Raw genomic sequence first — 60,948 nt, 5'->3', positions numbered from 1 at the left:
CTGATATACATTAACAGCTCTGAAGGAACAAATAAATTTTAGCACGTAACCAAAATCCCTTTGACTGCTTTGAAACCATCTATTTCGTATTCACAGCAAATGCCTTTGAAACGTTTTGCTCTCAGTCTCCCTAAATAAAATTTCACTTTATTGTGTGTTTAAGTGAGAAATGAAAGCACTTAAGAATGTTTGTATTTAGCCATACACAGCCTCCTTATCCTAAGTTCCCCAAGGGCAAGCACCACATCTTTTTACTCCCTGTGCCAGAATTCTCTAGGTCCCTAATACTAAAACAATGAACGAAAGTATCAGTGCAAAATAGTCTGTAGCAGGTCCTTTAAGTGCAAGGTGCTTAAGCACTCAGTGCTTGATTTCCAAATACTTTCAGTGATCTTAGGTGCCTTCAAGGTTCTACTGTGAATATTTTCACTAAATATATTTTATATTTTAGTATAACATCGAACAATTTCTGATCTCTGCTGTTCATACTTCCTTTGTGCCTTCACTTTATCACGAGACATTTTTATGAAATGTACTTCCAGTAAAATGATTTTTATCATATAGTTTTTATAGCCTTCCATAAATGGATTTAAAGTACAAATTACTTTCTCTTTTAAAAAAACTCAAAAAAAAAGTATAGCTGACCTCATCATCTGTACAATCATCTATAGGATAATCTTTGTTGGACTTCAGTAAAGGTTTATTTAATATAATTAATAGAGCTAGGCCACCCTTGTTTCCCGTCAAACTTAAGTCTCTTTATGTATAAAAAATAATGGCAAAGGCTCTTTAAAACTATCAATACCTAAACTACTTCTGGTTTTTTAAATTGAGCAAACATCTTTTTCGTTTATGCTCCTTGACATTTTTTTAAGTGCTAGTGGACTTACAAGTATGCGATGGTAATTATGGAAGAACTAACAAAAATGCTGACATTAGGTTGTGTTCATGCTGCTTACAGTTGCATGATTGATGAGACCCTATTCTGTTGTTTTTTCTTTTTTTGATGAGACCCTATTCTTGACATGCGATAGCATTAAATGGAGGCCCTTGGAAAGTACTTAAATGCTGGTTATCAATATTTTGAGATTATATTAGTGTGGGTATACAAGCTATTTCTCACTTTTTTTTACTTGAAAAAGTATTACTGTTTTATTTACCTGTGAATATTGTATCACAGCCCAATGGAATTTTCTGTAAATGATTAAGACATATCATGTAATCACTTTAAAAAAAATCAAAGTTAAAGCCTTGAGAGGAAATTTACCATCAAGTACATTCTCACAGATTTCTTCTTACTGTACCTTTGCTCTTCTTTTTTGAAAGCAATTTTATAATTTTAAGATGTCTGAAGGAAAGGACAAATTGCATTCTGGGAGTTTTGGAAAGTTATGACAAGAGACTAAAATACAAGGCCTCTGTATTTAAAGAAATTTCACACCAGTATGCTTGCTTTATAACTTTTGTGTTCTTTACTGCTTAAAAATAACTAGCACTTAGTGAATTGAAAAAATAAATAAAGCGTATCAGATTCCAGATTAATGTAAAGACATTATTTAACGTTTAACTAGTAAGTTTTAAACATAGTTTGGGTCCCAAGTTCGGTATGGAAAGAACATAAAAATTTAACGAAAATGCAAAATACACATTTTTGGAGTTGAAAAATGCTTTGTTTAATCAAATACATATTTTTCATTCTCTCCTGTCTCTTTTTAAACTTTAAAAGGCTTGTTTGGGTAGTTCTTAAAAAAAAAAAAGTCCATATCCCAATTGCACCTCTATTAAAGAATGTGAAAAATTCATTATTTACGAAAAAAATTCATATTGTGAAATATGTCACACAAGACATATTTCACAGGTTGCCGAACTCTAAAACACAGAGAGAATATACATTAAAAGTTTTTGTTCATTGTAATGTGCGAAACCAGTTTCAAAATGTAACCCTATTCCTTATTTTCTTTCCCGCAAACTAATAAAATCAGTTAGGTTCTCTGATTGAACGCTTATTAAAAAAGAAAAATTAAAGTTTTGTAGGTGCTCTAGGATAACCCTTCTACCCCTCCTCTTGCCCACACACCCATTTAGACTGGCAAACCTATTTTCATTTTATTTCAAAGATTTTTTTTTTTTAAGCGAAGGCAGGGGACGGCGGGGGTTGCTAAATTTATCTCCTTCTCCAGCCACGGGGATGAAGAAAACACATTTACTGCGGGCGGGGGTCTGAGGGCCTGCAAACAACTCGAGCAGGCGCCTCGGCCAGGACCGGCGCGGAGAGGCGGTAGGTCTCCGGGGAGGGCCCCGGGGGCGGCCGCGGCCCACGGGAGATGGTGGGGGGCGGCCAGGCCGAGTGCGGGCCTCTTGCCTCTCCACGGGGTTGGCGGACCGCGGCCCCGCGCGGGCTTTACGGCCAAGGCGGCGGCAGCGGCGCGTGTGTAGCGGCGGCGGCGGCTGCGGCGGGCGGGAGCGCGGAGGAGGTGGAAAGAAGGGGGGCGCTGTCACGGAGACTCCGGCCGCCGGAGACCCCGCCGCAACGAGGCCACTGGGCTCCCCGGTCGCAGGGCGTGAGCGCGCCGACCGGGGCTCCAGGGGTACACACCGGGCGAAGGAGGGGGCCTATCTACCCTTCCGCATTTTCCTGGGTCTCTCTCCCGGGCGGTGACGTGACGTGCTGACGGCGGGCCCGTGCCGGGGAGCTGGGCCGCTTTTTGTCAGCTCCGAGCTCGGCCCCTCCTCCCTCCCTCCGCCCGCCCCACCAGCCGGAGCCCGGCCCAGTGCTCCAGAGAAAGGCCGGCCTGCAGCACCCGCCACCGTCGCCGACCGCCCGCACGCCCGTCCGGTGAGTTCCGGGCGCCGCCGCGGCCGCGGGGCCTAGCGCGCGCGCAGGGGCCTGGTCCCGGCCTGGTCGGCGGCCCGCGTGGCGCCCTTCCGCGCTAGGCCGGGCCGTGTGGCGCGCGGCGCCGAGCAGGCCCCAAGGAGGCCGCAGTTAGGCCCGGGGAGGAGCCCGGCTGCCCCGAGCGGCGGCGGAGGCGCGCTCCGCAAACGGGCGGGGGCTGGGGGAGGGTCGCCCGGTGGCCCGGGAGGCGGCCGAGGGGCCCCAGGTGGGCTCCGCGGCCGGCACGGGGCACCGCGCGGGGGCGAGGCCTGGCAAGAAGGCGAAGGCTGCAGGCGTGAGGTGAAGGCCGCAGGCCGGCCGGGCCGATTTTCGCTATGTAAATATCGGCGAGGGGGGGAGGGACGGGGGACAAGATGGCGGCGCCTCGGCGCCTGCTGCAGGGGACGATTGAGGGGGTTGCCGGGAGGGGGAGCCGCCATCTTGAAGGCGGTGTCTGAAGAGAAAATTCCGCTACAGCCCGTGAGGGGGGGTCGGAGAGCGGGCGGCGACGGTAGCGGCTCCGGTGACGGGTCCCGGAGGCCCGGCACGGCAGCGTGTGCGCGCGGAGGGGGCGTGCTCGCTCCCCACGGCGGCCATTGCCCTTGCCGCCATGATGGACTCTCGGGCTCCTGGCGCTCGGCGGCAGCGCCACCTTCCTGCCCTGCCTCCCGCATCCCCGTGACTGGCTGCTGCTTCCGCTGCATTTTAACTGAGCTGCGGCAGGCGGCCATCGCCGCCGCCCGGGCTCCGGGGCCATCTCGTCCGTCTGCGCCCCTGGTCTCGCGCCTTTTCCCCGCTCTTGTAGCAACTTGAGGGCCGTCGGGGCGGATGGCCACTCCGTATCTAGACTCACCACTGCAAAGGGGACCCCAAGACATTTTATTTTTACTCTAACGAAGTCATATGTGACTGCTAAGAGTGCTCTCGATGTAGTTGTTTTTCAAGTCATCGCCTTCTCGAATAAAGGAAGAAATAAAAAAGAAAGGAAAATAAAATTTGATGGAAAAGAAGTTTTTACCATTCTTCTATCCAGTAGGGGGAAAAGTGCAAATTGCACAGCTCAGAAACGGAGAATAAAAATTTTTAAGTCTTCAGAATTTCAATTATTTGGAAACAACTTTCTTGAAAAGGTGCATTTAAGCTACTAGCGATGTGTTGGTAGTTTTTTTTTTTTTAAGTATTTACTTTTTTTGAGGAGTAAGAAAAGGGCAGAAAGTTTTTTAGTTTTCTTGCTGAAGGACAATATAATGTGATGTAGTATTTATTGTTCATGTACCTGGCATGGGGTTTAGTTTCTCTATTTGATTTGAAAAGTTATAAGGTGGAATTCCATCCCTTAAAGTGGTTTTGACTGCAAACGACACAACTCTCCTGTAAACTGCGAGCCCAGTGTTAGCGATGCACTGTGTTAGGTGCTAAGAATTAAAAGGTCCTTGTAATGCAGACGGTGGCTGCAAGAAGTTCGTTGTTTAGAGGGAGATGAGGATGAAAGGCACTGAAGTGCTGCGGGGAAGGTACAACCAATTACTGGGCTTTCAGAGGAAGGCAAGGCTAGGGGACATTTTGAGAAGGTTACTGAAGGATGGGTAGAACTTTGTTGGTGTGAGATGGGGGTGGGGAAAGGGCATTTCAAGGGTGAAGCTTCTTTAGTAAACAGCAAGTATTTATAATTTGGCTGGAGTAGATGGTGTAGGTAGGGGAGTGGTGGCTTAATAAGGCAGATGTGGAGGAGCTTGCTTTCCAGGTGGAGGGGTTTATACTCGATGGGGGAGGCCGGGGAGCCCTCACATAGGCGGGTGATGACGCACCTGAGCCTGGCTTTGTATTCATTTAGCACTTCCTTTGGACTAGGAAAAGTTTGAAAGTTGAGAAGTTATGAGAGTGGCAAGTTAACCATTGTTTTCACTATAGAAATGATTATCAAGAATGTTCAGAAGTTAAGCCAATTTTGCTACTTTTTGAATGATCCACGTCTAGTAGACAATTGCTCCTTTTTTCAGTTCCTCATTTCTCACTCCCAGTAACTTTTTGCTCAGAGTTGTTACAATCTCTCTAGTACAGAAATGGGGAGGAGTTTCTAGCTTTTCATTTACTGTGGTTGAAAATTACAGAAACAGTGCTGTGGGTTACTTTATGAAAATGAGGAATGAACCTGTAAGTATACCCGTGGTAATTTTTAAAGAAGTCGTTTTTGAAAAGTAGGTTAGAAGAGCGATTACTGAAAAGGCAGCAGCCTTCAGATGGCCTTTTTGCAATCCCTGTTCTTCCACCGGGTAAGAGGAATTACTTTTTCGTTTGACAGGGTAGCTTAGGCTATTTGCTAAGCTGAGCTGTCTCATACTTTGATTAGTATTTGAGTATCCTAGATGCACTTTCTGGAATGTTTTCTAGAATTTTATGATATATAGATTTATAGGTAGCGTAAATATTCACTGGAAAGTTGTTTCAGTTTTTCCATTTTTCCCAGACTGCAACAGGTCAGAGCTGTGATACTCCGTGAGAGGAAGCGAAGGAACTGAAGATTCTCCTGCTTCTCATAAGGCGCCATGGTTTAGAAAAGTTGAGACAGTGCGTTGTAGGATGCTGACTAGAAACAGGTTGCTAAGGCGGGCTGTGGTTGTTGAGATGGTAAGGGTAAACGTAAACTTAAAAGAACCAGCTGCTTTATAGCTTGACAGCTAGAAAAGACATAGAAGAGGCCTAAAAGAAAATTGTGTTGCTGTACACGCAGTACAGCAGCAGTAGATGTTCCAGTACGGCACTAGTGGATGATTAAAAGTTGGACTCAAGTTGTATAGTTCAGAAGACAGAAGGGTATGGTTTAGAATTTCTATCGGAAACAGTTAAATATAAAATGCTTTTTGCCTGAAAGGGTAGGCCTTATGGTCCGGAACACTGACTGGTGGAACACCTTGTTTACCCAACCACCTTGGATAAACAAGGTGTTAGTTTTTAATTTATGTGTATGTTTCAGATAGATGTGAGTTTCCTTTTTGGAAAACATACTCACAGTGCATTGAAGAAAACTTGTTTCCACATGGCTTTTGGTAAATGTTTCCTCTCTAAACCCATCTGGATTTGTATTGCCACTGATGACCTTGATTGTATGTTTGTGTTTGTGCTCACTGGCGATTCCAGACATTCTTTTTTACTCTTAAACTCAACTTGTCCTTGAAACCACTCAGCCTCAGCAGAGATTACCTACTCTTTAACTTAAGCCAGAAAGGTAGACGGCCATCTAAGCAATTGAGTTTCCTTCCTTCCACTTCATGCTCTTCCTCTGTCTCTACCTGGACTTTCCTCGTGTTCTTTCCTTGCATGAAGAATTGGCCTTCTTTAGGCCCAGATGCTCTGCCTGTGGGATCCAGTGGTCCCAAAGGACGGCGTTCTGTCAGTGATTCTGCTGCTTGCATCATTGCCCTCTAACTCTGCTGGTGCCTTTCCCTCTCCTTAGAAACATAACGAGGTTTGCTCATCTTACAAAAACCGCACACCTGTCTTACCTTTCCTTTTACTAGTAGTTTCATTTCTTTTCATCCCACTTATTCCTAAATCCACTATTTCCCAAATTGAGAAACTTTGCCCCAGCATGTCAGCAGGTGTGTGGTATGAAAGTGTTCTGGGTTTCAGTAACACTCTGCGCCTTCTCTGTCTTCTGTCATGGGATTTCCCTCAGGGTCAGCCCTCTACCCTTTTTTCTTGACTCTTCTCACCTGGTTTTGGTGTCCTTTACCATGCTTACCCTCTCTTCTAGTTTCTCATCGAGCGTTTCCAGTGGCCTACGGATTGTCTCCACTCAGGTATCTCACTGCGTCAGCTTGGCTGAAACAGGATTTCCCTGGCACATAGTAGATACTTAGTACTATTTATTGGAAAGAAAAAATTTTTTAAGCCCAGAGCCCTGAAAATAACTCCTGCCTCAAGCTTTCTGATACTGGCACCCTCATTTTCCCAAACTCATTCTTCTCTGTCTCATATAGCGATGCGGACATCTTTAATTTAGCATTTAACTGATTATATTTTAACTGTGTGTTTATATTTTTGTCATTTTTTCTAAACTCTGGGCGTAGAGCTAGGTTCTCATTTATCCTTGTGCCTAAGCAGTACCTGGCACGTGGTAGTGACAATTATTTAAAGACAATTATCTCAATTTTTGGGTGCAGAGAATTTTATGTAGTTGAATAGTTTTCAGCTATTCAAGCATCCAGCCACTGTGTCCTTTGACCAAGGGGTATACATACCACAGAAGTTTTGCTTAGGTAGTTGTTAATATGGCTAGTCTATTCTTACTCCTGTCAAATTATTTTTCCAAAGAACTTTTTATAAAATCCAAGAATCTTGTAAATATATTTTACTCAGAGGGAGGTACATTTTAAGGAAACTACTTGGCCTTGAAGAATATAGCCATTAGGATTAAAAAAAATTTAAAAATTTAAAAACTATGAAATATTTCAGAATTACTGAAAAGCAAGTATCAAATTTAACAGATCTTAATATTTTATTACATATTTGTTGCATAACTTGTTTGTTTAAAGAAAACCTTACAGATCCAGTTAAAGAGTACCTCCTTATCCCATTCCTGTCTTTGCCAGAAATAACCAAGTAATGCTTTATGTGTTTTAACTTTACATAAATGGTGTCATACTTTGTGTATCATTTGATATTTCACTTAGCAGTGTGTTTTTGAGATTTATCCATGTTGTATGTGGATCAAGTTGAGCAGTTCTCAGAGTGTGCTCCAGGAATTCTCAGGGATCCATCAGATTCTTCCCGCCGCAGTCCTCTGCACACTGCACAAGTCCTGTACAGAGGCTACACGAAGCATGATGTCATAGTAGATTGAACACAGAAGCGGTTATGGGAATCCAGCTGTCCTCTGTTAAGCCTGTCTTTGAAGAGATTTGCAAAAGTGTAAAACAATGCTCCTCTTTTCACAATTTTTTTTGTTTTGAAAAAGTTACTTAAAAATAAATGTTCATGTTTACATACAGTGGGTTTTATTTTTTATGAATTAATATTTTTTAAATGCCTCAGATTTAGTTTCTAATATAAACATCTCTAGATAGAACCTGTATAAACAAAGACTGGGGTCCTCAATTTTTAAGAGTGTAAAGTGATCCTCAGTCCAAGAAGTTTGAAAACTGCTGATCTAGTTCATTCGTTTTGTTTTTCAATATATAAGTATACTGTGGTGTATTTCTTCTTCTGGAGGGACCATTTGGTTGTTAGCAGTTTACTGCAATTTTAAACAGTGTTGCTGTGAACTTCCTTACAAGGTTCTTCTCCCCTGAGATGATAGAAATAAAATCGCTAGATTCAAGAATATGTGCATTTGTCAGCTTTAGGGGGAATTGCCAAATTGTTAGATTGTGTTCCATTTGACACTCCCACCAGCTGTGTATGGGCCTCTGTTTCTCCAGACCACTGCCAAAAGATTAGACTTTGCAATTTTTCCCAATCTTTTGGGTATAAATGGTATCTCATTGCTGTTTTCATTTTGCATTTCTTAGATAACTAGTGTGGTTGAGGTTTTTTTCCCACGTATTTATTGGCCGTTTGAGTTTTCTGTGACTTCCTTGTGCCTATCCTTGGTCCATTTTTCTATTGGATTGTTGCCTTTTTATCATTGGTAATGGATATTCTTTTAATATTCAGAATACTAATGACTTGTAGTTATACACACTGAAAATATCATTTCCTAGCCTGTGGCTTATCTTTTTTGTTTATGGAATATTTTTTGTGTAGGACTTGTTAATGTGAAGGTAGTCAGTTTTCTCAGGTTTTTTTTCATTTATGGCTTATGTTTTCTTGTGTCTGCAAGAAATTCTTCCCTTGCCCCAGGGTCATAATGATACTGTGCTTTTTCATATTTAGGTCATTAATTCATCTGGAACTTTTTTTTCTACTGTGTGATGTAACGATCCAATTTTATCTTTAATATAGATAGCTGAATAGTTCAGCCTTTCTCCCCACTGATTTATAATGCAACTCCTGAGATTTATCATATTTTTATATATATACATTTGTTTTTATGTTCTCTTCTGATTTCATTAGTCTGTTTGACTATATACCTATACCACCCTGATTTAATAATGATAGCTTTATAATTAAATCTTGAGTGTTCTGTAATCACTGTTGTCCGGGTAACTGTCATGATGTAGTTATCATTGCTTTACATGCACAAACCTGGTCAAGACTTCATTTTGTCATCACTTAAATGAGTACTTGCATTGTTGTGTTGTAATTTCATGCCAAGCAATACAACTGAAGGCAGAAGGAATTGTGAAGTGGGTGTCTGACTAGAAAGAAAATCCTATATAGATAATGAATGTTTTAAGAAATGCTGCATCACCAGCACTCTTGTTGGCAGAGGACAGTATTGTTAGGAAAGATTGAATAGCTTTGGGTAGAAATGCATTCCACAGGAAGACTCTGAATGTGAAGTTTTAGGAGTATCCTACCAATTTCTTTTGCTTCTGTTTTTCCTTCTATGTATGCACAAGCTAGGATGAAAATAGTTTAAATAAGTCTAAAAGAATTGTCTTGAAAAATCTAAAATGAAATTTCTGGATAATAAGGTGTTGCATCAGCATAATTAACAATATATTTTTCTTAGTTGTAGGTAAAATAAGGATTTTAAATTTGGTGGTATTTTTAAATTCAGTGAAATGTGGGAGTAATGAGAGTTTATAATTCTTCTGTATTTTCTAAATACGTAGGTGTTTGTGAATAATGATGTTTTATTCTTTTCCATTCCTTTTTGCCTCTTGTTTTTTTGTTTTCTTTTACTTCATTGACTAATGCCTCTAGCACAGAGTTGAATGAAAGCATTAATAACAGGCATCACTGTCTAGGTACGTTAGTAGAATGCTTCTAATATTTTATCATTAAGTATGATACTGATTGTGGAGGGTTTTTTGGAGAGGTAGATATTTATTAGTTTGTGTTCTATTTAGCATTTTAAAGTTTTCATTATGAACAGGAATTAATTTTTCTAGTGCTTTTGCTGCATCTATTGGTGTGATGAATTGTATTTATTGATTTTGTATTTTAAACTGTCTTTTGAGTCCCTGGATATTTGCATCCATTTGTTATTGCCATGAACTTTACCTTTTTATGCTAACGTCTTAAGATGTGTTGGGGAGTATTTCTTCTTTGAAACAAGTTGTATTTAATAGAGATGAGCTGTTTCTGGGAAGTTAGATTAGAAATCATCTGTGATACTCTCTGTGCCTGCTGTCTTTTGTGAGTTGTGTTTTGATTAATAGTTTCTTTCATGGTGATAAGTCTTTGGCTTTTCTTGAGGGTTTTTTTTGGTTGTTGATTATACAAAATGAACAATATTCCAGAAATATACAAAATTTCAAATACATTGGTACAAAATATGGGTTTCTCTAATGACTTTAAAATGTCAAATATCATTAATTTGTTCCTTTTTTTTTGATCAGTACTGCCAGTAAGTTGCCTATATTATTAAGGCTTTTCAAATAGTTCTTTATGTTGACCCTTTCTATTTCTGCTCATATGGTTAATATTTCTTCTATTTTATTTGCATTTATTCTGACATTTAAAAAATTTAAATTGGAAGTTTAGCTAATTAGTTTTTAATCTCTTACATATCTTGAAAACTATAAATTTTCTTCTGAACTATAATTCTGGATACTGCGAATTTGATGTGAATTGATTTTCATTATTTAATTCTAAACGTATTGTGATTTTTACAATTTTCCTCTTGTCCATTGAATTACTGAGACTTTTCAAGTTTATTGGAATTTTTTGAGGGGAGGCTGTTATCTTTGACATTTATTTCTAATTTACTTCTATTTTATAGTTGGGGAACATTGATTAATATGCAAAAATAAATTGTATTTCTCTATACTAACAATTTGAAAATAAAATTTAAAAGCCTATACAACTTATAATAAGGTCAGAGAACATCCAATACCTTGAAATAAATCCAGCAAAGCATGCTAAGACTTTTAGTAAAAGCATTACTGAGAGAAATGAAAAAAGAACTAATAAATGGGGAGAGATACAATGTTCATGGATTGGAAGTGTCAGTATATAAAGATGTCAGTTTTGATATATAGAGATTCAGTGAAGTACCAATCAAAACCCCAACAGGATTTTTTTTTTTAATAGACCAGTCCTCAAATTTATGTGGAGATACAAAGGGCTTGGAGCAGCAAAGGCAATCTTGAAAAAAAAAAGTTGGAAAACTTAACTACCATACATCAAAAGCTTATTATAAAGTTGCAGTGATTAAAACAGTGGGTGCAAAGTCAGACTGATCAATGGAACAGAATAGAGTCTAAAAGCAGACCTGCGACTATAAGGTCAGTTGATTTAAAAAAGTGTATTGGAATTTTGATTGAATGTAAAAGTAAATTAAGAGAGAATTGATACTACTGATCCAGCATATTCAAGAGCAAGATTGATTTCTCTATATATTTGTCTTAAAAAAAAAAAATCCCGCTTAGTAGAATTTTCAGTTATTCCCATCAGTGGGATTTTACATTCTTAAGTGTTACATGAGAAAGCTTTTGACCTCAAGTATATTAATGTTGTACCAACACGCTTTATGAATTAATTCTGCTGTTAGTCTTTTAGTTGATTCCCTTGTATTTCCTAGATAGGTCATATATAAATAAGTATAATTTCTTTCGAATAATAATAATATCTTGGATTTCATTATCTTATCTAATTGCATTGGCTATCTGTTCCCATACAATCTTTTTTTTTTGCCCTGTACAATCTTAAGTAATAACAGTGGGCAGCCTTGTTTTAAGTTTGACTTTAGAAGGAGTATTTGTAGTGTTTTACCTTAGTTTTATAATACTATGCCTTTTTGTTATGAAGTGATACTGATACCATTCTCCTATCTGAAAACATGTTGTAACCTGATCTAGTTTAATATTTGCAGGTATTTGTATTTTTTTAAACAGCTTTATTGAGATAAAGCTTCTATAACATTCACCCTTTAAAATGTACAGTTCAGTGGTTTTTAGTAGATTCAGAGTTGTGCTACCATCACCAGTAATTTTTTTTAATTAAAAAAATTTATTTAATGGGAGATGAGTTAAAACCCCCCTCATCCCCCATCGCCCAGTAATTTTGGAACATTTTTATCACCCCCAGGAGGAAACCCTGTACCCATTAGCAATCACCTCCCACCTCCTGTCCCTGGCAGTCTAATTTCTGTGGTTTGTCTATTCTTCACATTCCATATAAATGGAATCCTGTAATATATGGGTTTTTTTTTTTTTTTTTTGCATCTGGCTTCTTAGCATAATGTTTTTAAGGGTCATCCATGTCATACCATATACTAGTATTTTATTCCTATTTATTGTATTTTTTTAAACCTTTTAAGAAAATGTCTTTCTATTCCAATTTGACTGACTAGTTTGTTTTAAGTAAGAAATGATATTGAATTTCGACTGTTCATTATCTTTTGAGAACATCAGGATTTTCCTTTCTTGACCTGTTAGTTTGGGCCATTATTTGGTTCCAGCCTTGAATTCTAAAATAACCATATTTTGTCAAAGCACTAATAGGAAGTGTGTGTGTGTGTGTGTGTGTGTGTGTGTGTGTACAACATGTGTGTATATGTATTTTTTGCATGATGTATCAGATTTGCAAATACTTGACTTGAAATTCATTATTAACCAAGTCTGTAGTTTGGTTGTATTGTTTTTGTTAGTTTTTTTTTTAATGGTAAATTAAAAATTAAGAATTGAGAAGACTTTCCTCCTCTGTGCTCTAGCGTAGTTCAGATAGCTTTTGGGAAAAGCCTGGAGCTTTTTGAAAGGTTAACAGACAGCTTTCTCCTCCCTGCCCTCCTCCCCGCAATTTCACAGTGATTGGGTTTTCTCTCTCTTAAGTTAATGCTTGTAACTTACATTTCTCCTCAGACTATTAATAGACTTATATATTATAGAATTATAAGACTGTTTTCTTACAACTTTTTACTTTATCTGTGTGTTTTTTCTTTATTTCAAATTATGTATGTTTGTGCTTCCCCTCAGTTTCCACCTCTCTTTTAGATTATTATCCAGTAGCATTTTACTGTCTCCCCAAACCCCTGAAAAAAGCCAGGTATGGATTTTTTTTTTTTTTTTTTTTGGTGTAAATTGGCTGATTCCCTAGCTTTTCTCCAGAGAATGATCGTGGAATTAATGCTGCTGATGCTCAGTGGAACATTCCTGTTATTGGTCATGTTAGAAACAGGTGGGGGTCGGGGGAATTAGATGAAGGTAGTCAAAAAGGACAAACTTTTAGTTATAAGATAAATACTAAGGAGGTAATGTGCAGTATGATAAAGATAATTAACACTGCTGTACATCATATATGAAAACTGTTGAGGGTAAATCTTGAGAGTTTTATCACAAGGAAAAAAATTCTTTTTTCTGTTTCTTTAATGTGTTTATATAAGGTGATAGATATCCACTAAACCTTGTGGTAATCATTTCATGATGTATGTAAGTCAGATCATTATGTTGTATACCTTAAAGCTATACAGTGCAGAATGTCAATTATATCTCAATAAAACTTGAAAAAAAATAAAGATTAGCAAACAGGACAAAAAAGAAGCAAATGTATTGCAAACTATGCCCTGCATTGTCCAACCTGTTCTTTTAATTTTTTTAATGATTAAATGATTTACTAAGTTACATGTACAAAGCATACTTCTAATTGTATTAGCGAAGAATCAATGTAAAAACACTCCGTAATTCTACAAATGTCAATTAAAAAGAATTTGTTATAGTTGTTGAAAGGCCTGGTATTCTTGTCAGTATTTAAGATGTACAGAGAACACTGTTAGTGTCAGCACTGCGTTGACAGAACCTCACATACCCAAAGTGATGTATTTAGGAAAAGCACTAATAGGAAGCCTGTGTTCATGTAGGTGAGGGGAAGAGTAGAGTCAGTATTAGTCAAGTTACTGTGTTGGTGATCTGGCAAGACAGTGATTTTAAGAAGTTTTAGGGTTTGAAAAGACTTAAAATATTTTAAGAACTATAAAACTACAATACATGATTTTTACAGCTAGTTAACTAGAAAACTGAGGAAAGCAGTTATTAGCTTGAATAAAATAACATGAAAGTGTGAATGCTTTAGTCTTACCAAAAAAACCAAAATTCTAATGCATTATCAGAAAGATTTTCTAATATGAGGAGACATGTTACTCATTAAGAAGGAGTTTGGTAAGAAAAACACTTACTAAATTAACAATTGTGGGAATGACCAGTTCAAGGATGAAGTAAATGCCCAATTTTTGGAAAGATGGCAGGTGCAAGAAAAAGGAAAAGCGTAAAAAAATTTCTGATGATACCCACCTTTCTTCATCATATACTACATTTGACAGAAATTAATCCTTTAAAAAGTTTTCCCCTGACAGTTTTATTTAGTTTAACTGTTCCATGTACTATGTAGTCTAAATTAATCTCCACTTCTTATGTTAAAACAGTCTTCATCCTTTGATCACATCCAGTGTTTCACAAACTCCACTCCAGTATACCTGCAACTGAAGGCAGAATGCTTACTGCGTTAGGGGAAACATGTAAATAGGACTTCAGTTCAGAGTCTCAGCAAAAGCTAATAAACCACTTTTTTTTTTAATTTTAAACTTTTTTTGAAACTTGAAAATCAAAAAGATGTTGTTAGACATTATGGTGCACAGTAGAATGTTAAGTAATGAACCTGGATAAATTATTGAGTATATTAAATAGCAGTATTTCATGAAGGAGGCTGTACTGTTTTACATAACAAAAACTAGTTAAAAAGTGCATGCATTTCCTAACATCCAGCTGCAGTCTTAAAGACAAAGGCATTTAAAAAGTGTAGTATTTAGTGTTCATAGCATATCAATGCAACTAAGTTCAGAGGATATTTTGGCAACGCTTTAAACATTTTTAAATATTTTTTTATTTTTAAAATTATTGAGGTATGATTGCAATATAAAAGCTTTACACATTAAATGTATACAGTTTGATGAGTTTGGGGATAAGTATACACCTGTGAAACTATCACCACCATCAAGGCCATAAACATTCATCATTTGTCAAAGTTTCCTCCCACCCTGTCATCATCGTAGTCTTTTTTTCTTATTGGTAAGAACCCTTAACATAAGTTTCTTCTTTTAGCAAATTTTGAGTGTACAGTACAGTGTTGTTAGCTATAGGCATTGTGCTGTATAGAGGGGTCTCTAGAACTTTGTATCCTCTGACCATTACTTCCCTAATATCTCCTTTTCAACTCCTGGGAACCAACATTCTACTATCTGCTGCTCTGAGTTTAACTGTTTTAGAGTCCACATACAAGTGAGATCATGCAGGATTTTTTTTCTGTATCTGGCTCATTTCACTTAGCATAATGTCTTCCTCTATCCATGTCACAAATTACAGAATTTTAAGGCTGAATAATATCCCACTGTATGTATATACTGCATTGTCTTTATCCATTATCTATCACTGGACATTTAGGTATTTTGGCAACCCTTAATCTGAACATGAATAGGGGCTTTGGAAAAATAAGATTTTAAGAAGGTTTGTCATTTTAGGACCAAATTTGAATAAATTTTGAAAGTTGGAACTCTTACACTTTAAACAAACAAAACCTTGAAATTATTGATTGGCTCAAATGGTTTTGTGGAAAAAAACTAATCTTTAACAAAAACTTGGCATTGAGTTTTTGAGCAAAGTGTACAAAAGTTCCAGGTAGGACAGGGCAAGGAAGGACAGGGGCTCTGACATTTTCAGCATTTTCTTTTCCTCTTCTTGACACAGAGAGTCCGCAAGGTTGTTTGAAAATAAAATAGTCTATTCTTAGGGAATGGAATTTGGATTAAAGCTATTAGATTAATACTATTAATTATATACATCTCTTTCCTTATTTTTTGAATGTTTGCTTTGTCAGGCCTTGATAAGAGTTGTAACTTTCACTGCTATTTTTTTTAAATTTCTGTTTTTTATTTTTACCTATTTCCATGCTGTTTTATTTGACACGTACAAATTCATAATGACTTCAAATTCAAGATAGGCTAGAGAACACATGTTTATTTTTCTTTCCTTTCAAAATCACACTGAGGAAGAAGTATAAAAATTCAGAGAAACAAGAAAACCTGAGAAGTATGCCACCTGCAGACCAGAATATGATGAATTTCTGGTTGAATAAAGCAGTTGGGAATCAATTAATGGCAAAACTCTAGAGAGCTTAGTCAACCTGTGGCCCCATTCAGAAAGTGGGAAGGACCACTCCCAAATTGTCTTTCTGCATTATCCCCATTGTCAAAAGCAGGGATGTCCTAGGAGAAGGAGCAAGACATGGGCTTAGCCAGGTTATAGTTATGGAAAGCCAAGCTATTTACTTATCATTATAGATGTCTCTAGTGGTTTTCCTCCTGAGATGATGCCAGAAATTCAGCTCTCTGAATTGTAGATTCATCCATAGGAAATTCTAAAGTGGATACTGTGGGAAGAAAGTGCAGGACAGTGCTTTAGGTAGCTTGTACCTATCTGAAGGATATTGGCCCTCCAGTACCTGCAAGGTGGCGTAATTGTCCACCATAGTGAGGTAAAGCCTGGCTGGTTAAGTGGTTCCTTTCTCTCTCATGGCCTCATTCTAGACAGGACTCTTTTGGTCAGAAGTTAAGTTCATTGCTATGCAAATGAAGATTCTCACTTGGGCTGAGGAAATACAGCCCGGCTATTTGAATGTAACTCTAGCCTAGACCCTCATCCACAAATAAGAATGGACAACCTATAAGAACCATACTTTTGAGGAAAACCAGCAGTCTGAAAGAGAGGCACCAAATTCAACCCAATGAATAATGAAACAGCAAGGACACAGTTTAATACACTGTACAGAATAAACTTTAAACCCTCAGAGATATTTGATAAGATATAGTATCTACCAAAAAGAAAAGATTGCTGTGAAAAAGAAACTTAAGTTTATATTGACATTAAAACATGATCTTTTAAGTAAAACTTCAGTAGATGGAGATAAGATGAAGATGAAGTTAGCTTAGAAAAAAGTCTAGGCATTCTGAGAATGTACTAGAAAGGCAAAGATAGAAAATACGGGAGAAAAAGTTTTAAGCAATATGGAGGCTAGATTTAGGAGTTCTTATATCCTAAAATAGAAATTCTAATAAGAGTGAACACTGGGGGGAAAAAAAAGAATGGACAGAGAAAATGGAAGAAAGTATGGAAACAGAAGAAAATGGGAAAGGCCCGCTGGGTTCTGGATATAAGATGACCAGAGCTTGTTAGAGTGGTAGCAATGAAAGTATAGGGAACATGATGAATTTCGGAGTGACTGGCTTTGAGACATACTTAATTTAAGGGCTGAATTGGTGAAAAGAAGTGAAATAGAATTCCAGATTTGAAAATCAGATATCTGAAGAAATGATGGCTAACATTGAACAATATGCGGAAAAGTCGGGAAAGAAATGTAGTTTAAGAGGGAAGATGTCAACTGGGCTTTAAATGTAAATTTTCACCCGTTCCTATTTCCCTCTGAGAAAAATTCTGTTATAGACAGATCTGCTTTTGTTTGCCTTTCCTATAGCTTGCACAATTCCATCTACTGTGTATAGTATCATTTGGTTCTCTTAGCTTGGCTTAAGGAGAGGATAGTCAAGTCATAAAATTAAAAGGCATACGATTCTTGTGTGCATATTAGCTGCAAAAAACAAAGTGAATATTTAAGCACTCTGTTAACTTGTCCACGAGGGAGACCATGAAAGTGTCTAGGCATCAAGAGATATAAAACAGAAATAAATTATATTCATTATTCCTAATTTAAGATAGATAAAATGCTGTTGCTGTATCTATTAACTTGATGTGGTATTTTTATTGCTTTATTTTAAAGACTGGAAGAAAGTTACTATGAATTTCCTGAGTTTTCTCTCAACCTGTTATTTCCCTTAAAACTGCACTTTTTTTTTTTTTTTAATTGTGGATTCTTCCACAGCATTTTCAGAATCATGACTCCTGTATCCGGGCAGGGAATGTTTTACTGAGCTTAAGGTGAGAGTGGGGTCCCAGAAGTATTTTGAGGACATTTGATAATCAGATTAAACGTTAGTATGTGTTTACCCTAGTTGTTAGGATCTTGCTTCTCTGAACCAATCTGCTTATTTGTCTTCAGATTCACCTGGTCTTTGGGCATGGTTCTTACAGCAAAGGTAGGAGCACTTTCAGTTACATTATCAGCGTCCACTCCCCAGTTACTTGATCACAATCCAGAGAACTCTCCCGAGTACGTTCCATTCTTTGAACATTGGTTTTATTCTGATTTTCAGGGAGAATTACTTCTAATTCTCCCCACAGGGGTTATGAAGCCGAAGTATAGTCATCTCTGCTTGGAAGTACAAAACATTTTTCCTGATTTGAGTTTTTATAATGACAAAATAGAAGGGAAAATAACCAGTCAAAACTGTATTTTGAACAGTTACTGCTTACCTGAGTCAAAATGAGGTAAGTGGACACCTTCCATTTGGGCCAGAATGTCTCTTAAGAAATGGACATGATGTAAAATGATCGGAATAATAACAAGTAAGTCTGTTACGATAGCTTGGGTTAATATTTTAGAGCACCCCGGATTTGGGGGAACTGCTGAAGCTTTCTGAGCAGGGCGTGCCTTGATCAAAGCAGTGCTTCGGAGGATTCGTCTGCCCACGAATTGCAGGAATGCCTTGGTGTTTGTCACCAGCCCTTATTTGTAGGTTCCTGGTCATTTGTTGTGGGAGTGGCAAAAAGGAGCCAAAGGCCAGTTGAGAGGCTATTTTCGTTCCCTGGGGATCAGGAAATATGAAGCTGAGAGTGCATGGTGACAGTGGGAATAAAAATAAGGGACAGATTTCTGAGAAGTTGTGGAGAAGGAATGGACATGGTCTGACAACCGGACTGAAGATAAGCCGGGAAGAAGGAAAAGGCCATAGTGGTCATGTCAGGAGAAAGCAGGGTTTCCTCCTGATGAAACTGTTGGGCAGACAGCCTGGTGGAAGTGTTGGGTAGTACCCTGAGTATGTGGATTTAGGGAATCATCTTTGTGTAAGTGGGAGTTGAAACCCTGGAATAAAGAGAAAACAGAAAAGAGGGCTGAGTGTGGCGCCCCGGGCAAGGCTGGCAAGGCTGGCAAGGCTGCAGTTACGAGAAGGGCTGCGAGTGAACAGCGGATGGGAGGGGGGAAGAGAAATAGGTCATCACTTAAACTGAGGAAGGAGGGAGCTCCAAATCAAGGGGATTGATTATCTGTCCAAAATATAATAGAAAAGCTGAGAAAAGGACTTACTGTGCAGGTTGAGAATTCTTAGAGCTGATGGGTTTGGATTTATGTACGGAAATTGGAGAGAGGAGCCTTAAATGCCTTAATGAATCCCATTTATTGCCTTCTAAATTGGCTTAATTTCATGTCATTACGCTTAGAAAATTAGTTTACGTTTATCATTTTGTAATTACATTTTTAAAGGAGGAAAAAGAATTATGGCCAGAGGTGATTTTGTTAAGGAGAGAGCAGTGACAATTTATTTAGAGCATGTACATGTTCCATTTTACATAGTTGAAAAAAATTTTTTTGTCTATTAGTCTTTTTAACTTGAAGCACTTTGAATAAGTAACAGGAAACATGCTCTTTCTGGAAAAAGAGTAGACTATGTCTCAGGGTTGACAAGCTGAAAATCCATTTTTTATATTAATATTAATTAATTGAGTTTCTCATGGATATTTTGTTAAGGAATATGTATGCGAATTTAGCATCTGAAAATAAGGTCTATAAATGATCATAATTTATAACAAATAAGTACAATTAAAGAAAAAGGATAAAGTGTTAAAGAAATTCAGTGGAAGGGGAGATTATTTTCAGCTTTTCCTTTTTTGTGTGTGAGCAAGGGGGTTTGGGGAAAAGGTGTTCCAGGTAGAAGAAACCCTGAGCCAAATACAGTTTGGGTCTTACGGGGACATTGGGCATTTTTGCTTGGTTGAAGTGTGTGTGTGGTGGTGAGGGGGGAGGTGCTCGAGGAAAGGTTAGAGAAGATAAGGATAGAAGGATAATTTTCAGCTGGAACTTAGACGATGGCAGGAGTTTGAACTTTATTTGGAGGCAGCATGGAGCCAATAAACATTTTTTGAACAGAGAAGTGATATCACCTAGCTGATGCTTTAGAAAAATGACTCTTGTTATTTAAAATTTTAGTAAGCAACAGGCAGCACTTATACCATCAGCAAAAAATGATGAAAATGAAAGAAATACGCGTCTAATAGTACCATTTAGGTTGGATTAGAAAGTGAGAAAGTAGAGATAAGGAAACCAATGAGGGAGGAGATGTAAGTAATACTTACAACATGAGTAAGCCCTAATCCTTGATGTCTGCTCTTTTGAAGCAGTGATTAGTGTGTAGTAGTATATTATTTGATTGGTTAAGTTCTTTTTGTTTTTGACTTAAATTGAAAAGGGAGCGTTAAGGTCATTGGGGTGGCTTGCAAAAACTCAAGGCAGACAAGGTTTTGTAGCTGGACCTCAGAAAGGTCTAGAATCAGGAGCTAAAAATCTATTGATAAGCCTCCTCTCCCTGCTCCCTCTACTCTGTTTTTCAGAGCATTCCCTGGATTCTTTTTATTTTTTATTTGTAAACTTTATCTCACTAGTCTAAGCTGAAGTTGGAAAATGGCCTTTCTTGGCTCCTGTGTTCCAGCCACCAAGAGAGAAGAGAGAGACAGAGAGAGCCAGGTTGACCTTTGCTTATGGTTTCAGGTTCTCAGGGATAGGACTTTGATTTTATTGTGCTCAAAGATGAACTTATTTTTACTGTTTTATATCTAGTGCCAATCAACTATGGCCAGGAGAATATAAATACACTGTGGGAGTTAACTTCTAGATTGGAGGGTTGGTTAAGAGGTCATTAAGTTAGGCACCAATCCCAAAGGGTTTTTACTGCAGTTATGCACTGTGAATTTTTACCATTGTTTAAGGTATTGGTTGAAAGCAGACTACATTAAATTTAGAGAAGTAATAAGAAAATTGTACAGGGGTTTCCTCCCAATAAGCGTGTAAGTTGAACCTTAGTAAAACCAGTTACCTTTGTGGTAGTGTGGAGTATACAGACTGAGAGGAGTCAAGAATGCTGGGGTGCTGGAAATGTTCTGTATCTTGATCTGGGTAGTGTAGTGATTACACAGATTTTGGCATATGTCAGAATTCACCAAGATGTTTGCAGTGTGTATGTATGATGTATGTATGTAAGCAGTATCTCAAACAAAAAGTCTAGGCCAAGTTGACTTATTTGATTTAGCCACCTTTCTTTGTCATATAGATGCCCATGTATCATTATGTTTTTGGCAATTTAATTTAATTTTAATTTTTCCCTTTTATTTCAAATAGATACATTTTTGTATCTATTTTTAGCTGTTCATTTGACATATAATTTGAGGGTTTCAGAAATGTAAATATGATGATGATGTTTTTAATACATGATAGAAAAAAAAGTAATACTTGATTTACTTTTTTGCCTGATTTAGGAGCTGTGACTGATGAGAATTAAAGGCCATGGATGAAGATGGACTTGAATTACAACCTCAAGAGCCAAACTCATTTTTTGATGCAACAGGTATAACTACTTGGGTTGTTCCACTTAACAACTGCCAAATTTGGAGTTGGTTATCAAGAGGAAGAATTGCTAGACTCATGTTGATATTCACAGTTAGGTGTCTTATTAGCCTCTCAAGCCTACAAATGTTAAAGTGAGTACATTATTATTCCCTGCCTTAAAAATTTGGCTCCCTCATAACCAACATTCATTCTTGTCAGAAACAGCAACAATATTAAAACCTTAATATTTACTTTAGTTATTCTCATCTTGCCCACTTATAACACTAAGTCCTGTTAGAGTTCTCCCTTTGAGAATGCTCCTTGCTTACCTCTCTTCATTCTACTTTCTTCCATGTAGACCAGTTCTCTCATCTCATTCTTAGTCCGCAGTAACTTTTAAATTATTTTCCTTACTGTGAGTCTTGTTTATCTAGCCCACCAGAGTACTCATCATAAAATAACATATGGATCATGTCATTTCTCTATTTTCCATTACCCAGCAGGTAAAGTATAAACCTAAGGCCCTCTGCATTCTGACTCCATCCTGCTTTCACAACCCTCTCTCACAAAAGAGGCATTTGCTTCAGGAAGATGGAGTCTTACCTCACTCCCCAAATTGGACAAGGAAAATTAAATTCATGAAGTTCTAAACATAGAAAAATGATCACAATTTCAGATTACCCATGGTACCAGTAACATAGTGATTATGCTAGGTTTTATAATGTAAAATGGTTTTATATCACACTAACTAGTTACCCTTATAAATAGAATGTTAATGAGTTTTCCATTGGACTTGAAATGACCATATTGCAGCATATTAAAGAAATAGCAATTAACTTTATCAAAAAATTAAATATTGGTGATTTTTAACTTTAACTTTTCTTTAATCTCTAAACCCAGTGGGGTATGTGTATTTTTCTTAACAATTTGGGAGTCTTTTGACTCACGTTGAGTAATTTCAGTTTGATAATGATAAATGCGAAGTTAAGATTCTTTCTTCATTAGAACATGAAGTATAATTACTGTGCTTGGAAGAGAGACTAAGCTCTTTGGAGAAAAATGCACACTATTTACTAGCTTAATCTTGCCACAGACAAGCCTGGATCGTGGGCTAAGTGGTAGATTGAAGGCTTTGCATTTTAGCCCTGATTGTTAACACTTATGGTGTTTGTTTATCTTTGAGCAAGTCACTTAATCTGCCAGGGCCTCCATTTACATATGTCCTAATAATAATGAAACCTTTCATTACAGTTTTTCAGAACACTTCCCATATATTCCCATTTGATCATCACAGCAGTCCTGTGAGGTATGCATGGCAGATACTACTGTCCTCATTTTACTGATGAGGAAACCGAAACTCAGAGGTTAAATGACTTGCCCAAGGTCACAAAACTAATAAGTGTCCAAACCCTGCTCTCTGATATAGATGTTGTAACCAGTACGCTTGCCACTAAATGCTTTTGTCTTCATGTCTGCAAAATGGAGATTATAGTGATCTATTGCTTGATGTTAATATTGAGAATATTGAAAACAGTATAAAGCATTTTGTAAGAGTTCTATAGGAATTAAAGCAAACATACTGTTTATTATTTCTAGGTGTGGTTAAAATGGTTATTAACTGGCTTTAAGATTTCCTACATTTTTAAAGGTTCTTTGGCCCTTGTTGATTATTTGTGTTGCTAAACAAAGTCATGTGTCTTTCTGAGGGCCTGGCCAGTGACATACAGTCATTGAGTTAGGTGGCTGCTTGGACTCAGCCTGGTCTGAGTCACATCCAGAAGCACTAATGGACTGAATAGCTTTGTAGGTAAGACTTCTATAAAACGTTGTTTGCTTTTCTCTGGATTAGGAGCCAAGATACCAGATTTGTTTTCTTTTATCTTACATTATGTTTTTTGGCAAGGATATCTGATTTGGATTCTCATTTGTGGCATTCATTCAGAGTAATACTTACTGAGCACCAAAATCTGTGCAAACTGTGTGATCTTGGTGAAGTCATTTAATCTCACTGGGCTTCAATTGATTCACCCCTCTACCTTCATTCCTTAACTACAGAGTGGACTAGAGTAGGGTTTCTTACATGCCAAGGAACTGCCTGGGGAACTTGGATCTGGGGGGATGGGAGGAAGCTGGATGGAAGCAGACTACCTTGGTGATGCTGGGGCAGGGCCTGCTCCAACTGACCTCACCTTCCATTGCTGCAGAGCGAGTGCACTTTTCTGCAGCTTACTATCCACAGAGGCTCCTTGACCAGTTGTCTTTCCTCCTTAACTGTGGTCTTCTAGCCTTCTTTCTATTTATGGCCCAATCCTTTTTATATTCTAGATTCAGAATTTCTAAATTTCCATAGTCATAAGTGAAAGATTTTGGTAGGCTATTGTTCTAGAATAAAGGGGGAAAAAGGTGAAAAAATGGAAGGGAAGTAAAAGAAGACATGGGAGAGATGAAAAGAAGAAGAAATATGAGTTGAGAGGTGGAGTAAGAAAGGAAAGAAATGACAAACACATATAATGAAGAAAAATAATATATTTGCCACCTGAAGTTGCTTTACTTGTTAATTTTTATCATCCCTTAAGTACCTGTTCACATTGGCTTAATTTTAGTCAGCCTAGTTTTTTACTTTCATGAATATTTTTCTTCTTTGACTATCACGATTACTTTGTTTTTCTATTATTTTTCCTTATTTATTAATTGATTTGGGATGAGTATAAAAGTTCTTATATTAAAATTTTCTATTTCTCATATGAGTCAAAAATAGATACCCTCTTTATTTCTTTAATCTATCTTAATGTTTGAGGAAACTGAGGAGCTAGCCTGTTTTCCCGGTAGAAATTAAATAACGTTTACATTAATGGAGGTAGTCATGCATGTCTACCTGAAATTTGTGATTTTAATTTTTTTTCTTTAAGGAGCTGATGCTGCACACATGGATGGTGATCAAATTGTTGTGGAAGTACAAGAAACTGTTTTTGTTTCAGATGTTGTGGATTCAGACATAACTGTGCATAACTTTGTTCCTGATGACCCAGACTCAGTTGTAATCCAAGATGTTATCGAGGACGTTGTTATAGAAGATGTTCAGTGCCCAGATATCATGGAAGAAGCAGATGTATCTGAAACGGTCATCATTCCTGAGCAAGTGCTGGACTCAGATGTAACCGAAGAAGTTTCTTTAGCACACTGCACAGTCCCAGATGATGTTTTAGCTCCTGATATTACTTCGGCCTCAATGTCTATGCCAGAACACGTCTTGACGAGTGAATCCATACATGTGTCTGACGTTGGACACGTTGAACATGTGGTTCATGATAGTGTTGTGGAGGCAGAAATCGTCACTGATCCTCTGACAGCCGACGTAGTGTCAGAAGAAGTGTTGGTGGCAGATTGTGCCTCTGAAGCAGTCATAGATGCCAATGGGATCCCCGTGGACCAGCAAGATGATGACAAAAGCAACTGTGAGGACTACCTTATGATTTCCTGTAAGTCTTGGGGTACAGTGATTGTCAGAGGTATTTTTGAAGGCTGTCTTTCCTAACTTACATCAGGGGTGAAATTTTCTTGACTTCTATAAAATTCAAGTGACTCTCATAGACCTTCCTTTATTGTTATTTCAGTTTGGATCCTGTAAGATAACTCAAAATTAAGAAAAGTAAAATGATGCAGAGTAGAGTCATTTTTCTAGACACAATAGAAAGATGAGATTTCTTCGGTCTAGAGAGACAAAGACAGAAGGGAATAGAACTGAACTTTGTGAAATCATGGAGGCTGTAATTAGGCTGTTACGAGCCTTTGTTAGAATTAGGAACCCTCTTGAAACTTCAAAGGAGTTCGACTTGGAGAAAAATGTATAACCAAACTGCTTATATTCTTCTATGTGGCTGTACAGTACTACTTATATAATATTTATGTACTTACTCTACTTATATAATATGTAAAATGCTATTTACATAACAGATAGCATGGAAGGACTCTGGTACAGAATTGAAACATTAATGATTCCAAAACATGATTTTAAGTATGATGGACTCAGGTTATTGAAGAAAAGTAAGGTGTTTTGGAGCACACCTCTAACGTCTGGGAGGACAGCTGTGTCTTCTTACAGTATATTTCTTGGTACCACTTTCAGAGATAAAATCCTTAGTTGGATAGACCACAATTCTGACCCAGTATGGAAATTCTTATGCCTTTAGGAACTAAACTTTAAACAAATAAAAACTCAGACTATTTGCTTATATAAATTCACAAGACTGTTTGCTTTGCTTGAATACCTGTTATAATACAGGAAATTAATGTGACTTATTGGAGTCCACCAGCATTTTAGGAATTACCTTTTAAATGTTCTTAAGATGTTGGAAATCAGAGAATTCTTTGTGTAAAGAGGAAGAAAACACCTTCGTTCAACACGTGTTTATTGTGCCCCTGCTATGTGTCAGACGTTGTAGGTAGTGCAGATATGGATATATACTAAATAAAAAAATACATTAAACCGTTGTCATTGGAGAGCTTACAGTCTACAGTAGGGGAACGTGAACAGATGTGTAAATCTTCTCTTTAAAATTTTCAGTAAGTCATTGAATCTCAGAGTCTACTAAACAGTTTTTACAAAGTTTTTAGTATCCATCTTGGCAGATTTCCCTCTGAAGGTCTCATTTTAAATGATGACAAAGTAGCAAGTAATAGTGTCATGGTGGTGCACAAATGCTCTTTGTCACCGTATAGATGCCTTTGAGGTCAGGTGACCTCTCCATCTGGTCTTTGCAATCTAGATGTTATGATTGCTTCTAAATTGATTGTATATTTCTTCAGGGGAGGAACTGTCTATTGTGTCTTAGCTACTTACATATCTTTCCCATCAAACCTTGTGGCATATTAGATGTGAAATATTTACTGAATGAACGAATACGTGAATGCTGTATCTGAAAGTCTGTGGACATCATACCTCATCCAAGATATTAGTGACACATTTCTTCTCTACCAGTAGCTATTGGCTCTTACTTGGTTCTGGTCAGGCTAGATATGGTGCTACTGCTTGATGGCACTTGAGTTTTCTGGCTCTCAAGAGGTGGAGTGTTTGAATCATCCCCTTGTTACTCAGATTGTTTCTTAGTTCTCCTTTAATCTGAGACAGCTGCCAGACATTCCTAATTTCTTTGCATTGGTCTTCACCCTCCTAGAGTTTCACTTTGCAGCTTCATAGCCAAGACACTATTTTGTGAAACATCAGTTTGTACAGTAGGGAAAGTTGGAGAAGATCTGGTGTTGATGAGTCAGGCACTGCCTTACAACAGCTGCAGGAAATAAAATATTCTTAGGGTGCCTCTGATATTAACATGGTCAGTGAGATGTCACTCTAGATCTTGTTGACATCTCCCATGTCTTTTAATTAGAACAGTTAGGTAGGAGATGAACGGGAGTTAGGCATTCCTTTCTGATCCTAGATTCAATTTAGGTGTTGAAATAAATTTTTTTTCATAACAGCTTTATACACATACCATTGCTGTTCACACACTTGAAGTGTACAATTCATTGGTTTTTAATATATTCATAAACTCATGCAACTGTCATCACAATCAATTTTTGAAAATGTTCATTACCCGCATAGAGAATCTAAATCCCTTTAACTATCACTCCTGTCAGCCCTCTCCCTCCCCTCCAACTCTAAGCAATCTCTAATTTACTTTCTGTGTTTGCCTATTCTGGACATTTCTTACAAATGGAATCCTATAGTATGTGGTCTTTTGTGACTGCCTTTTTTATCTACTATAACGTTTTTAACATTCATCCATGCTGTAGCATGTATCAATACTTCATTCCTTTTTATTGCTGAATAATAATCCATTGTATGGATACCCTTTTTAGTCTGTTCATCAGTTGATGAACTTTTGAGTTGTTTCCACTTTTTAACTGTTTAGGACTATAATATTAACATTTGTATACAAATTTTTGTTGGACATATGTTTTCTTTTCTCCTGGGTATGTATATAGGAGTGGAATTCTTGGGTCATATGGTAATTCTATGTTTAATTTTTTGAGGAATGCCAGACTGACTATTCCAAAGCAGTTGCACCATTTTACATTCCCACCAGCAGTGTAAGAGGATTCCATTTTCTCCATATCCTCTCCACTACTTGTTAATACTTTTTGTGAGTTTGTGATAGCCGTCCTAGTGGATGTGAAGTGGTATCCTATTGTGGTTTTGATACACATTTCCCTGATGGCTAATGATGTTGAGCATCTTTTCATGTGCTTATTGGCCATTTGTATATATTATTTGGAGAAATGTCTGTTCGGGTCCTTTGACCATTTTTAAGTTGAGTTATTTGTCTTTTTACTAAATTGAAAGAGTTCTTTATATATTCCAGATGCAAGTCCCTTATATATGATTTGCAAATATTTTCTCCCATTCTGTTGGTTGTTTTTTTTTTTTTCCCATTCTGTTGGTTGTTTTCCCTTTTTTGATAGTGTCCTTTGATTCACAAAAGTTTTAAATTTTGATGAAGTCTAATTTTATGTATACAGGTGTACCTTGGAGATATTGCAGGTATGGTTCCAGACCATCACAGTAAAGCGAGTCACATGGATTTTTTGGTTTCCCAGTGTATATAAAAGTTATGTTTACACTATATTGTAGTCTGTTAAAAGCTAATGTATAATAACTTTATGTTCCCCCAAATGTATATATCTTTATTTTTAAAAATCTATTCTAAAAAATACTAACCATTATCTGAACCTTCAGTGAGTTGTAACAGCAAAGATTACTCATCACAATTCATTATAACAAATATAATAATAATGAAAAAATTTTGAGTATTGTAAGAATTACCAGAACATCACACAGAGACATGAAGCAAGCAAATGCTGTTGGAAAAATGGTACCGATAGACTTGCTTGATCCAGGGTTGCCACAGACCTTCAATTTGTAGAAAGCACAATGTCTGAAGTGCAATAAAATGAGGCAAGCGTGTAAACTTTTTTTGTTGCTTATGCTTTTGGTGTCATATATAATAGATTGTTGCCTAATCCAAGATTATAAGGATTTACACCTGTGCTTTCCTCTAAGAATTGCCTTTACGTTTAGGCCTTTGATCTATTTTGAGTTTATTTTTGTGTCTAGTGTGTGGTAAGGAGCTAACTTCATTCTTTGGCATGTGGAATTCAGTTGTCCTAGCACCTTTTGTTGAAAAGACTCTTCTTTCCCCATTGAGTGTTCTTGGCACCCTTGCTGAAAATAATTGACTTTAAATGTGAGGGGTTTATTTCTGTACTCTAAATTCTATTCCATTGATCTGTATGTCCATCCTTATACTATTTTCATGCTGTCAGGAGTGGGCAGTGAATTTGTAAAATTTACTACCCTAAATATTAAAGTCTAAATTTTAAAGTCCAGGCAAAAATACATAATTCAACTTTTAAAGGTTTAGCAAAATTAATAAGTGATGACAACATAATGCATTCTTATGGAAAACAAGGGTACTTGAGTATGTGTACCTGCCTTTTATAGTAACATTAAGGGAAACAACTAATAGGCCTGTGGAGCATGGGGTCCCTCCTGCCAAAACCCGAACACTTGGCTAGAGTCTCTCTTCTAATGTAAACTGATATGATTCTTCATTTCTAATACACATTTTAATAAAATATGTGCTTTCAGTTATTTTAAGCAGCTTTAAAAGAGACAAATTAAAAAAATTAAAGCAAATAATTTGAGCTTAGAACCTTTTAAACTAGTTGGGGTTAAGTGAAAGTATGTCACCATTTTTAACATGTTTATTATACAACTGGAAATTTTGCTTTGTGGAGACCGTTAATAAAACTCTTCGGTGACAGTGAGTGGGGAGTAATAACACAGCTGTGTTCTCTCCATTTGGTTGTTTTTATATTCTAAGGCCAAAGACTTTTTCACTATGATAAGATTGTATTCAAAATATTATTTTACAGTATGCAACTGCTTTTTATAAAAGCCAGATGTTAATACATCGTTACATTGGTTAGTTTTTAACTAATGCTTATTAAACTCCTTTGGTCTGGTGGCATATATAGATATAGATATAGATATAGATACAGTTTAAGTCCATTTGAATTAATATTTCGAGAAAGAGTTCAGGTGCTAATGTGTGCAAATTGCTTTCAGACTCATCAGACCCATGAAACCCATCTCTAATGACCCTTGAGTCACTTGGCATTTCCATCAGGAGATATAATTAAGTTTGTTTGGTGAGGTTTGTTGTTAATAAAGTTTCCTTTTGGGGGGAAAAATGTTTAGGGTTGTATTTTTTTGTGGTTTGATTTTTTAAAATTGTCAGTGTGGACAATTTAAACGTTTTTTTTAAACTTAGGCTTTTTTATCCCAAGAAAGATTATTTAGTTGGAGATTTGTAGCAAGTTGATAACAGTAAAAATAGGTAATAGTAAACCTTAATAAATAATATGTGTGTCTGAGCTTAATATATTATGTTCCTTACCGCTACCTTGTAATGTTGGTGTTATCATCGTTTTACAGATTGGGTAACTGAGGCTCAGTTTATGTAACTTGGCCAAAGTTACACATCCAGCTAGCATTAGGGTAAATGTTTGGAATCAAGTGTGTTTCATTCCAAAGTGTTTACTTTCTACTCTCATATTGCCTTTCTTTGTGTTATGTGTGTATTCGTATATAAAGTTAATACTATAGAGCAGTAGAGTTTGGGATAAATAGTGCTTATTGTGGATGGAGGAGGCAAATAGAATTCTGGTGTTTTACTAAAATTTACAATATTACTGAATACTCAATTTCAACATTAGGAAATAATTTAGAGGAGGCTTAAACATTTTCTTAGTTTACCAATGATAGCACAGTCCGCCCAGACAGCCTCCAAACCCTGTTCCATTGTTTTTCTACGTTAAAAATGTTATTTAAAAAAAAAAATTATGCTTACATGAGAAAAAGGAATTGTATATAAACTATTTTTTTTTCTTGCCCATGTTTACTTTTCTTGTGTCTTCATTCACTTAAAACCATTTATTGATAAACCACAATAAACTAGGAATCTTGCTAGCTATTAGAGATAAACAGTAAAGTCTCTGGTTTTTTAGAGTTCGCAGTCCTGGAGAGAAGACAAACAGAAACTGGTAATTATGGTCAAGTTTGAAAAGATATATAACTGGATGTGCAAAGGATTTGGAAGCACTAAAGGGGAAAATGTTGGCAAATTTTGGGTACACTTGAGTGAGCTAAATGCTACAAAAGTTTTATAAGCCAGAGTTCTGTGGAAACGTGGTTGAAGACATAACTGAACTTTTTTAGACATAATTATATTTATTCCATCTCTGTGCATTTCCTTCCTTCCAGTATTGTTTTGAAGCAAATTCTACATATCATTTCACTCATAGGTATTTCATTATATATTTCTCAAAGACAAGGATTTAAAAGAAACAGTAATACCATTATCACATCTTTAAAAAATAATTTCAAGTGAACTTAATTTGAGGGATGAATAAAATGCTCACTGGGTGGCCGAGGAGGGCAGAATAGTAGAGGGGAGAGCGTATTAAAGGTGGGGAGGTGTGAAAGATCTTTGAGTGCTCAGAGACTTTGTCTTTGAGTTGCAAATAATGTCTTCCATGAGGCAAATGGAGGCAAGGGCACAAATCCTAAAGGCTCTTAAATATACTAAGAAGCCTGCTTTGCTTTTTTGATGTGGGGAGTTACAGGGTTGTAAACAGATTAATACTAACATGTTTAGATTCACAATTTGGAAAGGTAACTTTAATCGCAATGTTGAGAGCAGACAAGAAAAGAGTAAAATCAGAAACAAAAGATACACTTTGGCAGGAGGTAGTAGTAGTCCAGGTAAGAAACAGATGATAGTTTGAAATAAGGTTCTCTCAGTAGAGTTTGGCAGAAACTGCTTCGTGACGTGCTTAGGAAGTAGAATTTGGATTAAATTTAGAGTTGAGGGAGAGGGTGTGGTTGAAGCTCCCTGTCTGGCTTCTGGCTTGTGCAACTGGGCAGATGGCATGACCGTTACTGGAGGCAGAGCACATTTAGGCAAGCTGAAGGCCTGTGTGCAGGGTTGCTGCCTGCAGCTGTCCGCTGTACAGCAGCTGTGTAAAGGGCACCCTGCGGATGAGTGTGGTGGCCCTGGCCTTTTAGTTCAGGGGTTTTGAGCTGTTGGTCTGATGTTATTAGTTAGCTCCTAATTAAGCACAACTTTGGTCATAGTGCAGACATCCAATAAAAAGTTGTTTGGTGAATGAATGAATAAATAAATTCAAACCATCAAATGTTTATTGCATAAACTGAGGATCAGTACAATCTAATGACTTATTTATTGATTCTAGGGGCTATTAGCACAGGAGACATGGTGAAATGTTTGTTTATTCCTTTATTCTATAGGCTGATTGTTATATGTGTATGTATCTTACCATTATTTTCATATATGTGCTCTATCAGTTTTCTTTCTTAAACCATTTGATAAATCACAATAGAAGTTTAGATTTTAAAAAAACACATGTCCACAAGGGAATATTTCTGAAATGTGAGAAAAGTCTTATTTATTGAACTAAGAGTATTTTAGAGAAGATGTCTAGTTCTGATAAAATTCAGAAAAATTTCTGTCGACTCATCTAAAATTATTGTCTTTACTGTAGGTGTTCTGAAATTTATATAGAAATCACTAAAATGAATGAATTAAGAGTTTTCAGTTTAATATTCAGGCTGGATGTCAGATTTATACTAAGAAAAAAGTGCTCAGATAAGATAAAGATGTTGCAGTTCTCCCCTCTCCCCACCACAAACACGATTGGGATAAAAGGTCTACATTTTGAAAGTCTTATAAGTAGTTGGAGCTTCAGGTTGGCCTTGTGACTCATATTGACTGTTTATCTGCTTGAGACGGAGACAAAATTGTCTGACAGCTTGCCCTTTGAACAGGTCTCTGATTACTTGGTGCGATAATGGGAGTTGGGCCAGGGGTAGGAGGGAGAGAGAGAACATGCCTCTCCTCAGAATCTTAGAGAAACAACTCGGTATATGGAAATAGCGCCTGTGGCTTAGAGTCAGCCAGCCTTCCATTTGGATGCCAGCCCTGCTGCCCACTAGCTGTATGAATTTGAGCAAATTACTGACTTCACTTCGGCATTAGTTTCCTTATTTGTGAAAAGGCAGTAATACTACCTGACCTACAGCATAGTTGTGAGAATTAGAGATGCCCCAGGCATCCAGCACAGAGCGTGCCTGTCAGTAACTGCTAGCCATTGTTGTCATCCATGCTGAGTCTCTGTGTCGGTGGCATCCACTGGGCTAGCAAGACTAACACTGTACTGGCTTTGCTTAAGACCTTCCTGTTCCATCAGGAAGGGACAGCCTTGGGTAAAGGCAGGCAGAGGGTGGAGTTCTGATAGTCATTCCTTTTCCCCCCTGAAATTGTTAAGAAATCAATTCTTGGTTAACTAGGTTCAGTTAACTATGTTTTAAACCAGTTCAGGGCAATTTTGCAAATATTTTTCATTAATTATTATCTGTGACGCCCTGTTGGAGATCACTATAACTTAGGATAGGCACTTGAATGGCTCTGATCCTTTAATTCCCTGTCTATAGAACGAGGCTAATTTTATTAAGCCTTTTAACCTCTCTAGGAAAGTTTTAAGAATTAAAGATCAGATTTTACCAATTCTTTGAAATCTTTTATAGGCTATATAATAAAAATAAGGTTTAGCCCCAGAAAGAGGGTTCCTGAGGAGGAAGGTAAGAGAGGGAGGTCTGAAAGTGCACTTTTAATTTATCTACTAGAATATCTGCCCCAGCAGAATGCTTCTTGCAAGTTACTCAGTCTTTTAGGTGCCCCAGTTTCACATCTGTAAAATGAACTTAAAACACCTAAGTTGTGGAGTGGTTGTCATTGATTTCATGATAAAATATTGGGAAACCACCTACCATAGTGTCTGGAACATAATAAATGGTCTTGAGCTTAGGTATCCTTTTAGGGGGCACTACTCATCCATGGTATCTTCACTATTAAATACCAGTCACCCACACAGGAACCGTTAGGATGTTGAATAACACTGAGTTTTTATTCTGTAGTTTTTCTTTTGACTGGATTTTGGGTTTAGAGGTTAAAAAAGTTGAAGTGATTAAGTAGTAAGATGACTGTTGAACTTATCAGAGTAAGTTAACGTAGGCACCTGGTTCAGAGATCAAATTCTCTCTTTAGCAGCAATACTGAGGTACTGTTTTGTGAAAAGGCCTAGTGTCCCTCCTTGACATCAGTCTTATTTACAACCTGGGAATCTTGTTAAACATTTTAAAAAGATGTGTATTCAGATTGTCCCTTGAAGTAACTTATTTAGCCCATAAAATCATCTTTATTTTTCTTTCAGATTAACTTGTTTCAAGGTCTGTGAGGTAGCTTCCAGTTCTGGAAGGCTGGGATTTAGTGACTGAATCCATGTCTTCCTTGTGCGTGCTGGTCATAGGTTTATAGACTTCAGGCTTAATTAGACTTTGAGACTGATTCTGTCCTCATAGAATGGGTTTTCCTTAATTGTTTGTACCTTCGAATAAATAGAGTCTCAAATTTGACTCATTTCTCTATCCAGTTAAGTTTTTCTCTGAGTTATTCTTTTCCCAGTGACTCTCCTCTTGAAGCTTTTATCTTTTTGATCCATTCTGGATTAGTTCCTTTTTAGGCTTACTGTCATACAGATATTTTTCCAAAAATTTCCTTCTCTCATTTCCTGAGGCCGGTCCATTGTTTTCTGGAGCCCATGTCACCTTCTTCTTTGATTTACTCTGTTACTTTACTGGCCCACATATTGAAAACTTTCTAAGCAGTGTGGATTTGTATATACTAGGAATATTTTTATTCTGCCCTTAAACTTGATTGATAAGTTGGTTAGGTACAGAAGTCTAGGGTGAAATGAATTTTCCCTGAGAATTTGTTATGGCGTGTTTCATTGTCATCAAGCGTTTGTTATAGTTTAGAAGCCTGTTGATATTTTGATTCTCAGTTCTTTGCAGATGTTTCTTTTTCTTCTGAAAGCTTTAAAGATCTCTTTATCTCTATTGGTCTGAAATATCATAGGGTTGTGTGTAGTGAGGTGTGGGTCTTTTTTCATGTGTTTTGTTTTCATGGATGTAGTCATTAGCCACATGTGGCTAGTTAAATTTAAGTTTAAATGAGTTAAAGTTAAGTAAAATCAAGTATATAGTTTCTAAATTGCACCAACCACGTTTCAAGTGCTGAGCAGTCACATGTGGCTAGTGCAGATATATGGGACGGTGCCATCATCACAGAAAGGTCTCTTGGTAGAACATTGCTAACAATATGATCTCTTAAAACTCACAGAAGAGTTACAGAGGTTCAGAAAATATATTATAGGACAACAGAGGCAGATAGAAAGTAGGCTGACAGAATTCAAAGAGAAGTTGTAGAGAAAAGTGGAAACGTGATCAAGATAAAAGCCACTATAGAAGCAGCTATAAGAATAAATATGCTTCAGTATATAACCAGGTGCAGAGGGAATTGGCTTTAGGAAATCACAAAAATGTATAAATGAAATGGATAAAAATAAAAGTTACAAAAATGATCATGGAGAAGATGGATAGACATGGGAGACAGATAAAGGAGACAAATGCACAAAAGTGAAATTCCAGAAAAAGTGAATAAAACCAGTGAGCTAGAAAATAGAATGGGAGGAGTTTTTCTGAAATAAAAATTGGAATCTTCAATTGAATCTTTCTTATTTCAAGAAATTGACAGAGTGATAAAAACAACTAAGTCATAATCACAGTGATGTTTAGTGAACTTTAAGGATAAAGAATTATAGGGACATCCACACAGAAATAGTGGTAGAAGACTGTGGAACAATGCCTACAAAGTTCTGAGAAAATGTAACCTACGAATATTATACCAAGCCAATTTGTCATTCAAGTAAAGGCCATGGCCTGACATTTTCAGGTATTTGGGAACTTAGGGGCTATAACACCCATTAGCCCTTCTTGACAGTCCTATTTGGTAATGAATCTAGCAAACTGAAAGGTCAATCAGTAGAAAGAACTCTAGAATGGAGAGACTCTGATAAAAGCATTGGTAATGAGTACTGGATTCACTTAATATAAAACTAACAAAATATTTGGGAAGGGGAGGTGTGTAAATGTCTTAATTTTTACATCTTTCATAGTAAGGTGATAGTAGATACTGGCTTTAAAATTGATTCATGTATTATAAGCAAAATATGACTCTTAATGTTCTTACATTTTTTCTTTAGTGGGTTATGAACTGATGCCATAACGACTAACATTTACTTGAAGATCGGTATTTGTATATTTAACAAATGAATGTCTTGTGCTTATTATATGTCAGGCAGTATTGTAGGTACCTGGGATACATCAGTCAACAAAACAGAGGACAGTGCCTTTCCCTTTTGGAGACTGTATTCTAGCAGAGTTACACAGACATAAATAAATAAGTGATACATGTTTGGGGAGGTAAAAAGGAGTATAAGGAGGATTTGGGGTTAGAAATGTGGTCAGAGTTTTGGGAAAAAGGCCTAGAGTAGAGATGCAAAATTGAGAGTTGTTGGCATATAGATGAAATTTAAGCTATAAGGCCGAATGACATCATCAAAGGAGGGATTGTAGATAAACCGAGACCAAGGACTAGGCCGTGGCGTTTGCAACATTAAGAAGTAAGAGAAGGTTCCTGCAAAGGACTGAGGAGGCATGGCCAGTGAGGAAGGAGAACACCAAGAGCCTGTGTTCTGGAAGCCAAGTGAAGAGAGTGAATCACAGGAGAGTGCTGCCAAGGCAAGTCAGATGAGGGCTGAGAACAGGCAACCTTGATGAACAGTTTTGGGGATGTCATGGGCCTGACTGAAGTGAATTTAGAGGATATAGAATGACAGGAGGTGGAGAAATGAAGGTGGCAGAGAAAGGAGATGAAGAGTTTTTGTTTTTCAAAGGGGAAGAAAGAATAGCTTGTTTGTATGCTGGTGAAAATAATCTAGTAGGGCGAAGTATAGGGTATAGCTCAGTGGTAGAGTGCATGCTTAGCGTGCATGAGGTTCTGGGTTCAATCCTCAGTACCTCCTCTAAGAATAATTAAATTAAATAAACTGAATCACCTCCCCCCACCCCCCCCAAAAAAAAGGAAAGAAAATGATCTAGTAGAGGATCTAGGGGAAGAGAGGGCAGCAGAGGTGCTGGAACAAGAAAGAAGGGGCGGGCTTTAGCTAGGAACACAGGTGGGTTGTCTGTGGTAACAAGCTGGGTTTAGTTGCTGGTCAGTGGGTAGGTGTGGCAGACAGCGGGTCTTCTCTTCTGATTGTTTAATCTCCGTGAAGTAAGACAGAAGATGATCAACTGAGAGTGAGAAGGTGAGGTGATAATAGGGATTTGAGGAGAGAGGAGAATGTGGAAAGTAGGAGGGGAAAGTTAGTAGAGAAGGTCCACCTTGGCCTTCGAGGGATTTCACTGAAGCTCCCTTGAGCAGTATAAAGTATGCCTGTATTTTGCTACAGTTTTGCTGTTGTTAGTGAGATCACTGATAGTCAAATTTTTCTTCAGTTTTAAAGTTTAGAACACAGGATGAGATGAAAAGGTTATTATTATTATCTTTTTAATGGAGGTACTGGGGATTGATTGAACCAGGGACCTCGTGTCTGCTATACTTGTGCTCTACTGCTGAGCATACCCACCCCCTAAAGATTATTACTATAAGGCTTGAGGAAATATGATGCCAATTTTATTTAAAAAAAAAGAAAAGAAAAAACTGGGAAGGAAATTTACTAACAAATGATGCAATCTTTGGTTAGTGGGACTATTTGTGATTTTCTTTTTAATACTAAATTTTATCCAATGAACATACAGTTCTTTAAAAAATCAGAAGATGAAAGTGAAAGTCTGGGTTTTAAAGACAGGCACCTCCTAACTCTCCTACTCCTCACTTATTATACCAACTGGCAAATCACATATCATCTCAGAGCTTTCCTGTCTTTATCTGGAAAAGGTGTGAGAATCAAATGAAATAAAAGTACAGAGAAATGCTAAGGAAATTGCAAAATGCCATGCAAATAGTAGTTATTAATAGAAGTGTTCTTAATTTCCAGAAATTACACTCTTCTATTTTGGAGAGGCCTTATTCTAAAGCTCTAGTTCTTCATTACAACAGCAGAAGGCACTCATGCAGAAATCATGTATGATGACTCAGTTTTATCGAAGCCTTCTTTGTCTGTTTTTAGAAATTCATTTTTAATGGTATCTTTAAAATCACAGTGAAATTTTTAGTACTTAACAGGACCATCAAAGTGGTATGTGTGTGTGTGTGTGTGAGTAACAAATCACTTCTATAGTATTTCATATTTGGAATAATTTCGTAGATTGAGTTAGTAGGACAAATTCTCAAGGTGAAAATCTGAAGGTGAATTCTACTTTTGTCTAATAATAGAATAACTTTGCTCGACTCAGGTAATCCTGTATATTTCAGATGTGTTTCCCACACATTTATGAAAGCAAATAAAGGTCTTTTACTCTTAAGTTACTGGTAAGTGCATGACATTTTGCAAGCTCCAAAATGATTAGATTTTCTGGTCATGAAAAGGTTTTATCTTACGAGTACAACAAGCTAACATATGCAAAAACAGCTAGCCTGACCTTGTTCTTTGTAAACACAAGGACATTTGATTTTCCAGTACCTGTTAGAATCCATTTTGACAAACCTTGCCCAAAGAGGCCAAGCTTCATCAACAGTATCAAACTGTTCTGAGATCAGTTCTCTGAAGATGTACTGATTTATTCAGAACTCTCCTTCTAGTTTGGTGAGATCTACAGCCTTCTAATGCTATCTCAGTTTGAAATTCCAGAGCCACCTTTAAGAAAATAAGTGACTCAGTCAGCTTGGTCTGTCATAAAAGTATTTAGCTTTGAAAAAAAGGGTAAGTACATGTCAGACCAGAAATAAGGACATAATGCCGATTCTTTTCCTCTACAAACCATTTGTATAAAGCAGAGTCAAAATACTTGAATTTAGGTAGTTAGGTTCAGAGTTCAGGAAACCTCTCTGTTTTTGTTTTTGTTTTTCTTTTTCTTTTTGAAACCACATAGAGTTTAACCAGCTAGCACCTTCATATCGTTAAGCTTGTCCTTGATCAGCTCATTGTCTCTAGCTTCTCAAGCTCTTAACCCATTCACCATTCTCTTCCTGGTAACCACAGTGCTCACGTCCTACTTCATGTCCACAGTTGAAGCCGCCGGCCATGTACTCCTTCAACTCTTCTGCCATTACAATCTTCCCCCTCTAAACACAGCATAAGCTGCGTTCTTATCCATATTTACCTCCTTAGATCTCAGAAGGATGGCATATTGCTCCCCCGTTTTATAGAAAATTCCTTCATCTTTATGCCTGGTTTCATCTCTCTCTTCTTCTGAGATCTTGGTCCCAGAATTTCACCAGGTCCTCTGGCTTCAGCCTCTCACTTTCTATTATATTTTCTCTCACAGACCAAGTGTGCACAAATGTTTTTATCAAGTAAACAGAAAAGTCCTTGACTCTGCAACCCATTTTAGTTACTACCCCTTTATGCTCCATTTTTAAATTGGACTTTTTGAAGAATTTTACACCTTCTATTGAATCCTCAACTCGACGGTAACCTGACCCCATATAGCCTTCACTACACTACTCTTCCCCGGGAACATCGGTGGCTTCCGGGTTGCTCTAGTAAGTGCAGACATTCCTTCTTGACTTTTGTGCGTGCTGCATTATTGCCACTGGCCTTACTAGGATTCTTGGAACTTTTCACTCCCTAGCTTCCTTCATGACCTTCCACCAACCTAACTTTCCCTTCCCAGGTTCCTTGGTGAACTCTTCTTCTTGTCCCTCCCTTAAGTTAGGACATTCCCCAGGATATCCTCAGCCTACTGTTTGCTCACACTGTAGGTTCTCACTGTCATCTCAAGGCTTAGTTAACACAGAGCTGATGGCACCCAAATCTGTGGGTCAGCCCTTAGCTTTCAGATTTGAATATCCAGCAATGGACGCCACATCTCAGTCATTCCTTGAATCATTGATTCATCAGTGTTCTGAGCATCTGCTGTCAACCAGACTCTTGTCTTAGAAGACTGAATAATAAAAATACAGATTCTGCTTTATCAGTGGGAAAGATGGGGCAAAAAAAACCCCAGATAGTGACAATACAATGAATCCTATACTCTGAGAGAAGCAAAAGGTGCTGTGAGTATAGAGGCATAGGAACAGCCACTGAGTCTGAAGCTTTTAGGGATGTTACCCTCTTGGACCTTAAATTAATTATCAGAAGTGTTCCTTTTCCTAATTTCCTACCGTTTCTTCCTCCAATTATTCAGTCATTATATCAGAAATCCCATGATTATCTTTGTCATGTTCAGTTTTCAATTGAGCACCAGGTTCTACCACATCAGTCTTAAAATGGGACTGAAGTCTGACCCTCTTCTCCATCCATACTACGTCTGTCTTGATAGAAGACCTTGTCATTTGTCACCTACATAATTGTAATAGACTGAAGAGTGGTATCTGTGCTTTATGTCTTGATCCCTTTGAGTCCACCTTTTTCAGGGCCAGCATGGTGGAGCGAAAATGGCAACCTGACCTTGTCACTGCCCTGCTTAACAGGCGCCTACCACCTGCAGCAGAGGTTCTCAAACCTCTGATTAGAATCCCTAGGGCAGGGTACCTCTAAATCTGTCTATCAGGCCCTACCCCTACAGATTCTGATCCTGTAGAGCTGCTTGTCTGGGGCCTGTGTTTTTAAGTTCCATAAGAGATTTTGACACCTGACCAGACTGAGAAACCTCCTGTCTACCAGGGTCAAGTCTGAGCCCCTCTGTCTGGTTGCACAAAGCCCTCCATGACCTGGCTTTAGCGTAGCAGTCAGCCACATTTCCCACCGTGCCCTGCGTGTCTCATTGTTTATGTAAAGTCATCCAGTTTTATGTGAATCAAGTTAGAGATTATATTTGTAAAAAAGGGCTTTTTGAAAATGGTAACATTTTATTTATTTAAAAATCTACTATTATTATTTGTAATGTGTTTCCTGCCTTTTCAGTGGATGATGCTGGCAAAATAGAACATGATGGTTCCTCTGGAATGACCATGGACGCAGAGTCGGAAATTGATCCTTGTAAAGTGGATGGCACTTGCCCTGAAGTCATCAAGGTGTACATTTTTAAAGCTGACCCTGGGGAGGATGACTTAGGTAAGAGGAAATCTTCAGCATATTATTCATCCTGATCAAACACTTCAACCTGATTACTTTTTGGTGGTGTAGACTGAGACTATTTAAAATCTTTTCTGAAGATAGCTTTTAAGCGAGGGTTCCAATGTAGCAGTAGAAATGTGTGTGAAATGCAGTAAGTGAAACAGGTAGAAATGAAGTTTTCACATAAATTCTTCGAGTTGTCATCTTTCCTGATAGGTGGCACTGTAGACATTGTGGAGAGTGAACCTGAGAATGATCATGGAGTTGAACTACTTGATCAGAATAGCAGTCTTCGTGTGCCAAGGGAAAAGATGGTTTATATGACCGTCAACGACTCTCAGCAAGAAGATGAAGATTTAAGTAAGTAGGTGGCCTTTCTGTGGGAGAGAATTTTGTGTACCTATAGCTCTTACTTATTTTTTAAAAATATGGCCAGTATTTGAAGGAAACAGAGTAACATTATTGTAGAGATTATTATGCTGCCATATTTCATAGGAAACATCAATGACTTGTTAGGTATGCTTAGAATGTTGCTTTAAAAACAAATTATGGTGAAAGCCAAGAAATGTATGACTCATTCAGCAAATACCTATTGAGTGCTCACTACACGAAAGTTGTGTCCTAGGTATATAGCACTTGAACCTTCTTGTCTGTTAACTGAATTCAAATGAAACTGTCTTTCCTGGGATCTCTGTAAACCTGGTCACATAAGTTTCTGTAATTTTCCACTTAGATGTTGCTGAAATCGCTGATGAAGTTTATATGGAAGTGATTGTAGGAGAGGAAGACGCTGCTGCAGCAGCGGCAGCAGCTGCTGCACATGAACAGCAAATCGATGACAATGAAATCAAAACCTTCATGCCAATAGCATGGGCAGCAGCTTACGGTAAGTCACATAGCGGCTCTTGGCACTGACGTGGTCCTTGAACGTGAGTTCATAGCTGAAAAATGGTTTCTGTGGTCTTAGGTTTCACAAATCTGAAATACCAGTACCCTGTGAGGGTTATTTGATTTGAACAAGAGTAGAGGAAGATTATAAAGTCTACTTTTTGTCTTTATTTTTAACAGGAATTTCCTTCATGTGTATATTACGTAGAAGGAAGTACTGCAAGAAGTACACAGGCTTTCAAGCTGAAACTTTTCATCTTGATTATATGTGGCCAATGACTTTACAATTTTGGGAGACAACAAGGGAGTCCATGGGGCAAAATGCTGACATTTTTTTTAGATTTGGAAGCTAGGCATTTCCTACGGTCTTGATATAATAAGTGGTCGTAAAACCCATTACCTAGAATGGGGAATCTCTGTCATTCATGAGTATCATGGCTTACTTTCGTTGTTGTAGTTAATAAAGAGTCCCTAATTCTTTATAATTTATAATACTGTATAATTTTGTTTTTTAATGCGCATTGTTAGGTAATAATTCTGATGGAATTGAAAACCGGAATGGCACTGCAAGTGCCCTCTTGCACATAGATGAGTCTGCTGGGCTCGGCAGACTGGCTAAACAAAAACCAAAGAAAAGGAGAAGACCTGATTCCAGGCAGTACCAAACAGGTGAGGGCACACGAGTTCCACAGCGCAGCGTGCTTTGCGAGCTCTCAGATGAAACTCTAGTATGTATCCACAAAGGTGTTGTGATGGCATTTTAGCTGCTAGACCACATAGAGCTTTTGTGTATTGAACGTGAAAATATAATTTTAAGAATTAAGTGATATTCATGAATGATTTCCTTGGTTAAAAAAGAAAACAGGGAATGGACTGAACATGGATGAAAAAATTCAAAACTTGGGTGATTTTTATGTGGAAATGAAAAGAAATCCCTCAAATATGTTGCAAGCATTGACTTTTTTAGAAAAACTAAGTTAATATATTTAAAGAATATGATTATGTCAGCATAGAGCAGGAATAATTTAAAGAGCAGCAGGACAAGTACTTCAGTTCATGTGACATTCCTGTCTATTCTTGTATGCTGATTTGCATATTAAAATTTTACAGGTGTATTTAAGCTTTAATTGATATAAATTATGTTGTTAGAATCACCAAAGCAGAAGTTATGACTATGAAACTTAATTTTTATCAATAATTTCCCACCAGTCTCTAAATTGTTACAGCTTTAGTCACTAGTTGACGGAAGTTACATATTTATTCATTTCTTTATATTTTTAAACTGGAGGCAGTGAGATTGGTACAGTCATACTGAATGAAATTTCCAGACCAGGTTCTCTTTATGATGAGGCTGCTGTGTCTCTTATGTTGAAAAACGGTAAAAAGAATGTTAAGTAGAAGATAGCCTAACATAGGAGTGTTTGCCCAGTAATGTTTGGAACATACACTTCTAAATTCTTGAAGAAACCAGAGCAGGACTTGGTTTGATCACTCATGCTCCTCTCTTTTCCTTTCTTAGCAATAATTATTGGCCCTGATGGACATCCCTTGACTGTCTATCCTTGCATGATTTGTGGGAAAAAGTTTAAGTCACGAGGTTTTTTGAAAAGACACATGAAAAACCATCCTGAACACCTTACGAAGAAGAAGTACCGCTGTACTGACTGTGATTACACTACCAACAAGAAGATAAGTTTACACAACCACCTGGAGAGCCACAAGCTGACCAGCAAGGCAGAGAAGGCCATCGAGTGCGATGAGTGTGGGAAGCATTTCTCTCATGCTGGGGCTTTGTTTACTCACAAAATGGTGCATAAGGAAAAAGGAGCCAACAAAATGCACAAGTGTAAATTCTGTGAATACGAGACCGCTGAACAAGGGTTACTGAATCGCCACCTCTTGGCGGTCCACAGCAAGAACTTTCCTCATATATGCGTGGAGTGCGGTAAAGGTTTTCGACACCCCTCAGAGCTCAAAAAGCACATGCGAATCCATACCGGGGAGAAGCCGTACCAGTGCCAGTACTGCGAATACAGGTCTGCAGACTCTTCTAACTTGAAAACACACGTAAAAACTAAGCATAGTAAAGAGATGCCATTCAAGTGTGACATTTGTCTTCTGACTTTCTCCGATACCAAAGAGGTGCAGCAACATGCTCTTATCCACCAAGAAAGCAAAACACACCAGTGTTTGCATTGCGACCACAAGAGCTCGAACTCAAGCGACCTGAAACGACACATCATTTCAGTTCACACGAAGGACTACCCCCATAAGTGTGACATGTGTGACAAAGGCTTTCACAGGCCTTCTGAACTCAAGAAACATGTGGCTGCCCACAAGGGTAAAAAAATGCACCAGTGTAGACATTGTGACTTTAAGATTGCAGATCCATTTGTTCTAAGTCGCCATATTCTCTCAGTTCACACGAAAGATCTTCCGTTCAGGTGTAAGAGATGTAGAAAGGGATTTAGGCAACAGAATGAGCTTAAAAAGCATATGAAGACACACAGTGGCAGGAAGGTGTATCAGTGTGAGTACTGTGAGTATAGCACTACAGATGCCTCAGGCTTTAAACGGCACGTTATTTCCATTCATACGAAAGACTACCCTCACCGCTGTGAGTACTGCAAGAAGGGGTTCCGAAGACCTTCAGAGAAGAACCAGCACATAATGCGACATCATAAAGAAGTTGGCCTGCCCTAACGATACTTACACAGACGTTTGTAGAGATGTTGGCCTTGAAGCAGAAAATTCATTTTAAAGCCAATCAGTCTCGTTCACATACGATACTGTATATTGATTTATGCTGTGTACAAATAGAATTATTGCTTCTAGTTGACTTTTTTTTTTTACATTTTGTTCAATAGTGTGTTCTGAATTCTATTCAGTTTGTTTAATAAATGGGGAAAAGTGGCAACAAGCAAGTTGCTTTTAATAAAGTAATCCCTGATTCTATACTGAATTTTTCTATCTTAGAAGTTTTATATTTATTTAAATATTTACCGTGCTTACCTTTGGTACTCTTCTAAGACCATTTAACTTAAAGTTAAGGTAACTTTAGATTGGTAACTCTGAAAGTACTCATGTTGACTCTCTCTTTTCCCATAAATTTCTCACAATAAAATTGTCAGAGACATCTACTAACATAAATGGGGAGATTTTTACGGTCAGGTCTAATTATCCTAACAGAATTCATTTACTTGTCTTGTTTAATATTTTCAGACCACATGACAGTGGAAGTTTCCATTTGAGCTTTTGTGTCCCTGGCATCGCCGAGTAAAGAGCAGTGGCTGGGTTCGTGTTACTTTTCGTTTTGTTCAGACGCAGTATACTTTTGGGGAGGCTTTCTTTGGAGTATTTACATCTGTTGTCAGCATAGCAAACTTTTAGAAAACTTTATTGAACAATTTTGCTTGATCCTGTTGTATTTTGATTATTCTGTCTGTGCTGCTTTGTCTTGGAATGGTTGTGTGCTACAAATGAGACTTATTGAGGACTGCATTTGGAATCTCCTAGAGGTAATTCGTGGCTCATAGGATCTTTTGCAACTTTATATATGTAAATGTACCCTGAATTATGTATATGCACATATATATAACATGTATCTGTGTGTATTGCTTATTTTACATATTTATACACACAACCCCAAGTAGTAGTTGTTTAAAATCTATAATGAGAAGTATTAAATTTACGATAACATGAAAGATGCAGGGATGCATGAGAGAGCATTTTGTTAATCATGCTCTTCAGAGAGACTACTCAGGTGAAGAATTAGAAGGAAAATAAGGACACTAGTATTTTTAAAGAGTAAAGGTATTTTCTTTTAAATATCTTTGGTAACTGAAAAATAGAAGTTAAGATGTTTCTAGATAGAATGTTTTCATATAACTTCAGCTCCATGCCTTTATATTTTTCTGAAAAGCTAATGAGTATCCAGACCTAACTCTTGTCAGTTGTCTCTGGGAAGCTCGTGAGGGAACTCTGTGTCACCAACTGTGGGGGGACAAAGGAAGCAGCAGCTCCGTGGACCAGAGAATGGGTGCTAATTACGACTTAAACTTGGCAAGTCCAGCCTGCTCTGTTATTTCTTAGTTATAGTCAGCAAACTTTAAAAAAACTTAACGCTTAAGTTGACTTTGATTAGAAGATAAAGGTGTGTTTTAAGTGCATGAGACAAATCTGAGGCCTTATTTGGAACATCACCTACTCTTTCACAGTTTGGTTTTTCTTTGAAAGTTGACATTTTTTAACATATAGTTCCAAATCAGTATCAAAAATTCATAAAAACGAACTTGGTTAATTAGAATTTGATTATGTTAAGATAAGTTGGAGAACAGAAAACCATTTTGGGGGCCCCAATTGGCTGTTGGCGCATGAGTATCTGGCACATCATTGAGAGGCAGGAATTTTCTTCCCACTGGTTAGCTGCCTAGCCACTTCATTATGGTGCTCCATCGCCTTTGTGCTATTGGGTTTTTACCTTTCATCTTTCTCTTTGCCATTGATACTTGTAGGCGAGAGTTATTTATAGGGTTAGAAGTCGAAGTGTCTAGTGTTTGGCAAGCCTCTGAAGTGCTAGATTGATTTAGTCCAGCTCTAAATCAAGTGCTTTAGGCTGGTATGAACTCCAACCCGAATGCCAGTCAAAGCCACGGCATAGGAGCCCCTATGCCCTCTTGGCCCCATAATGTGCTTTTTTTTTCTTTCTTTAAAGTAACTTACAGTTGTGTGATTCATTACCCTGCAGTACTTTTCTTGAACGCTCTGTCTGTTTTTTTGTGAGAACCTTTAAAATCTCCCTTATTTTTAATTTTTCCCAGAAATAATGTAAAAGAAAACACTTAAATGAAAGTGGAAATTTATTAATTTTAAAACATCCTGTAAAAGTTAATACAGAAAATATAAATAATTGGTCCTTTAACTATATTTTTTTAAATAAACTGAAAGATAAAGAACACAACACTTTACACACTTTATATTTCTCTTACATAGTCTGGAATCATACACAGTTCTTTTCTTTTTAAAGCACAATATTGAAACCTTTAAAAGGTATTTAAGGGTTTGGTCAAGTGAATATGATAAAATGTATTTGTCTGTATAAAGAGAAAATGAAGTTGTAGTCACTGTTATGTACTGACATTAGTTACAACCTAGTTTTAATTCTTAAAACAATTTTGATTAGCAAAGCTAAAAAAAATGGATGTTTCAGTTAAATGTTTTAAAGAGGTACAGATTTTTACAAGGACATAATATAAGTTATTGTTCTGTAGAAATATCCTATTAAATATTGTATGTCCCTCCCTCTGTACACTTTGTAAAAAAAGTAAAATACATAAAAAGAAAATCATATAGGGATGTGTGACATTATTGTAATTGTGTACTTGAGAATAACGTGCAAAAATAAAAATCAGAATATTTTCCTGTTAATGTTTAGTCTATTTGATACCAGTACTAAGTTAATGGTTTTTCTTAAGAAAAAAAAATGTACAGTTTTTGTAAACCTAATAAACATCAAAAGCAGTGGATTATTTTCATTTCCCCATTTCTTAATTCCTTATATGCAGCAGTGGAATGCAAAATGCTTGATGGCTTTGAATTTTGTGACCTGGATTTAAATACTAATATTTCAGTTCTGCGAATTTGCAAGTAACATTTTAGAGAAGTTAAGAGGTGATTGGTGAGTCCTTTGATGAGCATGTCCTTGCAATTCATTTTTTCTTTTATCTTCATAAAGGATTTGTTTTATTAGCATCTCTCATTCCCCTGAGATAAAATTTCCCATGCATAAAGTGGTTTTTGAGAGCACTTAAAAGTGTATTTCAGTATCAGTCTACAGCACATTTAATCAGTGGGATTGTCCCCACCTCCATAGCAGAAACCCTCCCCTTGAGTTACCCCTCTGTGCCCAGTTTGGAGGGCTTCTATAGACACTCAGATACTAGAGAATGATCATGGTCATTTTTAGAAAAAAGAAGTTAGTTAAAAGTTAGCAGGAGTCAGAAGAAAATGAGATAGATTTGAATCATCTTTGATTTTTAAAGATGAGATCGTGCAGTTATTTAACTATGCTGGAACAGTAAATAATCAAAATTTGAGGTCAGTGAGGTCAGTGACCAAGAAAACATGGTCAATGTCACTGTCCAGGGCCATAAACAAGACAAAACCATAGCATGCTGAAAGACTTAATTCTAGTAGAACGACTGCCAGATAACATCATACTGGTCTGTGATTCCAGCCAGTCAGATAATGTACTACTCTGTCCTCAGAATCTCAGTATTAAATTTCCTTTATTTCTCACAAATTCTAGGATTCGCATAAGGAAAAGCTTGACCAGTCGAAATCTTAAAAGCAGTGTTTTCAAAGTGCGGCCTGGCAGTGGTGGCAGCATTATAATCAGCTGGACTTAGTTAAAGATGCAGCTTCTCAACCTCACCCCAGACCCACTGAATCAGAAACTGGGTGTGGGGCCCAGAGATCTATGTCTTAACATGTCCTCTAAGTGATTCTAGTACATGCTTAAGTTTGAGAAGCACTGTTACAGCACTTGAACTTAAAAGATTACCGGTGCAGCATTTTGTGTAGTAGACAAGACACACACGCACCCAAACCCCAGAAATAAGCAGTGATGGTGAAATGGGACTCAGTTTATCAACCTTCACTCTTACACAACTTTACCCTCTTTGAAATGTGAGCCTGTTGATCAGTAAGTATATCCTTTAGTACACTTGTAAATAGCCTGTGCTTCATAAATCTTGTGTGGCTCCCCAAAGTTAATATTCCTCAAAGGTAAATAGAATCCAAAGAAAGATTCAGCAAGTGAAAAAAAGGAGCTGAAAAGTGTGTGTTTAATTGGCTCAACATTACTTAAGTAATTCGTATCTGAAAAAACATTTTGCCACATTCTGCAGCTGTCTAGATAAGGTCAAAGTTAAGTTTGCCCTTTTGGATTTTGTTTTGTGTATATATTGTTTGCCTTTTTCATAAAATAATTCTTGGATTTGTCATACATTGTTCCTGTTATTTTTGACATCTTTGCTGTTGTAAATAAATTCCTATTTTGTTTTAAGTTACCCTAGTGGAGTGTTGGCTATAGACAAGGCACACACAACGCAGAAATGAGGCTTAAATCTCACAGTAAATCCCCAACACGATGTAAGCTGAAAATGATGCTACCCCTTCGGTGGTTCAGCACTTCTAGCACCAGTGAGGGTATCACTGTTGACCAGAGGTGGGTGTAGCATCTGTACCTACTTGGACTTTAAAATCGTTTTCATGACCTCTGAGATGGAATTTCTTAACCAAGTTTGACCAAGTTTGTGGTCAAAATAAAAAATCAAGAATTATTTTCCTTTACTTGGTTTTTCCTTTTCTCTTGGTCTCGTCTTGCTTATGTTGCTTGTATTGGTGAACACAAAGATTTGGCTTTGTAGTGATCTGCTGATGCTGTAAAGCCAATGGGACAGTTTGCTACAAAAAGCCTGCCTAGGGCTTTTAGATGATGTTTGTTCATTCATGATGTGAATGATCATATTTAGAAATATCTAAGTGTGTTGCTAAAAAAAAAGTTAACTAGACCTATATTACTTTACTTTTCAAGAGAGGCCAATTTCTGCTTTTCCTTCATGCTTGTGTTTGGCTTTAAATGCAGAACCCATTTCCTTTTGCCGGAACTTCTTTGAAATAAGGGGAAGTATTGCAGAACCATCCGATGGGGTGTGGGATGTTCTAATCACACCCGTCCTCTCTGGGCTCTAACCACATTGAAAATAGACGTAAGAAACCACCAGTTGGGTGTGTGACTTAATCTAGTAAAGCTGGATTGGGAGACCCAGAGGGCAAATCTACTTCCCTGCAGTCTAGGCATTGGCTGATGCAGCCAGTCACTTGAAGGTGTGGGGCCCACTTTACCCTCTGTGAGCTATGGAGAGCCTGCTCGGTCCCCAACCAGAGAAAGGAGCAAGCGGATAGGGTGTTTAATAACATTCTTTTTGGAGAGAATATGGGAAATTTAGAATGGTACAGAGAAGAAGGTAAAATGCTGTCTCCTCTTATCCCATTACCCAGAACATTATTATCCTTTAAAAAATATATTTATTGAGTTTTAGTTTTATTAGATTTTTTCAGTTGTAAAATACATGTTACTGTAACATGTTGTACAATACAAAGTAAGTATAAAGACAGCTTAATGATCTCATCTCTACACTTCCTTCAAGCCAATTTCCTAGAGGTAATCTTAGTTAACAGACTGTATGCCTTCCCTCCATGCTCATACAAACGGGCACAAAGATAGATATGTAAAGACAGCAAGAGGAGGCTTCGAGGAATTTCCTTTTTTTTTTTTTTTTTAACCAAAATGAGATTACACATCTTTGCAAGTCACTTAATATATCATATCTGTCCCTCTGGGAAAGTAGACCACCAAGCTCTTTCTCCTTCTCTTTAATAGGTGAAAAACTTTCCAGAGATTGTACCCACCTTAATATAGTCAACCATTCCCCTTTTGATGGACATTTGAATTGTTTCCAGTTTTCTGCCAATACAAGAATGCTGGAATAACTATCCTTGTGCATATAATCCTTATTCACTTGTGCTTTGATTTCTGCGGGATGGATTCCCGCAAGATGTGATTGACAAGCAAAAGGATATGTGATATTAAAAAATGTTACTAGGTATTAGCAAATTGTTTTTTGTTAGAGTGTAAATTCCAGAATTGCAGGCATTTTTGTCTATTTTGTTTATTGTTGTTCACCTAGAACAGCAGAGTGCATAGCAGGTACTAAAGAAGTATTTGTTGGATGCTGAGGTTTTCAGGATTATAGCAATTCACACCCCCAGAGGAATATATGGGAGGGCCCATTCCCCTGTCTTACAAACAATGGGTGTTAGAGCCAATATCACAAATAAAAAACATATATATATTTTTTCTCTCTCTATGTCATCATTGTTTCTGCTTTGTAAGGTCAATCTGCTTTGACCTTACTCCTAGTGGAGTCAGGTAATACTTGAAGAATCACCTGTTCTAATCTTGTGCCCCATTTTCTACTTAGAGTCTTTTGTTCATTTAGCCGATTACATTTCTAATACCTTTGCTGCACATTTTTCTAGTCTGTGATTTATTTTGTTATTGACCTCATCTGTCATGCTTCTCCTAAGACCCTCAGGGTCGGCCTGTTGCTGCGCTGGAGTTGTTGTTGTTGTTTTAATAGGATTGAACCCGAGACCTCAGGCAAGCTAAGCTTGTGCTGTACTACCAAGCTACACCTTTGTATACCTTTGTTTTGTAAGTAAGTCCACTTGTGTCTTTTTTTTTTTTTTTTTTTTTTAGATTCCACATATGAGTGATACCGTATGGTATTTTTCTTTCTCTTTCTGGCTTACTTCACTTAGAATGACGATCTTCAGTTCCATCCATGTTGCTGCAGATGGCATTATTTTATTCTTTTTTATGGCTGAGTAGTACTCCATTATATATTTTTATATATATATATATATGGTATATTTATATATACCACATCTTCTTTATTCCATCATCTGTTGATGGACATTTGGGTTGTCTCCATGTCTTGGCTATTGTAAATAGTGCCGCTGTGAACATTGGGGTGCATGTGTCTTTTTGAATTAAGGTTCCCTCTGGATATATGCCCAGGAGTGGGATTGCTGGATCATATGGCAAGTCTATTTTAGTTTTTTATACATATCACTTTTGATTTCTTTACAGTAGTGTTTATAACTTCCAAGTAGTAAAAAGTTTTTTATTAGTCTCTTTAGTGTTGATCTCTAATTTTATTGGTTTGGGTTCAAAGTATAGCTTGGATAGCCTCTACATTTTTTTGGAATTTTATAGTTTTCTTTTTGGGCAAGGCACTTAATAGTTTTTTATGAGGGGAAATGCAGCACCGGCTGTGTAGTATAGTGTGTATTTTTCCATTTCTGATATAAATTTATAGATAAAATTGAGCTTGTTGATTGTGTTTTCAAATCTCCTATATTCTTACTATTTTTTGACTCCCTGATTTTTTAATTTTTGAAAAAATAATAAAATCTCCCATCATACTAGTGTTTTATTCAGTTTCCTTATATTTCAAGTTTTGTGTTGTGTATTTGGCATCTGTAGATTTTTGTTACATAGATGTATGACATATCTTCTTCATGATACAAAACATCTGTTTTTGTCCTCTTTAACATTTGATCTTGAATCCTGCTTTGTCTGATAATGTGTTTTCTATTTCAACAGTCCTTATCTCTTATGTTACAAATCCTCAGTCACGCTATCATAATCTATTTATATGTAAGTGTACATTGCAGGATTTAGTGCTACTGTTGTTTCTTACTCATTTTATCTTTCTCCATTTGACTTCTCTGTACTGAATAAATTGTCATTTGATTGATGCATACCAAATGTTTGTTCCCTTGTGTCTGGTATGTGGGTGTATTATATTCTTTCTGAGGCCCTGACTACCCCCAAAATATCTGCTTTTGCCGTGACAAATGATATCTTAGTTGGGAGGTATAAACTTTTTGTCACTGTCCCTTTTCTTCCACAGTTTATAGATGTTATTTCACTGGTTTTCTGTTGTATATCTTGCTTCGTTGTTTCCTAAAGTTTATGTGATTTTTTTTAATCTTTGGAATTCAGCCATTTCATTAAGATCTATCTAGAGTGTGTGTGTGTGTGTGTGTGTGAGAGAGAGAGAGAGAGAGAGAGAGAGAGAGATGTGTTTTAATCAAGTGTGGGAGTTGTTATTTGTTGAGCCCTTTCTTCCTGATGAGTCAAGCCTCTCTTCCTCTGAAGGAAACTTCCCTATATTATGTGTGTAATTATCACTGCTCTGACTGGCATTTTGCTTCTTTGGGCATTACTATCGTTCTCATATAAGATCTTCTGGATTTGTCTTGTCATCATAAAATGGCACTGAGAAGAAAGAATCTCTTCAATTTCACATCCCAGCATGTGATTATTATTGTACTGAAAAATGTAAATATTTGAAACCGATGTCTCTTGAAGAACGAAGCAGGAGAGTGGTGACAATTCTGTAAATGTGTAGCGTGTCCTCATGGAGTAACAGTGCTTCTGAGTTATTTTTCTCTAGTAGAAGGAGCTTCAGCCAGAAGTTTCCTGTCATAGAATAACAGCAACTGGGTGCCGCCTTTGCCTCAACTTTAGATATAGAAGCATATGAAAATATCTTAACTTAACACTTAGCATATAGTTAACATGGATAAGACTTCATCCTGTCCTTCTTTCCCAGCGTGTTGTGCATCTTGTTGGGCTAGCAAGAATGAGAGCGTTATTGTAGCAGACATTGCCATTATCTCCGAATATTTTTCTCACCTTATTCAAATTTAATATGCAATGCCAAGCTTTGTTTCAAAATTAACCAGTTTACATTCTCACCAGTAAAATCTGAAAATATTAAGTTTTGGTGAGGATGTGCAGCAATGTATGAGAATTCCCATTGCTAGCTATTCTCACCAAAGTGTGTTCTCAGACTTTTAAGTCTTGCCAACCTTGTGCATATAAAAAAATTACATTGAGGCTTCAATTAACATGCCCCTAAATATGAATAATATTGAGCATCTTTTCACATGCTTTGTCATTATTCGTGTTTCCTCTTCTGTGAAAGCCTGTATAGATTTTGGGGGGCCCATTTTCTGTTGGATTGTTTGCCTTTTCCTTGGTGATCCATACACATTATATATTCTTGACATTAGTCCTTTGTCAGCTATATGTAATTTAGCAGTCTCTGCAAATCTCTTCTCTTGCTCTGTGGCTTGCCATTGTACTCTATTGTTTCTTTTAATGAACAGAAGTCTTCATTTTAAAGAATTAAAATTGAAATATTTTCGTTATGTTTATTGCTACATGTCTTAGGAAAGCCTTCCCTTCCCTATAGTAATGAAGATAGTTTCTGATGTTATTTTTAAAAAGCTCTGTAGTTTGAATTATCACACATAAGTTTTTAATCCAAGGAGTCACCTTTAGGATATATATGAGTTAGGCATCCAATTTTAATTTTTTTCAATTTCAAACTGATACAATTTCAAACTTAATACTTTATTGAAAAACCAACACTGTCTCCACTGATCTTCAGAGCCAGTTCTGTAATATGTAAAATATTCCTACAGATGTCAGTCTATTTCTAGGTTCTCTGTTTTATTCTATTTGTCACTCATCTTTTTCTGCAACTTTACAACACTCTTTGAATTACTGTAGTTTAAAAAACACCTTTATTGAGCTATAATTCACATACCATAAAATCCACCCATTTAAAGTGTACAATTCAGTGTTTTTATAATCAAAGTGCTGTGCAGCCATCATCATGCTCTAATTATAGAATATTTCATCACCACCAAAGAAATCCTGTACCCATTAGCAGTTACTCCTCAGTCCCTGCCTCCTCCCAGCCTCTGGCAAGCATTAGTCTACTTTCAGTCCTTATGGATTTGCTTTTCTGGTCATTTCAAATAAATGGAACCATACAACACGTGCTCTTTTTGGCCGGCTTCTTTCCCTTAGCGTAATGTTGTCAAGGGTCATCCATACTGTGTCATGTATCAGTACTTCATTCTTTTTTATAATAGATAATATTCTATTTTGTGATTTACCACATTCTCTTTATCCATGCATCAGTTAATGGACATTCGAGTTCCACTTTTTGACTCATGAATAATGCCACTGTAAACATTTGTGCACAAGTTTTTGCATGTACATGTATTTTCATTTCTTTTGGGTGTATACTTAGGAGTGGAGTTGCTGGGTCAAATGGTAATTCTATGTTTAATATTTTGAGCAACTGCCAGACAATTTTCCAAAGCAGCTGCATGATTTTACAGTCCCATCAGTAGTGTATGAGGGTGCCAATTTCTCTGCATTCTTGCCAACACTTGTTATTGTCTATCTTTTTGATTACAGTCATCCTAGTGGATGTGAAGGTTTATCTCCTTGTGATTTTGATTTGGGTTTCCCTAATGACTGAGGATATTGAACATTTTTTCATGTGCTTGCTGGCCATTTGTATATCTTCTTTGGCGAAATGTCTATTAAATCCTTTCCTTAGTTTTAATTGGGTTAACTGTCTTTTTATTATCGAGTTAAAAGAGTTCTTTATGTATTCTGGATACCAGTCCCATGACTTACTATAGTTTAAGAATAATCCCTATATTTCTTAGGGCAGGTCTATCCATTTTGTTCTTCAAGGGTGACTTGGCCTTCTTGGTTCTTTGCAATGTCCTTATACTATGTATTTTGGGGGTTTATCATGTGCTTGCAAATATATCATTCTTAATATTTTCCTTTAAAAAATCTTTACTTTTAACCTTATGGTATCATCATGCTTTAGATTAGTCTCTTATAAGCAGTATATAAGCAAAATTTAAAAATTCAGTACAATTTTACTCCTGTTAACTGTTTTATTTTTAATGTACTCAGTGAAATATTTGATATTTATCTGTCTAACCTGCTGCATACTTTTTAACATTTTTGTTGTGAAAATTCAAACATAACAAAAGCAGTCAGAATAGGATAATGGACCCCCAATTTCCCATTATCTAGATTCAGTAATTACCAACATTCTGCCAATTTCTTTTCATCTGTCCCTCCCATCCCATTTTATTCTGCAGTGTTTTAAAGCAAATCCTAGATATCATGTAGTTTCACTGCTAAATACCCAAGTATGCTTCTCAGATGACATTTTAAAAAATTTATCATGCCCTCATCAGATGTAGAAACATTTACAATAATTGATTATAATACATTATCCAATCCATATCTAAATTTCCCTAATTGACTCTTTTATTCTTTAAGAGTTCTTCACTCACTACCCACCCTTTTCTATGGAGTTACTTTTTCAGAGAAACCAGGCCATTTGTTATATGGAATGTCTCACAGACTGCATTTGGCTGGTTGCTTCCTCATGATGTCATTTAACTTGCTCTTCTATTGCTCTTATTTCTTGTAAGTGGGTGGTTAGATCTGAAACCTTGATTAGATCTATATTCAGTTCTTTTGGCAAGAATACGTAATAGGTGGTGCCATACGCTTCATATTGCATCAGAACATTAGGCACATAAGATCTGATTTTCCCACTTTTAGTGATTGTTGAATAAATTTAGCTGCATATTTACCTTTCATCTATTTCCTTATTTTGGATTTATTTTTTACTACTCCGCTTTTTCCCTTCTGTTAGTCTGCAAATAAAAGAAGTTTCTTTTACTATTTCAATAATGGTTACCCTGGACATTACAATATGGTTTCTTAACGTATCAAAGTCAAATGTTAATTGGCACTTTTACACTTCTCTGAAAAAAATGCAAGGGCTATAGATTAGTCTCCCCAACTTAAATGTTACCTTTGTGATTTATTTTAATTCTCTGTGTGTTTTAAACCCTAGATAAAGAATTCTAGGTTGACAGTTCCTTTCATTACATTGTTTTCTGAATTCCATTGTTCCCATTGAGAAGTCAGTTATTGATCTCACTATTGCTCCTTGGAAAGTAATCAGTGTTTGCCCCTCTATGTGCTTTTTCCCCACTGTAGTTTCACCACGATATGTCTAGGTGTGAATTTCTTTTGATTTATCCTGCTTAGGATTTGTTGGGCTTCTTGAAACCAGAGATTAATGACTTGTTATCTCTTCAAATGTTGCTTCTTCTTCCATTCTCTCTTGCCTTTCCTTCTGGGAGTTCAGTGAAATATGAGCTAGTTCTCTACATCGTATCTCCAGTGTCTCATACTTTTTCAAATATATTTTCCATTCTTTAAGTCTCTCCATGCTTCATTCTGGATAGTTTCTTTTGACCTACCTTCCAGTTCAGTAATTCTGTCGTTGGTTGCATATAATCTACTCTTAATGCTACTACTCTTTTTCTTTTTCTTTTAGTTTTGCTTCTTTCATTCAGCGTGGTTATTTTGAGATTCATCCGTATTGCTGCATATACCAATAGTTCATTCCTTTTAATTGCTGAGTATTATTCCATTGTGTGGATATAACATAGTTTTTTTTTTTTATACATTCACCTATTGGTGGATGTTTGGATTGTTTCCAGTTTTAGGCCATTATAAATAAAACTGCCATGAACATTTATGTATTTGTGTGGACAAATGTTTTCATTTCTTTTGGGTAAATGGAGTGACTGGTTTGCATGGTCTATGTGTTAACATTTTAGTCACAGGTAAACTTTTTTCCCAATGTACTTGTACCACTTAACAATTCCACTAGCTGTACTAAGAGTTTTAGTTGTTCCACATCCTTACCAGCACTTGTTGTGGTCAGGTTTTTAAAAATTTTACCCATTTCAGTGGATATGTAGTGCTATTAAATTTTTTCTCTTTTTAAAAATTTTATTTTATTATAAAATAACAAACAGTACCGTTGACTTTTTTGGTGTAAAGTTCTAAGAGCTTTTTAGAAATTAACATATAGTAAAAATGACTCTTTTGTTTTTGGGGTACAGTTCCATGAGTTTTAGCAAATGTTTAAATTTGTGTAACCTCTGCCACAAACTGGATGCAGAAAACTTGCATCGTTTAAAAAATTACCCTCAGCCTGCCCCTTTGTAGTCATACCCCTAATCCTTGGCAACCAATCATCTTCTCTATCACTATAGCTTTCTTTTTTCCAGAATTTCATATAAAATTGAATCATGCAGTATATAACCTTCAAAAGTGACTTATTTCACTGAGCATAGTGCCTTTGGGTCTCATCTATGTTTTTATTATTGCTCATATTCGATTATAAGGCTGCACCACAGTGGTTTATTCATTTACCCATTGAAGACCATTTGGGTTGCAATTATGATTTGAGTTGCTATAGACATTCATGTTTTTGTGAACATAAGTTTTCATTTATGTAGGGTAATTCCCTAGGAGTGGGACTTCTGGGTAATGTGGTAAGTGTATGTTTAACTTTATAAGAAACTGTCAAAATGTTTCCCAGAGTGGCTATACCATTTTGTGTTACCATCAGCAATGTATGAGAGTTCCAGTTGTTCTCCATGCTTGTCAGCACTTGGTATCATCAGTTTAAAAAAATTTTTTTAACCATTCTGTTAGGTGTGTAACGCTATCTCCTTGAGGTTCTAATGCGCATTTCCCTAATGACTAAGTAACATTGGGCATCTTTTCATATGCTCATTTATCATCTATATATCCTCTTTATTTTAGTGTCTGTTAGTGCATTTTGCCCATTTCTTTCTTTCTTTTTTAAATTGAAGTATGGTCAGTTTACAATGCTGAGTCAGTTTCTGAGTCAGCATAATGCTTCAGTCATACATATACATACATATGTTCCTTTTCATATTGTTTTTCATTATAGGTTACTACAAGATATTGAATATAGTTCCCTGTGCTATACAGTAGAAACTTGTTTATTTTATATATAGTAGTTAGTATCTGCAAATTTCAAACTCTCAATTTATCCCTTCCCACCCTTCATATACATATAGAAACTTCTGGAGTATTTACAGTTAACATCAATCTTGTGCTTTTATTGCTTTGGCTTTGTAATCCCAGGGCCTAGCTTTGAGTCTTGGAGACAAATAAATTTCCAGGAAATATGGCTGGTTTGCATCAATGCTGGATCACTACTCTTTGCTTTCTTTAAATTGGTGAAATCCTATGTTGTTGATAAAGGGAGCCAATTATGAAATCATAGCAGTGAAAGGCACAGGAAACAGCCCTCTGGTGTAGGTCCCTGATTTCAGGCATATGAGTGTGTAAGTTTTCCTGGGCTATCAGCAGCCCGCATGTTCTCCTTTGATAGGAAGGAAATAATTTTCCCTTGGGCCAGGGAAGGGATTATTACCTGAAAGCGGCTCTCTCACTGACTAATTCTACCTCCTGTATGGCATTATTGAACACCTCCTTCCACACCCACCCACAGGTTGAGCAGTCCCAGCCTTTAGTCCTTAACACCTAATAGGGGTTTACCCACTGAAGATGCTTTAAATGAACCTGCCCTGTTCAGACAAATATCCTGGGATTGCATGAAAACCCAGAGTGCAGGACCTATCAGTTACCCCCACACCTCCCCATCATCACTGCTTCTTCAGCCTCTACTGAACTTTGTGTTCACCTCCCAGGTCTTACCTCAGCACCCTGGGATGCAACAGCCCACTGTGAACCCACTGGCCCAACTGATCTTGTTCTTTAGATTTTCTAGTTATACAAACCAATAAATTCCCTTTTTTATGCTTAAGTTCTTTAAAATTGGATTTTTAATATCTCAAAACATAAAGAGCCCCAGTGCAGAAATATAAAGTATATTGAATGCCAGATGTAGCAGTTTGAACATTGATTTGATAGGGAGAGGGAGCCCTTGAAATTTTTTGAGTAGGCAAGTGGCATCCTTTTGTTTATTCAATCACTCAAGAAACATTTATTGAGTGCTACCATGTACTTTCTGCTGGCTCATGGGCATCCACCGGTAAACACAACAACGTGATCCCTGCCCTGAGGACCTCCCTGTTAACTTCACTCAGTAAATAATGTTTGACTGCTGATTATATATAAAACGCTGTGTTAAGTGTTTGTTGATATAAGGAACGTAGTTCAAGATGGTGGCAAAAATGGTCAAACTTGCTTGTACCAGTGTACACATGTTCTGGATGGACTGGACTGAGGTGGGGATGCCACTCAGGGGCTGCTGCAAGGCCCCAGCTACAAGGTAGGGGAGACCTGAGTTAGAGCAGGGATGACAAGAAGGGAAAGCCTTGAAAACAACCAAGAGGGAAGGAAGATTGAGGAATTGATTGATTGCATGTGGGAGCAGAGAAAAGCAGAAGTAGCAGGTGGTTTTGAAGACAACTTGAATGGCTATGAACAACAGCAGGGACATTGGGAGAAGCTGGTTTGATGGGGTGGTGAGGAGAATTTTTGCAGCTATGTTTATGAGCGATGTTGGATTGTGGTTTTCATATCTTGTGATGTCTTTTTCTGGTTTTGTATCAGAGTTATGCCAGAAGTATTCTTTCTTCTTTAATTGTCTAGATGAGTTGGTACAGAATTGACATTATTTCTTCCTTGAATGTTTGATAGAATTCACTATCAAAGCTATCTAGGCCTGGCATTCCCTTTGTGGGATATCCAATATCATCAATAGAGAGCTATTTAGGTCATCTTTTTCTTCTTGAGTGAGTTGCAGTAGCTTGTGTCTTTCAAGGAATTTGTTCATATAAGTTGTTGAATTTATTGGCATAAAGTTGTAGTCATATTCCCTTATTATCTTTCTAATAACTATAGAATCTGTACTGATGTTACCGCTCATTCCTGATTTTGTTAATTTTTGTTTTTGTTTTTTTTTTTCCTGATCCGTCTGGCTGAAGGTTTATCAGATTTATTGAAATTCTCCAAGGACCAGCATTTGGTTTCATTAATTTTTTCAATTTTTCCTATTTCATTGATTTCTGCTCTGATCTTTGTATCATCTTTCTTCTGCTTAATTTGGATTTAATTTTCTCTTCTTTTTCTAGTTTCTTGAAAGGTGCAGACTGAAGTCATTGAATCTTTTCTTCTTTTCTAATTTAGGCATTTGGCTCTGTAAGTTTTCATCTAAGTACTACTTTAGCAAACCTTACAAATTTTGAAGTTCTGTGTTTTCATTTTCATTCACTTTAATTTATTTTCTAACTTCTTTTTGACCCATGAGTTATTTAACTGTGTTATTTAGTTTCCAAATATTTGAAAAAATTTGTATTCTGCTGTTTTGGGGGAAGTGTTCTACAAATGTCAATAAATTAGATCGAGGGTTGATAATTTTGTTCAAGTCTTCTATATCCTTCCTGATTTTTTATTTCTTCTATAAATTATTGAAAGAGGGATATTGAAATCTCTAACTACAATTGTGGATTGGTCTTTTTCTCCTTGCAGCTTTATCTGTTTTTTCATATATATATATATCATATTTCTCCATTCATCCATAATCCCTTATCCATTTATTCATTATGGCCACTTAAATTGTTTCCATATCTTGGCTATTGGGAGTCCAGATATACTTCATGATACTCATTTTGTTTCCTCTAGATATATACCCAGAAGTGAGATTGTTGTATTATACGGTAGTTTATTTTCAATTTTTTTTGTGAAACCTCCCTACTGTTTTCCATAATAGCTGCACCAATTTACATTCCCATCAAGAATGTACAAGGGTTCCCTTTGCTTCTACATCCTTGCCAACACCTGTTATGTTTTGTCTTTTTGGTAATACCCATTCTAACATGTGTGAGGTGATATTTCATTACGGTTTTGATTTGCATTTTCCTGATAATTTGTGATGTTGTATGTCTTTTCATACATACATCTGTTGGTCATTTGTATGCCTTCTTTTGGAAAAATGTCTATTCAGTTTTTTCCCATTTTTAAATTGGGTTATTGGTTGTTTTGCTATTGAGTTGTATGT

The 60,948-nt window shown here is 37.1% G+C and overlaps 1 protein-coding gene across 3 annotated transcripts; it reads left to right on the top strand.

Annotated features, from left to right (window-relative positions):
• Positions 1–2,529: 2,529 nt before the first annotated feature.
• On the top strand, positions 2,530–47,082 carry ZFX (zinc finger protein X-linked). 3 transcript variants are annotated; one of them, XM_031445693.2, is made up of 8 exons: positions 2,531–2,836; positions 21,391–21,479; positions 24,370–24,939; positions 40,514–40,663; positions 40,883–41,026; positions 41,400–41,552; positions 42,083–42,223; positions 43,074–47,082. In XM_031445693.2, the coding sequence occupies exons 2-8, from the start codon at positions 21,419–21,421 to the stop codon at positions 44,255–44,257; spliced, it is 2,403 nt and encodes an 800-aa protein (XP_031301553.1). In that variant the 5' UTR covers positions 2,531–2,836; positions 21,391–21,418; the 3' UTR covers positions 44,258–47,082. The 3 variants fall into 3 exon arrangements, with proteins under 3 accessions (XP_031301558.1, XP_031301553.1, XP_064339389.1); XM_064483319.1 differs by lacking the exon at positions 2,531–2,836 and adding an exon at positions 17,725–18,351; XM_031445698.2 differs by lacking the exon at positions 42,083–42,223 and having other exon boundaries at positions 2,530–2,836.
• Positions 47,083–60,948: the final 13,866 nt, after the last annotated feature.

This window comes from Camelus dromedarius, chromosome X, assembly GCF_036321535.1.
Source record: "Camelus dromedarius isolate mCamDro1 chromosome X, mCamDro1.pat, whole genome shotgun sequence".
Classification (NCBI taxonomy): Eukaryota; Metazoa; Chordata; class Mammalia; order Artiodactyla; family Camelidae; genus Camelus; species Camelus dromedarius.
Note: the sequence above shows the minus strand (reverse complement) of the source record. Positions and strands in the feature narration are given on the sequence as shown.

What these genes read in the sequence shown, in the direction of transcription:
- ZFX (XM_031445693.2), top strand. Translation starts at nt 21,419, where the DNA reads ATGGATGAAGATGGACTTGAATTACAACCTCAAGAGCCAAACTCATTT. An exon ending in GGACTACCTTATGATTTCCT is followed by an intron (nt 24,940 to 40,513) that starts GTAAGTCTTGGG and finishes CTGCCTTTTCAG; the next exon opens with TGGATGATGCTGGCAAAATA. An exon ending in AGCATGGGCAGCAGCTTACG is followed by an intron (nt 41,553 to 42,082) that starts GTAAGTCACATA and finishes GCGCATTGTTAG; the next exon opens with GTAATAATTCTGATGGAATT.